Source organism: Dipteris shenzhenensis, chromosome 18, assembly GCF_047967505.1.
Source record: "Dipteris shenzhenensis isolate YYH24624 ecotype China chromosome 18, Dip_SZ_1.0, whole genome shotgun sequence".
Lineage (NCBI taxonomy): Eukaryota > Viridiplantae > Streptophyta > Polypodiopsida > Gleicheniales > Dipteridaceae > Dipteris > Dipteris shenzhenensis.
Window position 1 is genome coordinate 45,866,737 of NC_141613.1, and position 72,089 is coordinate 45,938,825.

Consider the following 72,089-nt stretch of genomic DNA (forward strand, 5'->3'; position numbering starts at 1 on the left):
GAGAGTGAGGAGGGTGAGAAGGTAAGCCACATGTCAATTAGTGGGGAAGCTTTGAGTGCGCCCATTTTGAAATTTGAAGATTGCACTCTTTGTTCCTTGCTTGCCTTGCCACTCACGATTGCTTAGGTATGCATAGGTGGGAGAGAGAAAGAGAGAGAGATAGAGAGAAGAGAGAGAGTCACCATTAATCCGCCACAGCTGCCCGCTCCCCCTGCATTCAATCTGCCATGAAATTTTTGTAAGCCTGAAAGACCCCTCACCCCATAGTGAAGAGATGAATGATAGCCTGCAAGCAAAGAATAAGAATGAAACACAAAATATGAACTCTTTGAGCACACGACATCTCTCGTTAACGATGCGAAGGATTGTAGCATAATGATCTATCCATGTTTCTTTCCAGTTTTCCTCTCCGAGCGATTGGGTTGGGGTACCATGTATTGAAAGTTCTCTTGCTTTTGGTTTATTTATCAAGCATGATTTTGATCCAGCAGAGTTAAGAAAGACCTTTCATGATGTCATGCTAATTATTCCTTAGGCATGGTTGTGTATGGGATCTCTAAATCAACAAGGACTCTAAATCGAAGACCGAGATAAAGAAAAGCACCTCCAATTCAACAGCCACCTTCAATCGAATCCATCATCCACAACAAAATTGTCACAAAACAAGGAGGTGGCACATTTGTGAGCAAGGATATTGAGACAGATCTGAGGAATTGGCGATCGAGGGACAAGGGGGATGGTTGAGTCACACAAGTTTACAATGAGCTCTCCGCTATACTTGCAGATGCAGCTCGCAACATGGTGTGGTGCAAGAAACACTCTAGGATGCTGGCCAAGGACCTTGATACCCACCACCCCATCTTCTCTGAAATTTGCCTTAATATTTCGACACCAATGAAAGCACCTGGTTTGCGGTAAGTGTATATGTGGGGTAATTGACGCTTTGCCACACCACCCCATCATTGTCGTTGTAGACCACCAAGCTTGCGAGGCTGAGCATGACCTCCATGGTTGGACTTTCATGTGTAGTACGAGTGTCATGACACTCTTTCTCTTGACCTCTGTGTAATTAGGAACACAAATTTTCCCATTCCGAAATAGGAAGCCATTTCAATTGTAGATTTGAAGGGAAACAAGGGTGTAGGAGGGGACCGACAATTCACTCTAGGGAAACTATGATGGAAGGAGTTGCACGTTCACGTGCCGGTGAGTAGCAGCGTGGTAGCCAATATGTGTTCACTTCAAATCATCGAGACTAGATGATCTGAAAAAGCACCACATTTTCCTTTAACTGAAAATCACAAAGGCAATGGGATGCTGCATTTTTTTGGGCTAATTGTTTCCTTTTGATTCCTTTCACGTAGTGATTGATATCGATTCAATAGATTTTGTAGGATGACTAACGATGGCCCAGGGAAAGCAGTTGGGATGCTTGCAATGGAATTCAAGGTCATGAGGCAACAAGGCGGGGAGAGGTGATGGTGGTGAGCGAATCAAAACGACAGAGTTGGCAAGAAGCCATGGTGGTGGAACATTTTGTGAAGCTTAAGGAGGTGTTTGTGGGCTTTCTTAAAAATAGATGGCAAAGTGATGCATCGTTGCTTCAAAAATGTTGGAGCTCTTTTGGCTTGATCATCGTGCCATACATCGCCACTCAACATATTCCTTCCACGCCGGGCTGTCTACTGCAACTATGCTAAGCTCACTTCATCTTAGATAGATTCGTGGACCCTTTTTTTCTCCATGGATAATATCCTCAACGATAGTCCTTTGGAGGGTGAATGAAGATCACGGATATCTCAAGAAGTTGAAAACTGATTACATGATTGCCCAAGTGGCTTCCAAGGAACCTACAAGATGCCGAAAGAGTTGATGGAAAGGGAACAAAATTCCATCTGCCATACTCCAAAGGGTTGAAGGAAAAGCCAGGTTTTTGATACCGGAAGGAGTGTCTGGGTCTCCATCGAGGTCCAACAAAGCTTAAGTGTCGAAGGGGATGTTGGAATAACAAGCCAAAGTTGTGTTGTCTGCTCCCTAAAATTATAGTCAAATTTAACCTCTCAGTCATACACGACATTATCATCGTTGTGCAATATAGTGTTATCCCCATAACGTAGGTGCTTCCTTCTTTGGAGAACTAATTTAAATACTCCAACCATGGAGTAGCTTGTAGTACAACTCAGTGCACAATCCAACAAGGGGATCAGCAGTAGCCAAAGAAGCAGGCGCTGCAATGGAAGCATTGAGGATGGGAGTAGGAGATGCATTGTGACACACAAATGCCCTATATCAGGCCCCATGCTACAAGAACAAGAACTCAAGTACAGAGTTGTGTGGACTAATGCATTTGGATGCATAACCTTACACGATGGTAAGAAAACATAGTGGTTGCCAATGTGTAGTGCCTTCATAGATTAGCAAGAAACACTACACTATACTCAATAGGGCTTGCCACCATGAACAAAGGAAATAGCAAACATAATCATGGCAATACTATAAAAACAACTTGGAAAATGCCTAGACAACATTAGAGAATATAAATGAAGTTATTTGAAGCATCTGAACCATACAAGTTTGTCGTATTGATTGATTGTCTTGTAAAGAGACTCAAAAAAGTGAATACATAGGAACAACCTTACAACGGACACAACCGCCATGCGAAGCATTTTTGCCTCATGAGATCTCCATGGTGGGAGTATGATAAACATGTATTGTTTGTGCCATAAGAGGGACTCAAAGTTGGAGTAAAGTGAGATTGTTAAAGATAGAATACGTAAAAACCTATAGCGCCTCGAGTCTTGAATCTTGATGTTTGAAGGCAACCCCATTTGGAACCGAAGCACTAAGATGGGCATGTGTGCATGCGAGAGGGGAGAGGTCAAATGTAAGGCAAGGATTTGGAGTGACATCTCACCCTCCAGCTGTTAGAGGTATCCAAAAAAGTGATTGCGCCCTAGAGGTCGATAAGCTTGCTTGAAAGTTGGATGAATAGGAGGGAGCGAGGTGGATCACATAAACTATCAAGGGATTGCATAGATTTTAAGAAATGAGTTTGTTTCCAATGCAGATTTGTGATGTTTCATTAAGATATTAGAGATAACTTTAAAACATGGATTTGCATAGCTTGCATGAAGCTTTCATATGTTGAGATTATTAAGAACTACATAGGGAGAGGGAAGGCAAGCAATGCAATGGCGAATTGTATGAGGATGATGATGATGGAGGAGGGGGCCATGGAAAAAACTAACACGGATATTACCAAAAAAAGAACCATGGTGGGACGTGTGATTCAAAACACAAGAATTCTTCAATGAAGAGTGGTATCGAACAATGAGTTTGACAAGAGTGTGACATCAAGTGAAGAGTTAAGCAACTGACCCAAATGTAGAAGTATACAAGCCCGAGGATAAATTATTGAAGTGATTTGAGAGTGATTCACAAAAGTGAGTTGTATCAATACCATATCCAAAGTGGCTCGGCATGTTCCATGCTCAAAAGAGTGCTTGATATTGAACAAGTGCTATTGAAGGTAGATCTTGGATGTAGAAGCTTAAAGCAAGCGAGCTTGACATTGGATGAAAGGGAAATAGAGACTCAAGTACAATTTCCAATTGGTTGCACTAAAATATTGAGTTTCACGATGGGATTGACTATCTTGGTCGAGGGTATGGTGAGGGTGATTTGAGATTTGGTATCTGCTCCAAACATGTTTGCTCTCGGTAGGCCTTGCCCCTGTAGAATGTTGCAATTACTTTGAAGCTCTAGGCTTGCACTTGCTAGGAGCTCTAGAAGGTCAAGATTTGTAGCGCACTCAATTTGAGGTAATGTTATCTCCATAGTTTTGGCCCACGGCTTGCACATTCTATTTGAAGTCATTTACTTTGAGCAAAACTAATTGATCAATTGATCATTGAGGTGGACACATTGGAAAGAATTATGTTGAACTAAATTCTTGAGGTTACCCACAATTCATTTCAGTGCACCAAAGTTTGAGTGGTTTTGATTTCAATTTCACCAATAATACATATCCATCAACAATGTAACTAAGACTAGAGCTTGCCATGGATAATGTTGAAAGGAATCTATGTGATCAAAAGATTCATAGCCACACTATGGGAAGTAAAAATGAGGGTGGTCACGAAGGCACATCCATGAAGCCCCAAAATACCAAATGATATTGCATTTGAGAGAGATGCCATAGCTCATAAGGGTACTAAGAAGTTGAGCAAGGAAGAGTGATAACGAGACATGCCTTTTTCTCAAACTCTCTGATGTTGATATCTTGGCTGTCAGATATGTGGACGAGCTTCCAAATGGCATGTGGGCAAGGAGATGGTGTAATGATAGGTGAGGGAGAAGAAATTGAGGAATAGTTTTGCCCAACCATGACAAATGGAGAGAATAGCACTCCTAGAACTGCAAAGGAGCAAACAGGAAGACGATTGCAATGGTTTTGTACATCTTAGCCCCATGATTGTAAAATTTCTCACAAATCTTTAACAATGGCAAGTGAAAAAGTGGTGTTGGTAGTTTATAAAGTGAGAAAAAGCCATTGTCCTGAAGGCTATTCCTCCAAGATGGTAGTAAGGGGAACTATAACTTTGTCTACTTAAATACAATGTAAACTTCAACCTATTCAAAGTTAAATTTATATGTGTTTGATTGCATTGTCAAACCTACAATTTCTTTTAACCACCTTGAAATATAATTCATCACCACTTGCACCATGCACAAATCAAAACCACAAGAATGACAACTAGATTTCAAAAACAAACTATTCGTTTTCTAAAACGTCACAACAACCATGATATATACAAATGAGGCCATGTGGAAGAGATTAGCATAACTCATAAAGCCTACAAAGTATACCACCATGAAGTGTCCAATTAGAACAATCAAATGAATAGCATGTGAACCTTTGGGAGGCAATGCCATCTAAATGGATCGCCACTTTGTTGGTGTCATAATTGTTTTGTGTGTGTGTGTTTCCATGATATATATATATATATATATATAACAAAAAATTTCCTTGAGCATCAGGTCCCCATCAAACTTGGTGTCATTTCTCTATAGATCATCTTGGAAATCTTGCATTGATCTTAGTCAAAGAAGATTTACAACGTTTTTTGTTGCAATTAAAGCCTATACAATATCATCTGAATCATTACAATGCTTGTGATATATTTTTATCCATACCACGTAGTCAAGAAATGACAATTGCTTATGAAAGAGCTCAACACATTCCCCTTACCCTCTTTGATGGCCTTGACATCAATTGTGTTCCCCATGAGTTGACTAGGGTGGAGGTCTTTCAATCCTTGCCTCTAGGCCATGTCATCCATAGGCAAATATATAGTACTCTTATGTTTTTGGTTTTTTACATAATGTTTTAGAAATAAAATTTTCTTTACTTTTGTTTTTGGAGGTGTGTGTGTGGCACGCGCGCACGCAGACACACACACACAAACATGTCCATGTGTATACATACATACATGAAGAAGGAATGCATGAGGGAGAAGCCTTGAATACCCATGTGCACGAAATGAATCCTCCACCAAACTCGCTCCAAAATCCCTACGCTAGGTATCTCTCTCTCTCTCTCTCTCTCTCTCTCTCTCTCTCTCTCTCTCTCTCTCTCTCTCTCTCCCTCTCCCTCTCCCTCTCTCTCTCTCTCTCTCTCTCTCTCTCTCTCTCTCCCTCTCTCCATCTCTCTCTCTCTCTCTCACACACACACACACACAGAGTGTGTGTTCTAGCCCCTCTCTTTCTTCTTGCTCCCCAACTGGCATCCTCTTCCATTATAATCGTCACACCACCTTGGTTGTTGCCCAAGCCTTGCTGGCTGAGATTACTTCCCAATAGCTTGAGGCAAAGTGTAACCCACACTTATGAAATATGCAAATTTTAGGGTCCGTCAAAGGTAAAGGAGAAGAAATTGCTTAAGTAGAGTGATAGCAGCTTTCAAAATCAAGGGAAAAGGAGGAGAGGTCAATTGGCTAGACTCTGATGGAAAATTCAAAACTACGAGCTCAATATTTGAAGAGAAAGGTACATAGAGCTTCTTTTCAATAGTCTCAAAGGAGCTTTTAGACCATACAATGCCCTCATGACCTCATTGTAGGCCAACGTTGTGTCCTTGGTTGCTTCCTATGTGTCTAATCACAAACATGCTTCCCCTCCTAGGCTTTTTCATCTTAGTGACCAACATGCACACACGTGTCACAAGATAGAATTTGTTTGTGTATGAGAGAGAGAGAGAGAGAGAGAGAGAGAGAAGAGATGACATGATTGCATTAAAGTCCACTTCTAACCCTTCAAGATCTATGGGACTGGCAATCACTATCAACTAAAGTCTAATAGTGATCCCTTACATCCTTTGTCTGTGTGTGTGTGTGTGCGTGCATGCACGGGTGTGAGAGAGAGGGAGAGAGAGAGAGTGAGAGAGAATGCTTTGCCACTTGGCTTGGCTCTATGCTTAATTTACTTAGTGATTCCACTAGATGAGTAGCCATATGATGTTGATCGAGGGTTAGTGGCTATGATGGAGGGGCTCTTGAAACTCGAAATTCTATTTCTTGAAATTAAAAACATTTTAAGATCCCATCTTGAGACCTAGCGGAGCGGGTTTGTAACCCGTCGTAGATGAGTCATGCTACTCGTGCTTCTTGTGGGCCTCAGGGACAATAAGAGGTCTCTACTAGGCTATATTAGCGATTGGGATGCAGTGGAGGAGGATCATGTTTGTAGTTGCAGACTTGCCAAGTCGAAATGAAGAACGCTGTGGTCTATTTGTGTTCTTTGATCAAAATTCAGTAAAGGCTTTGGCAAAACCAAAAGTCACTGGAAGAACAGAGCAAGTGGTTCAAAATGAGTCTCTACTATCGGAGCCAGAGGAAAAAACATTCACATATACTAATTGGATACAACATAAATTGTTGTTTGTGAGATCCCCTCTTTACCAAAAGCTAACTAGAAAAGTGCCAAAGTATTATAGCTTTCAAGACCACATATTTGCAACATAGTGTACCTAGTTCTTTTAAAATAGTGTGCTGGATTAATAGGGCTCCCCAATGAGAAAAAACCATGTATTACTTAATTAAATGTGGAGGCGGAGGGTGCAATGCCACATTAACATAACACAGTTGCGGATGAATTAACCATCTAAGCGAAGAAATCGAGTGAGAAGTTTTGCAAAGGTCCAGAAGCTTCTCATCCATCGACTTTAGCATGTATGTAAACCACTCCAAACCCTCCTTTCCCAACTTCTAGGATTGCCTGTACTTGAGCTTGTGAGGCTTAAACACATCACAATCATTCGAGCTGGTCTTGTTGCTTATGGCAATGATGAGGGACTTTTTGGGCGAATGCTTGGAAGCAACAAGGGAGGGTCTGTGTTGAGCAACAACAATACAAAGAGAGGATGACGAGAAGCCACAATGGCATATTGTGAGAAGGGAGGGCTAGAGATGATTCAACATGCTCAGTGATGAGGGAATAAATGAGAAGAAGAGAAGGGGAAGCTAAATGGGGAGGACTGCACGAAGCTCATGAGAAAGGAAGGAGGTGGAAATGATGTAGGAATGAAGTAACAAAAAGCATAAAGGAAGGGCTTGAAGGTTCAAAGGACCAGTGGAGGGAGACAGAGAGGGGAGGGAGAGTGTGAAGGAGAGGGAGCTGAGCGGAGGGAGGAAGCAGAGCAGAACGATGAGGGAGAGCAGAGGAGGGAGAGGGATTGTGGAGGGAGCTGAGCGGAAGAACATTAATCAAGTTAATGCGAGTGAATCACCTTAGGTTAATTGGGATCGTGTAATTAGCAACAAATCAATTAATTGGATTATAACAAAGGAGTGCTGGATTCGTTGTTGATATCAATAATGTTGAAATCACTAAAATGGACCTTAGTCAAGTATTCTTTCACCAAATGCTAAACAACAGAGGTAGATAGAGGATCCTACAGGTAGCAACATGCAGACAGGTAGTTGAATAGTTGTCTTGACTACTTTTACACTAATTGGAAACACTTCCCATGATATCCCATCCTAATAGTAATACTTAAGATGGATATATGCACCTGGACATTATCAAAAGAGATAAAGAAATCATCCATTTAATAAATGACCATTCTTGCCATCAAAACCCTATGTTTGATTACAAAGGGTTTTCCAGCAAGTATTATGGACATCCAATTGCATCTTCTCATGTCCTTGGTAGATGAAGTGGCATATGTCAGACTTTGCATAATCGATGGGTGTTTTTCTCAAAAGGGTTTATGAAGGTGTTGAAAGGACATGTAATGCAAAAATCTAGACCAAATGGTAGCATGGCAAAAGGATGGTTGGTACAAGAGTCAGTGTTTCACATTGTACAAGTCAATCTAAAGATGCCTCAAATTTGGGATGATAGTAATGATCCATGGGTTGTAGGAGAGACTAGACAAGGGTAGGGAAAGGAAAAAAAATTGAGTATCTCCTTGGACCTCAAAGTGAAAGTTTTTTAATCTTTACAACTGTGGAAAAAGGGAGAGATGGATGAAACATTATGAAGAAGTAAGACCTAAAAGAGAGGAGGATAGAAAAGCCTCACAAAGGACCAATAGAGCTAGGTAGTATCCCTGGAGTTACCATAGATGATTGCTAAATGCACCATCAAAAGATGCTCTAGAAGATGCCAGTCAAAGAGGGGAGCTTGTGATAGATAGAGAGGAGGAATTTGCACAAGGTTGTGTTTTATAGCTATATAATCATATTGCTTTTATTTATATTCATTTATAACCTTTATATATATTTGGATAAGGAAAAATCCATTACCTGTATAGTATTGTTCGATGATAAATTCAATGTGTGCATATGGTAATCACTACTATTGGGTATAGAAAATAAATGTAAAGCACAACACATGTCCTACAAGAGTGTTGATGCTTCAGTTCACTCACCTGACTAACTTACCATGCTTGGTGCTAGTTCGACCTTGTGTAGTGCTTAGTGAAGATGCTCACTCTTGCAGTCTGTACAGCCTGTTCGGGTGACAAATGACAGCATTAATGCTCGGAGTTTGGGGTTAGTCATTTGTTGCAAGAAGAATCGTATGGTAACGAGAGAAACCGAGTACGTAGACACTTAAGGAAAATAACACTGGATGCACAAGTAAGTAATAGACAATGTATAGACAAAAGAAAGTACACTTGTATTCATTTTCTCTTACAACAACTAGGATGCCTCGGCTTGCAATGAACACTCAATGTAATCTTCCCAAACTAGCAAGATTAGGTGAGCGAGAGAGAACTCGGCTGGGAGAGAACTCGGCACACTACTCTCTTATTCTCTACCTCTCCCTATTACAACTCCTTTCTACTAACTATGCAAAGCCACCATCCAAAAGACATTGCGCTCGGTGTGCTACACTGCTACTTGCTGTTGGTTGATGGCACCTCGATTTTGGATTGTGTAGATTTGAGCATTTGTTCACCATTTCTAGTCCAATTAATTAGCAATTGCCATTTGGCTCTAACCATTTCCTTCAATGCTCCTTTCGTAATCTAGAGTTGATAAGATCCTCTGTCCAACCAATGAGAAATGGCCACCTACAAACTCTAAGCACTCTGTAGTGCTCCTTGCTATAGATCATCAGATGGCCCCTAGAGCTCCCTCAGATCCATTAAAGACTCCACGATTTGGCTCAAATAGGAGTTGGAGCTTTAGAGTCACACCACCAGTGCACTTCTTGCCTTATGGGCATAGGCCCTTAGATTGCTTGTGGGAGATATGATGTAGCAGCATGCAAGAAGGTGCAAGTTCATGATGGTCCACTAGTGATGCACAATGTAATTGCAAGACAAGGTCCAAAGCCAAAGTGTTGAGCTAGCTTAGTAGACATCTGGTGAGATGACATATTGAGAGATTGTGATTGATGGTAGACCAAGGCACATGTCAGCTTGAAGCTCACAAGACTGTATCGAAGTTACAGGGCACATGTTAGGATTGAAATCCGATAGGCAAGGAATCAGGGTTCTTCATTCCTATTGGGTATCCCTCACGTGCCGATGCTTGCATGCCTGTGTAGTCCACTTGCATTCATGAGGCATTTGATTGCAGTTTTTGTATGAACTTTGCCAACATGACTAAGCGCAATATGCACCTTTGCAAGGTTTGGTTTTGAGGAATGTTTTACACTTTCACAGGCCACAATGGCATGTCTTTTAAGCACCTTATGGATAGCTGAGATTGTATTTTTCTTTTCTTCACATTAATAGATGCTTGCTTTCTCTGTGTGTGGAACCAAAAGAAACTTTGCATGATCATATGAGGTATGTTTCATGCAAAGAAATACAATTATTGTGGTTCGAATCCATGAGCTTGACTTTGGACTTGCAAGGCGATGCATCTTATGTCCTCTATTTAAATCTCATGAATGCTTTAATGTTCTTGAATTTTATTTGTGGGCATTCCATTCCAAGTTTAGGAGCAAATCCTGAAGGCATTCACATTGGACTTGCAAGATCTTGCATCTTACATCCTCTGTTTAAACATTCACGAATGCTTGTATGCTCTTGATTTTTGTTTGTGTACATTCTATTCCGTGTTAAGGAGCAAAGCTATGGATGGCATTCATGAATTTGTTTTGTTTGTTTTATAATTTAGTGGCAACAAAGTTACAATATAATACGATAGGATGGAAGATTAGAATTTAATAAATTGTACGATGTCCAAGAAAAAAAAACCTACAATGGAGAAACACAGAGCACTCTCTACAATCTCACCCAGTACAAGATTATGATTCCATTAGTCCCAGTGTGAGATATTATGTCAATTTGATAGCAAACACTTATTTCATTTATTTTGGACTTGTCAATGTACAAATTCATTTTTACATATACTTTTGGACTAGTTTTCAGATAAAATTTAAGAAAAACCCAATCTTCAAAGCACATATAAAAACATAAAAACAAGCATTTTTTTATATATTTTTTAAGGACATGAAACTAAAATTATAAAATTTAATGCAGCCTAGATAAGTTACATGAAAAAATAAGATTCGGTTGTTGTAAACTCTCTTAATATTTAATGGTGTTAATAAACACCTTCAAAAGTTAAGCCTGAGATAAGTTACACAAAAAAGAGTGGTCCATTAATTGTAAACTCTCTTTATATTTATAATAGTGTTTAGGAAACACTTTCAAAAGTTACAAGTGGAAGTAGCAAACCTTCACAATATTTATAATTTAGGTGTTGAAAAACACCAAAAGTTACAATAAGACTCTCATTGGAAGGCAAATTACACCAAAAGTTACAATAAGACTCTCACTGGAAGGCAAATTTATTTTCAAGACTACAGCCATTCAATTTGATGAATTTTCTATTTTCAAGTCTTTAGCCTAAATTCAACCCATTCAAGAGCTGAGCTCATCTCATCCTCATCGATGGAGTTAAAATTATAGAAGAGAAGTAAGGATTGATGAATTTTCTCCTACATAACACTTTGTTTATTCTCAAAAAAGTAAAACCTAATGTATTGTAATGAATAAATATCATAAAATATCCTAATGTATTGCAACATTTAACATAAGTTTTAAAAACACTATCATTAATCAATACAAACAAGATAAAAATCTTCAAGGACTCATGTTTCTTTCTACATGTTTTACAATTGAATAGAGTCTGATGAGTCCTCTTGAGGCTGTGATTCTCTAAGAGTACATTGAGTCTCTACTTGTGTGTATGGTGTACATTGAGATTCTACTTCTGGTGCAATCGGGATAGACTTAATCTCTTCCTCCTTTACAAGATGTGATGTTGTAGATGCACATTGAGTCTCCACTTCTTGTGTAGGAAGAATGCATTGAGTCTCTAATTCAAGTGTAGACTGTAATGCTTCTACTTGAGGCTGTGATACAGAAGGAGACTGAATTGTCTCTTCTTTTTCTTTGGCTCCCTCAGGTTCTTCATTGAGTCCATCATGTTGTTTCCCAATGATAGCAGTTAGATAGTGAACAGTCTTAGCCACAAAATCTTGTAGCTCGAGCTTGGTATATGCTTCTATTGAGACATGTTCAAAAATTTCATTGAGATACAACATGAAGTTGTAGGCAATTCTCCACCCACTACTAAACATGTCTTTCTGCTCCACTGTGAGTGCTGTGAGGCGTGTCTGGAAATTTGGTTGGTCTTGATGCTCCCTGATTTTCATAATCGCAGAAACTAACTTGTTTGCAGACCTGTCCATCATGACATATGACAAAGTGAATTTGTGTAATAAATAGTAAGATGCATGTTCATAATGATATGATAAAAGAACACTTACGTGAACACCCCGTGAAAGCCTGTAAATGAGTTGACAAACCAACAATGGTTGTCATCAAGGTCCCATACTATCAGGCTCTAATGTGAACTACATCACCAATAAAGAGCGATAAGATTTATCACAATGTTAAGTATTAATTGACACAATATTATAAAATAAGAGAGTAAAAGAAAGATTGAGACCATACTTACTTCTCATAGTATGGCATAAAGACAAGTAGTATGCCATCCAAGTCTAAAGGTTATAGAATTGAACAAACATCATCTACTGTCTTCTTGGTATCACTAAGTACAGCTGAAAGAAGAGAATCGAGCACACAGACGCGATTCTGTACTGATCTAGGAAAGTGAGATATAACCGTACTACTGCAGCAATAAATAAACAAATGTTAGAAGCAGATTGAATCAAATGATTGAAGTATCAAGCCAAGAGATGTTCATATCAAACCTGAGGATGGCCATCATGACTTTGTCATTAGCCTCTTTCAAAGGGTCAGAGAGGATTGTAACTTCCTCACTACCAAAAGTCAAAACACGAGGTTGCTTGCTAATGATGACCCTAACCTCAGAAGAGCTCCCCATTTCGTCCAATACAGCGGTTACATTAGGACAACTTATGGGCGTAGCAACCAATGTTTCCTCTGGATGCTCCACCACATTATCAATAAATGCCTTAATGATAGATGACATAAATGCATATAGATGCAAGTCTATATATGTCGACAATGAGGTTTCACCGCCTCTCAAATTAAAAATTTGAGCAAGGAGCAAAAAGCAGTTATATCCGACTCTCCACCCACAACTGTGGTCATTATTTTGCTTCCCTGCAGGGCATGTTACATACTCTATTTGATCTTCCAAGTCACCCTCCATTTGCATAAGTGCATTTATAGCACCTACCAACTTTCGAGCAGATCTACACATCAAAATAGAAAACATAAATGAATGTGCGCATTGCATAGGATGCATCTCATTGACATAATTATGACACAAGTAGGTTATACTTACTCTGACACACTGCCATGGATAGATGCTATTGAATTGACAAAGAAGCATTGCTTGGCTAAGATGTCCACAATTACCAAGCTCCAATGCAAGCTGCATTATCAATTAAGAATCATTATTATTTTAGATGCTATTGAATTGACAAAGAAGCATTGCTTGGCTAAGATGTCCACAATTACCAAGCTCCAATGCAAGCTGCATTATCAATTAAGAATAATTATTATTTGATATAATCCTCCACAATGTAAGAGATAAGCTAGGTAGGGATTGATACTCACTCCTCGTGATATGCAGTAAAGATAACTCGTGCCGTAGTCAAATCAATAGGTTGCAACTACTTAAAAACATCATCTATGGTCTTCTGCTTATTGCTAAGTACACTAGAAACAAGAGGATCGACCATATATGCACATCTTTGTATATATAGGGGAAGCTGTTGTAAAACCATACTGCAATAAAAAGAAAAGAATATTAGTTCATTTGATCCAATGGAAATATAAAAGCATAAAGTCAGTAAAAAGTTTGTGTCAAACCTGAGGATGGCTATTATGACCTTGTCATTAACCTCTTTCTTGAAGTTTATGAGGATTGAAATGTCCTCTTCATCGAATATAAAAGTAAGAGGTTGTTCTCGAACTTGAAACCTAACTTGAAATGACTTCTCCATTTGCTGCAATGTATGATTATTTTCTAGAGTCATCCGATGGATAGCCAGAGCAGCTTTGCTTTCTTGAGATGAGCTTTCTATATTCTCTACTCCAGCTATGTCCTCCTCATCCTCCTCCTCTCCCTTCTCCTATAAAAGGATAAAATAAATATGAGATTCAAAATTTTAAATTAATTATAAATTTAAAAAGACCTTTAAATGAATAAAGAAAATTAAACATAAGTTTTCATACCTCTACATATCTTCGTGGTCTTTTTATGTAACCTTCAGAGGCAAGGTCAGTGTCATATCCATCTTCTTCTGCTTCCTTGCTATCGCTGGTGTCCTCACTATTATATCCAGAGCTTTGATCATTTTCATCATCTTTCTTGCTCTCATCATACATGATCATCTCTATGTCATCCTCTTCATGTGAGATCGGACCTTTCTTATCAAACTTTATTGTGAGAGAAGCCACGGTATCAAGGTATTCCAAGCAAGCAGGGCTCTTAATAATATTTACATTGTGTCCTTTTCTTATAAGAGCTTCAAACAGATGTCCCATTCGACACAATGTGACTTCCCATCCGGACGGTAGCAAAAATTCCATCATACTAATTAAAAGATCAACACTTTTTGCTGGCCTTTCATAGTGATTTGCATTGCGATGGAGGGGACTTGGAGCTTCATGCTCTTCCAGCAGTAGTTGCAATCTCTTTGCATTCCCTCTTATATTGTTTTGTAAGGAGTGATCATTGTAAGGGCTCTTCATGCACAAGAAAAAGGTTTCTAGACTCTGTATCTTGAGACCGCATTCTCTCTTGTCCCTTTTTCTTGAGTATATACCATTGTAAATCTTAAGCTCATTGCCATATTGTTTTTCTAAGGTAGCAGACATCTGTTCCTTGTCATCTTTATCAGCAAATATGACTATATTACATTGTCCCACTTTACCAATGGTGGTATGTAATATTCTGTCAAGGAGTTGACAAATGTCATCCGGTGATATTTCATAGACAAAGAAAAGCTGAGGTCTCTCCCAAGCAGTGTCGTCAGACAAAAAATCATTCAATGAAACTCCCTTGCACTCAACACTCTTTCCAGACTTTGAAATGATCTCATGTATGAAAAAAAAGCCCTTGTTCAAGTTTTTTCTTTTCTGAGAGTGTGCTTATTGATGACTTTTTGTGCATATGCATACACATTTTCCGGAATGTCACTTCTCATAGAGGGAATAATTTCAGATCCATCATCTTCTACCTTCACCCATTTATGCGCCCAAGCCTTCTGTTTAGCTGACAGTAAAGCTGATGCCATCTACCTCACAATGTTATGATCAATTTTACATTGGCTAATTGGAATATTTTTTTCTCCCAATAAATATTCAATTGCACTCTTTACTACATCACGCTTGACCTGTTGGATGATGCAATCTTCCACGCAATGATCTTTAGCCTTTTTGCCAAAAAACCATTCTTTGGACATTAATTTCTCTGCAACAAGACTTGCGTATTTGTCTGGTAGGTTTCTTAAAGGCCTCCACATCCGAGCTGTCATCTCTTTTTTCTCAATCTTCTTTGCCTTCTCTTTAATCAATGATGGAGCCTCATATGTGACATCTCCTTTCTCACATGCAAGACACACGTCTTTGATCTGATGAAAAACTTCATCACTACGAAAAAGTATGCTTGTGTAGTCTTGATACCTATCCCTTACTGTCTTAAAGCTTGTAATCACCTCTGCTCTTTCCTGCTTTCCCCTTGGTACAATGGCACTCAAGCATGTGTAGAAGTCAACAAGATTATCCGCTTCCACTTTAGTTGCAGTTCTTTTGAGAGTGGTCAAAGGAGAATTAAAAGTTTTCCATATGGTCCTAGCTTTGAGCAACATCTCTGAAGTGGAGGTGATTTTTCGTAGTGCATAAATGTCATGATTAAGTCTTTCCGACTCAATCAAATATTTTTTCTCGTTCTTGAAGATACAAATGCATGCAGAATAGTAGTGAAATTGAGGCACACTCGTGAAGGTTTGATAAGTAATTTCTCCTTTCTTGTATGCATCTCTAGAGTGCTCATTACAAGCATAGGCATAGTGCTGACCATCTATTGCCTCAAATGTACAATGAGCTAAGAAATTTCTCTTGGCATCCCTTATATGTCGTTCTGGATCATTCACTGAACTCTGTCCTTCTCTCAATCAAATATTTTTTCTCGTTCTTGAAGATACAAATGCATGCAGAATAGTAGTGAAATTGAGGGACACTCGTGAAGGTTTGATAAGTAATTTCTCCTTTCTTGTATGCATCTCTAGAGTGCTCATTACAAGCATAGGCATAGTGCTGACCATCTATTGCCTCAAATGTACAATGAGCTAAGAAATTTCTCTTGGCATCCCTTATATGTCGTTCTGGATCATTCACTGAACTCTGTCCTTCTTGAAGTGAGGGAACTTGTTTTCCGAGAAACTTAGTGAATTGCATCTCAAAATCTATAGGCTGAGAGAAATTGATGGATTGACTATAATCTCCCATGACTGGCCAAAATGTTCTTGGACGGAGTACCAAATTAGAAACAACTGGTTTTTTTCCATCAATCAAAGCCTGAAAAATCTTTTCAGCATAGGCTGTATCTAAGGTCCTGCTGTTGGTGAAGACACTTGCTTTGACCACTGTTGAAGCATGTATAACTTGAGTCTTCTGGCCCCATATATATCCTGGATCCTCATCTATCACAGCCTCATTCAAGCGAAGATTTAGGTTCTTCATTGATAAAATTTCTGCTTCTAGATCTGACTCCATTTCAAGACCCTCCGCATCCTCTTCATGTTCTTCCTCTTCTCTTCTTTGCCCTTTCTTTGTATATGAACGACCTCTTTTTCCAGTTATAGGACTTGGAACTGTAGCTCGTGAAGTACTTGCCTTTTGCATTTGACGTCAAGGTTTATTTTTTAGGGGCTCAATGTGAACTGCTTTAGATCGCCCTACTTCTTCTTCTATTGCCTCAACTTTAGGTATACTTAAGGGCTTCACTTGTTCTGTTATTCCATCAACTTCATGAGTTACACCATCTAAGTGAGTAATACCATGAACAAGAGATGTGTGTGCATGTCCTGTCTTATCTGATGCATGTCGTGTCTCACTCAATTCAATTTCTGTCTGAGATGCATGTGCATGTCCGGTCTCCACCAATTCAATTCCTGTCTCAGATGTAGATCCCTTGTAAGCATCCACGTGTACAAGACCCTCATCCATTGCTACAATGTGTTCTGTCTCATCCACTCCACTTCCTCTCTCATTTGTATTACCATGAACCAAGTCTACATGGCGTGTCTCATCACTTCCTTTCTCATGTGTGGATTCTTGCACCTTAGGTCCCTCCAATGAAGTTGAACCTTGTTCGATGACACCCTGAAAGTATTCAAGGATAATCTTTGACTGCATTTTTCTTGCTTCCTCAATGGGAAATTCCTCCCACACATGTTGAAGGATCTCCAATGCAGGAACCAATTCAGGAAATCTAGGTGCTTTTGGCGGCGGCATCACAAAGTGCATTGCATCTTTCTTAGAAAGAAGAAACGATCTGTTGCTCATTCTTGACTTTGTGTAAATCATCATTGTACTGCTGTCTTTTTCAATTTTTATTCCTACTAAGGTGCCCCCTTGAATCAAATTGCTCTTTGAGAAAGATACATTTGATGCTCACTCATCTTTCTCCAACTCTCTCTTTGTCATCACTAGAATGAGATTTCCTTTACTTAAGACGAAGGACCATGCTTTCTTTGTTGTGTCAACAACTGTCCAGTTTGTGAAGTCCTTTGGGGCATAAATTCTTCCATTGTATTTCAGTGTCATACCATTGACAAATGCTATAGCCTTAAGATCCATCCTATATTCAAGCACAACACAAATTTTAAGTACTTTGACAAACTACAATTACTTTGAAAAATCAAAAGTACAATGAGTCCCATTAATACACCTCAAGTTTTTATTCTTCCCAATCATATAAGTATCAATTTCATGCTTTGGGAATAGCCTAAAAGGCTTTACAAGGCTTAGAGCATACATGTGAAAAAAAATAAGGATTTACAATGATCTCTGAATACAAATTTGAAGTCTGTCATATATAAGTGCAAAATGCTCTGTCAACTCCCGCAACTGATATAAGTGTAAAATGCTCTCTCAACTTCCACAACTATAATCTGTCATGTCCACTGATACAACTTTCAATCATCTTGAAAGTTTAAAAACCTTAATCGTTGCTTAAATGGTAGGGTTTTTGTGACTGTGAAACCGAATGTGAACGAATGGACTGATTAGGAACTAGTCGGGAAATTTTGAGCATGGCTTTGATTGGTTTTTTTGGAGTTCTCTCCTCTAAGGACAAACTAATCTATGCTAATCTAGACTACACCAATCGTCGAAGCGAAGAAAAGCAAGAAATAATTTCTTTTCCATTGTTCTTTTTAATATCCTTAGGTTGCGAATTAAAAGCAAAAAATAATCTATTTTCCATTATTCTTTTTAATACACTAAGGTTGTGAGTTTAAAAAAGATAAAATTTATATTTTATCTTTTTTAAACTCACACCCCTTTCTCTCTCTCTCCCCCCCCTTCTCTGTCGCTGCCGCCCCCATCCTCCCACCCCACCTCCCCCATTCTCACTCCCACGCCCACGCCCATTCTTTCACCTTCCCCATTCCCACCCCCCATCCTCCCACCCCTTTCTCCCTCTCTCCCCCCCCTTCTCTCCCCCCCCCTTCTCTCTCGCTCCGCGGCAGCGGCCCCCCCCCTTCTCTCTCTCTCCCTCCCCCTTCTCATTTTAAAAAAGATAAAATTTATATTTTCAAAAACTAATTTACTTACAACTCATAAGAATTGAACATTCACATTAATAAGAAGTTAAAATCTTAATAAATTTGAATTTAAATAATAAAAACTATAAAGTAGTTTAACTTAAAGTTTATGAAAAAATAATGTAAAATAAAGAAAATAAGACTTAAAATTAAAAATTTAATATTTACCTAGAAGAATATATTAATTCTCCCTAAAAAGAAATAAATTAAAGCTCCCCTCTCCTCCCTCCCCCCCTCCCCTCCCTCTCCCCCCCTCTCTCTGCTGCCGCGGCAGTGGCCTCCCCCCCTCTCTCTCTCCCCCCCCTCGCGGCTTCCCCCCTCTCTCCCCTCTCTTCCCCCGCCTCCCCCTTCTCTCCCCCCTCCCTTTCTCTCCCCTCTCTTTCCCCCCCCTTCTCTCCTCTCTCTCCCTCTCTCTTTCTCTCTCTCTCTTATAATCTCTCTCTAAAAAAATTTCCTTCACTTTTCTCTCTCTAAGTTCTCTCTCTATAATAAAATTTCAAAGAATACAAATTTTAAAAAAAGTACCTAGAAAAAAGTTGAAATCTATGCTTGTGCTTGCTTGTGCTTGCTTTTGCTCTTCCTCCTCTTTTTGCTTCTCCTCTTGCTCTTCCTTGTTGAAATGAAAGAAACAATGAGAGAAGGAGAGTATATATAAGAAAAACTAGGGTTTTAAGTGCTTCTCTCTCATTGGTCCTTCTATAACATTATCTCCTCTCCCATTGGCCTCTCTATTAGATTATCTTCTCTCTCTCTCCCACCCACTCCCATCCTCCCACCCCATTCCCACTCCCACCCCCATCCTCCCACCCCATTCCTACTCCCACTCCCACCCCCATCCTCCCACCCCACCTCCCCCATTCTCACTCCCACGCCCACGCCCATTCTTTCATCTTCCCCATTCCCACTCCCTCTCCCACTCCCATCCTCCCACCCCACCCCTCCCACTCCCACCCTCACCCCACCCCCACCTCCCCCATTCCCACTCCCATTCTCCCACCCACTCCCATCCTCCCACCTCCACCTCTCACTCCCACTCCCATCCTCCCACCCCCACCCCTCCCCCCCCATTCCCACTCCCATTCCCACTCCCACTCCCATTCTGCCACCCTTATCCTCCCACCTCACCCCTCCCACTCCCATCCTCCCACTCCCACTCCCATTTTCCCACCCCCCCACCTCCCCCATTCCCACTCCCACTCCCATTTTCCCACCCCCCCCCACCTCCCCCATTCCCACTCCCTCCCCCATCCTCCCACCCCACCCCTCCCACTTCCACCCCCACCTCCCCCATTCCCACTCCCATCCTCCCATCTCACCCCTCCCACTTCCACCCCCACCTCCCCCATTCCCACTCCCATCCTCCCACTCCCACTCCCCACCCCTCCCACTCCCACTCCCATCCTCCCACCCTCACCCCACCCCCACCTCCCCCATTTCCACTCCCTCTCCCTCTCCCACTCCCACTCCCATTCTCCCACCCCCACCCCCACCTCCCCCATTCCCACTCCCTCTCCCACTCCCACTCCCATTCTCCCACCCCCACCCCCACCCCCACCTCCCCCATTCCCACTCCCTCTCCCACTCCCACTCCCATCCTCCCACCCCCACCCCTACCCCCCCCGCCCCCATTCCCACTCCCTCTCCCACTCTCCCTTTCTCCCACTACCACCCTCCCACACTCCCTTTCTCCACTTTCCCACTCTCCCTTTCTCCCACTACCACCCTCCCAACTATCAATTCCACTATTACTTATGAATTCTAATTAAAACTATTACTTAAATAAATGATATTACTTGAAAACACTCATAGGATTTAAGGTTTAGGATTTCGTGGTTTGGGTTTAGGATTTGGGGTTTGGTGAGTTAGGGTTTAGGGTTTGTGAGTTAAGAATTAGGGTTTGTGAGTTAGGGTTAGGGTTTAGGGTTTGTGAGTTAGGGTTTAGGGTTTGGTAGTTTGGATTTAGGGCTTGGGGGTAGGGTTTAGGGTTTAGGGTTTAAGATTTGGGAGTTAGGGTTTAGGGTTCAAGGTTTGAGGGTTAGGGTTTAGAGTTTGGTGGTTTAGGGTTTAGGGTTTGGGGGTTAGGGTTTAGGGTTTGGGAGTTAGAGTTTAAGGTTTAGGGTTTAGGGTTTAGGGTTTAGGCTTTAGGGTTTAGGGTTTAGGGTTTGGGAGTTAGGGTTTAGGGTTTAGGGTTTGGGAGCTAGGGTTTAGGGTTTAGGGGTTAGGGTTTAGAGTTTAGGGTTTGGGGGTTAGGGTTTAGGGTTTAGGGTTTAGGGTTTAGGAGTTAGGGTTTAGAGTTTAGGGTTTGGGGGTTAGGGTTAAGGGTTTAGGGTTTAGGGTTTAGGAGTTAGGGTTTAGGGTTTGGGAGTTAGGGTTTAGGGTTTGGGGTTAGGGTTTAGGGTTTAGGGTTTGGGGGTTAGGGTTAAGGGTTTAGGGTTTAGGGTTTGGGAGTTAGGGTTTAGGGTTTGGGAGCTAGGGTTTAGGGTTTAGGGTTTAGGGTTTAGGGTTTGGGGTTTAGGGTTTGGGGTTTGGGGGTTAGGGTCTAGGGTTTAGGGTTTGGCGGTTAGGGTTTAGGGTTTAGGATTTAGGGTTTGGGAGTTAGGGTTTAGGGCTTAGGGTTGTTATTGGTTAGGGTTGGGGGTTGAGGGTTTAGGGTTTAGGGTTGTTTTGGTTTACGGTTTAGGGTTGTTATTGGTTTACGGTTGTTATTGATTAGTGTCTAATTAAATTTTCAAACAAGTTCTAGATTTTTAAATCATTAATAAAGTAGATTATTGAGAAGAGACTTCTGTTCTTTATAATAGTTGTTACAGCTTGTTTGCAAAGGAAACTCACAAAGGAGATGGCTACAAAATTTATTCCGGGGATGGAGGTGATTTTATGTTGCAAAAGAGAAGTAGTTGCATTTACTATAATCCATGAAAGTGATCCAAATTCTATTTGTCACTTTAGAAGACTTGGCGAAGATAAGGTGGCGGTTATCGTATCAAGGATTCTTAGTGCACATGTTGAGCTAAAGCATAAGTGTGGGGATATGGAAATCCTTGGAGATGTTATGCCCTATAATACTTCCAACAAAGGATTTATTGCATGGGACAGAGATGAGACTTATACAACACATGTCATCAGGAATACAAAGTGCATATCTTTGGATTTTATAGTGGGAGATATTTTACAAATGTTATCATTTGCAAATAAGTATGTAGCAGAAGGTCAAGTCTTGGGATTTGAACAAGTTGAACACTGGATATTTGCGCAGATGAGAATTCAAAAAGTTACTGATGATGGTATGGATGATAACTCAATGTCATTGGATGGTCCCTACTATGAGGTAGGTAAGGATTTGAGATGGAGCATGCAATTTTTAAAGATTGGAAAGACTCGGCATGTGGTTTTTAATGATAAACATAATGTATACTACAACATCAAAGAATTGAAAGAATATGCCAATGTACCAAGTTCTATTCCTTCAGAGATGGATGATTCCAATGCACTCAACTATAGCACTGATGTCTTATCAGAAGTCGATGAGTTCATTGGTACCGAGAAAGAAAAATATTTCACAAGTGATGCCTTATCCAGGGTGGATGAGTTCATGCACATTGAGAACTTGGGCAAAGATGTCAAAAGTGTTATATTTTCAAGCATGGATGGCTTCATGGATACTAATAAATTTCTTGGAGTCAAAGCAGGTAACTATGGAATTATGGAAATCATGCACGATAGTATAATGAGTGATGTTCTCTCTGGAGTAGAGGAGTTTCAAAACTATGGAGTTATGAAATCCATAGAAAGTGCATCAATGAGCGATGTTCTCTCAGGAATAGATGAGTTTGAAGATCATTGTGGACACTCTATCACCACTGACTATGGAGTTATGAAATCCATAGAAAGTGCATCAATGAGTGATGTTCTCTCAGGAATAGATGAGTTTGAAGATCACTCGGGACACTCTAATGCCATTGTGACAAGTGGTTCTACGATTGTATCAAAAGTAGGGATGAGATCAACAAAGGACTATTCGGTGTTTGACTTTGATTGTGAAATTGTAAATGTTACAAATGGTTTGACAAATGTATCAAAAGCAAGGATGACATCAACAAAGGAATATTCAGTATTTGACTGTCAGAGTGATAAGATCAAGGATGCAACATCTCATGAAAACAACGTGACAAATAAATCTTACAAGGAGAACTACACAAATCCAAATAAGAATGTACAGAAGGTCCCAAAACGGACATACAGATGCATGAAAAGACAACGAGTGCAGGCAGATCCAAAAAAGCAACCAAAGAGAATAAGAGTAATGAATGAAGATGTTATGCTAAAAGCAATGCGATCTACATGCTGTAAGCATACATGTATGCGATCCATTAACTTACATGACATCAAGGGTTGTAGAGAACATGTCTGGCAAAGGAAAGGAAGCAGAAGAAATGAATACCTACTCACGAGATTGTCTTGCTTTCTTGTAAATGATAAGAGAAGGCGAAGTTCAGAACATCAAATAAGGCCTCTTATAAATGGAAAAAGTATATGCAATAATGCATATCGCATTATTACAGGATTATCACATGGCACATATTGGAATTTGGCTAATAAAGCAAAGTATGGAGTTAAATTTAACATTCATGGAAACATAGGAAGGACCAAAACAAGAGCCTCAATGGTTGCGGCAACAGCAATTTTGAAAGATTACATTTATGAAAATGCTTTACTGCAACCCCACCTATCAGAAATGCATCTTCCGATAGGTTTGACCAAAAAAGAAGTATTTAACTCTATTGGAGAAACACAGAGGCAAAGAGGGCATGCACCGGCATCTTTTCATACTTTGTATACTCTTTGGAAAAAAAGCTTTGGACATGTTAAAATCCCAAAGAGGCAAAAAATGTCAAAGTGCAACGACTGTGATGATCTAAAGCGAGCACTTGAGAGTGCAACATCTCCAGAACAAAAAGAAGCTTACAAAAGAAAGAGAGAATTTCATCATGGACTTGTTCGACATTCTAGAATAAAATATACATTTTGGAAGGAGCAAGCTATTTCTCACCCAAATGAGTACATGTGCATTATTGTAAATGGTATGGATCAAAATACAACAACATTACCTCGATTCGTTAACACTCCACCTAAGCTACAAGGCAAATACTTTTTAAAGACACATCTATGTGGAGTGTTAGTGCACGAATTTAAGTTTTTTGCAGACATATGGATTGATTCCTTGCATCTACACGATAGCAATCAAGTTGTAACATCCGTTATGAAGGCAATTCACAATGTACATGCAGAAAAAGGTCGCCTACCAGCAACTTTGAGAGTACAAGCAGACAATTGTGGACGAGAGAATAAGAATGTACTCTTCTTTGCATTTTGCTCAATGCTAATCGCTCATAGAATCTTCAATGAGATTGAAGTTGGGTTTTTGTTGGTTGGGCACACACATGAGGATATCGATCAGGTATTTAGCACACTTTCAAGAGAACTAAAACACAAGGACATGGAGACAATGGATGACTTGATAAGAAAATGTGGGAGGCAAGTTGGTGGCCGTAAGGAAGGAACAATATGCTCAATGGTTGAGAGGATGTATGATTGGAAGAGCTTTATTCTACCTTTCATACAAAAAGGTGGTGATGCCCTGATTGGTCATAGCGCTCCACACTATTTTCGATTTTTCTTAAAGGATGAAAAACCAGCGATGCAATGGCAACACTATTCTCTTGATACAAAATGGGAACCTGAAGAACCTTACTCTCTCTTAACTTCAATCCCGAGCAAAGAAATGCATCCAACATGGGCTCCTATAAAAGAATTCAGCGAGAAATCCAAAGGTGAAATAGAAGGCTTAAAAGCTTTTATTGCATACAAAGAGGAAATGCTCTGGAGATTTTCTGATTGGAAGCCCTCTTGGAAGGAACACACTACTGTTGTAATTAGCAAGACCTACCAATTGATAAAGGACCTTGCAAAAATGCGAGAAGATGATATTAAGGCAGAACGGCCTTTATTTTGGCCAAATGTTGGTAATGACTTGCGTCCAGCATGTGGTCTCTTTGAAAATGAGTTTGAATCGTTGCTCCCACGTCCATATTGTGGACCCAAGAAGAGAGAGTTTATGCCACAAATAGACATAGATGTCCATTGTTTTGTTGCAGTTCGACCTATCGGATGATGAACATGAGAACGTGAAGTTTTGGGTTGCGAAAGTAGTTGACGTGAGCATGGATGACCGGGGGAGAGCTACAACATTTATAGCGGTATGGTATGAGCCAAGGGGCAGGAAGGAGAACCAAGATAACAGTACATTGTATAGTAGTTGTTTGAAAAAGGAATGGGTCCCAAACCATGAAGCAATTTCAAGACTTTCCACAGAGACAGTCATAGTATCCTGGAAATCAAGGTCAAAGAAAACAAAGAAGCACATGGGGTATGATGTAGAAGACAAAATAAAATTACCGCAACCAATTATTATGCACATTACAGAGTTCACAAAGATGCTCGCCCGGGAGGAAGTAGAAGGAGCAAATGAAGAATGCCCATGATAACACCATTCAAATATCAAGAAAGAGTGAAGGTGGTGGTGGTTGTCAGATGAGAGTGAATGAAGATGGCACCCAAGTGACAAGTGACAACAGAAAGGACATTCTGAATAAGCAAATGTTTGGATCGCTCATTTCTGTGATCATGATAGAAAAGGACATTCAAACAAGCAAATGTTTGGATCGCCCATTTGTACTAAACTCATTGTAAAGGAAAAATTAGATTATTGAAAAGGCCACAGGAGATCCTTTGTACAAAGACTCATCGAGAGCAATATTTGTTGTAAAACTTATGACATGATAATGTAAAATTGCAAGCATAGCTATTGCTATTTTTTGGAGTACAAAAGAGGCTTCCATCATGTCTCATGTGTATATAGACCTTTTAATTTCTTGAATATTCAAGAGTGTTATAGTTTTCTGCATTGAAAGTAAAAAGAGTCTTACAGGTCTCTTATGTATACATTTTTAAAATGTTGTGAATCCTCAATAGCATGGTTTTTCATGGATTTAAACTAATAAGTCAGATTTTTTATTTTAAGAATATGATTCTTATAAACAAGAAATACAAATTTAGGATTTAATAGTAGTTTTTGCATTATTTGTACAACATTGTAGAGAGATATTTTGAAATGTCTTATGTGAAAATGATAGTGCCAGAAAGTAAACTTTTGATTCTCGAATGATAGTTTCATAAAGTAAACTTTTTAGTTGGGAAGGATTTTAAGGAATAGTCCAAAAGTAGACATATGAGTCCAAAATTAATGAAATAAGTGTTAGCACAAGGTGTGACACTTACCACTTCAAAGTCACCATCATGAGTCACCTCATTGTTTCTCTAGTGGTTGCTAAGCGATATAGAATGCAGTGCTGACAATCATGGATACAAAGCGATACATAAAAGACATAAAAAGAGAATCCCTCAAAGCACATGAGGTTCTAAGCATATTCTTGAGCATAAGTTGATCTGCGTATAGGTTCACAATAATCTGAGCAGAGATGCATAACCTTCTCACCTACGACTGCAAAGGAGCTAAAGCATTATGAAATTACAAATGTGGTGTAAAGTCATGAGATCATAGCTAACATTATTTGATGGTGGTCATCATTGATTGCAATTGAACCCATAGTTTTGTTTGCTTTTTTGGTAAATACTGTATTGAGACTGATTCTTACTTAAATTTGTGCAATCTCAAATTTGTGCAAATTTGAGCCTACTTCCAACGATGCAGCCATCATGACTTATGAACACTAGTTACACAAAAATGAATTGGAATATAGAAATGATAATGACATTTCCTAGCTGATCCTTCACACCATGTCTCTCAACCTTTGTTCAAATTGGAAACAAAGGTGCAACGGTTTGAAATGTAGAATGCTAGAATCACAAACATCGCTTTCAACAACATATTTGGATTGAAATGTTAAAAGATAGAATTGCAAATGTCAATTGTTGAATGGAAGTCCAAAATAAGTGGCAATCTTAAATGCCAATTGCCGAATGAGAAAGCTTTTCTCCAACTTTGGACATGTGTTATCTTTCTCCTCTAATCTGCCACATGTCCTTTCTTTTTTTCCTGGGTGGTCTGAGGGTAAAAAAAGTATAGACAAAAGATAAATTTGCAAACATCAAATCTTAAACGCAATCGTTGAATGTGGAAGCTCTTAGCCTATTGTGGACACGTGGCAACTCTTCTCCTTCAAGCTGCCATGTGTCCTTTTTTTAGGTTGTCCATGGGTAATAGATGGTATAGATATTTCATTGAGTGGCTTTGTCATAAGATTACATGTGTTTAACCTTAAATCCTTGTCCACTTGCATACAATTTGCCACATCTTTTTGTTAATATGATCATTCCAATTCCTTTATAGAAATAAAACTTGTGCAACTTGAAACAAGAACTAGGGACTCTATGTGCAGGGGAAAATAAATTAAGAAAGATACAAACAAGCATTATGATGCAATGGAGATGCAAGAGACTTCACAACATAGTTTATTACAATGTTTTTTATCTCATAGAGCTTGAAGAATTTTATCTACACACACACACACACACACACACCCCCCCCCCACACACACACACACACACACACACACCCCACACACACACACACATATTTTCATATTCTTGCCAATGCATCATCTTGGCTTCTATAAGTTCTTATACTCATCCTAGGTTAATAGTTAATACAATTTGTAAATGATTTTAATCATCAATGAGCGTAAGACGATGCTTACTTAAGCTCTAATGGCATGGCGGTAAAAGGGTTTTTTTGGCAAATACTAATGAGTCAAATAGCATAATGTTGGTGGAAATGTGGATTTTGTGTCATTTCCAACCCTCTATGCTTCACAAAATATTTTTCCCCATAAAACCATTGACCTCAACAGCTCGCTGGTTTTGTGGGGAAAAAAAGGTGGGGATGCCACCTGCAGTGAATTTCCCACTCCACTCTAGATTGCATTTAGTCCATGATTACATAGCGATAGCTGCCAGCTTATACAGAGAACAACAGCGACCATTTCTGTGGCACTGCTCCTCCAATCTCAATCTTATGAAGCTGCACGAAGCTGACTTTCGTCGGTTTTCAGTATTTTCTCCAAGTGCTCCGACCAATTAAGCGTTAAGAGTAACGTTGATTCAGGCTCCGAGAACTGTTGCAGGAAAATGTCTCTATAGCCAATACATACATACATCCTTGCAGTAGCAAAACCGAGCAGGCCATTCCAGCGATATGCTAGTCTTACAACACACAAGCTGACATAAGGCAGAAGTTACAACGGCATCTGAACCCCCACTATGAAGCTACGAGACATTCAGTCCCTCTGAACTCCTGTATCGTGTCTAGTCTGGGTCTCCAGGAGTTACTTCTGGAAATTAGTTGATCGACGTATTTACTCTGTTGTTCGAGCGTCTCGCAGACGTTGATCCGTGGCAATATGGGCGCTGATTCCAGGAATAGCCCCTCCTCACGTATTTTCTCGAAGTATTCCGGCCTTGCGGTGATATGCAGAGTGTTCCCTTTCTGAACCAAATGAAAGAGGGCAGATTCACTCGGAAATACCTGGCAACGTTTGGGCGGAGAGAGAGTCGCAGCAGCTGTCCTTCGCCTCCCTGGGGTAGCTTTCTCCGCCAGGGAGGAGATGTGAGACCAAGCTAATCTCGATTGGAAAGTGCGAATCGGCAGGATGAAGTAGAGATGGCCGAGCTCGAGTTGTGTGTCGGGATGCAAGGGGGAAGGGCGCTTTCCGACTCGCAGAGAGCTCGAATGGCAAACAAGAAAGTTGGGGTCGTGGGCAACGAGCTCTGCAGCCACAAGGGGTGTGAGGAGCTCCTGTATGGTGCCATTGGCATGGACGACGCGGATGCAAATCGGAGAATTGCGTCTCCGAGATGAAATCTGCAAGTTACCCATAAGCAAGCGATCTCACAGGCAGCTCAGAAGATATGGGAAGCGTTAGAATGTATCAAGGCGGCAGCTATGGCGAGAGCGAGCTACAGAAACTTAAATGGAGGGATTGGTCGGTGAGTCGACGGGGGAAGCTGAATAGCGTGTGGCAGCTGGATTCTGAGCTACTAAGGAATGGAGTGTGGATTTTGATACAGAGATGTGTTAACGATTCGATGAACTGGGATGAAGATGATGTCGGCGCAGGGTTGACCAGATTTGATTGAGTGGCTGCTGAAGCTCCTCAATGAGTAGCCTATATATTTATTCGGCAATAAAATCTAAATCACCGATTTCGTGCGCAATTCATTTTTTGGAAAATTTCAAAAAACCTCCATAGAATATCATAAATCTAAAGGTTTTCACACATTTTGTAACTATATTTCAAAAACAGTGCACGCTTTTGTGACCTCCAATTTCTTTTTCTTCCGATCAACATCAAAAGTCTTCCCATTCGCCTCGCATTTTTCGCGAATACTGGGACTCATGAGAGAGAGAGAGAGACACACAGAGAGAGAGAGAGAGAGAGAGAGAGAGAGAATCCATTCAAACACAGATGATTTGATTCACTGAGCTCATCCGTGTTCACAAAGAAGCAATGTTCACCGAAAATGACATACAAAATGTTCACATTGAAATTTTAAAGCTTTATTGAAATTTTGCTCATTGGACGGTGCAGATTTGTGCTCCATTGAGAACAAGCCATTGATGGGTCCCAAGGCTTAATATGTTTGATGATCGATGGAGGAAAGGACCACTAGTGCTAAACAAAAAAGAACTAATATTTCCTTCAAACGCGAGTCTTAGTGTTAGGTTTCCTCCGCTTAAGCGTCTATATTCAATGTGATGTTTAGATATTCCTCTAAACATCCGTTCTTCTGTATGGTCAAACATCAATTATTGCCAAAAATTCACAGCCCGTCGTGCCCACATTTTATAGCTTTCTAATATAAACTTGTAGCTTTTCGAACAAAATATAAGCACCTCCTTACCCTTTAAAAAACTAGTACCACCAAATCTTGAAAGTCTTGTGACTCTAGTTTTATTTTTATGAAGTTAAAATAGAAAATTTGCAATCCACTTGACATTAAATCTTAGTTTTTTACATGAAAGCAGCTCACTAAAGGAGGTGCCCATAACTCTTTCATAGCCATCGAAGAGGCTACATGTGATGGTATAATAACAAATACATTGGAAACTCTAAAGGTTTCCAAAGGGCAAGCAATAATCGTAAAAGAAATAAAGATGCCACTGGTAAAGATTAACAAGGGGGCATTATGATTAATAAGTGCACTCATTTATGAATTTAATACAAATAATTAAAAACAAAAGAACCTACCTTAAGACGGCCAATACCTTTGTAATTGTGCTACAAAGATACTTCTTGATGTTCTTCAAACAATCAACTTTTTGTACAATGTCTAATGATGATTGTCATACATAGAGCTTGTAGAATTGCAAAATGAAAATTTGATGTGTTATATACCTCCATTGGGATGCATGTTAGGTGGTTGAACTTGAATTTTCTATCATTACAATCATGCATTCATTGAGAGTAGAGTACCATCAAGTAAATTAGAATTATTGAACCCATTTACCTCCATATAATGTCAAGTGTGTGAGAATTAATTATTTCGATGGACCTTTCCCATATGTCTTTTCTTTGATTGGAGGTGAAAATATCTATTGTGATAAACTATCAAACATTGTATTCAAAAAATTTGGACTTGTATAATATCCAATTCCAAAAGTGGATCATAGTCCCATGGTTTTTTTTCAAGATAGTTCAAAACAAATATTGCAATATTAGTTGAAACTTTACACACCCGCTTGCATAGAGTAACCATTGGCAGTTTTTCTAGCAAACTTTGAAAACCAAAATTCAGTGAAATAACCAAATACTAGATAATCTTACAAAAATACCTTCCATGATTAACCAAATAATTACACTTTGGTCCACACCACATAGTTTTGAACCAAAGTCCCAAGTATATCAAGATGACTTGCTCTCTTGGAGAGATGGTGTACATATACACCTTCTTGGTGTAAAAATACATCATTTAAGTGCAAGCCTTTTTCTATTATAATTGTATGCCCACTTATTTCAACCAACTTTATGATGAAGGGAGGGGCTTGTCTCCATACTACTATCCTTGGAGAATCCAAGTGGAAGCAAAAAATGCATGTAGAGGAGAGAACTTATTATTATATATATATATATTCTAAATTTGATATATATTATAAAATTTTCAAAAAAACAACCCAAAAAATGTAAAATTTCCAAAGTTTTTAATTTTAAATAATTTCCCAAAAATGTGATAAAAATGTTCAAAAATATATCTAAAAAAAATTTATATATTTTCAAAAAACGGTTTTTATAAATCAACATAAGTTTTGCAAATTAAAAAATTCACCCCAAAAATGGCAATAAATGATATATATTATAAATTCTTTTAAAAAATAACCAAAAAAAGTAAAAATTTCCAAAAGTTTTATTTATTTTTAACTTTCCCAAGAATTTTGCTTTTTTAATAAATAAATTTTCTCCCCAAAAAAATAAAAAAAAACTATATATATTTTAAAAATGTTTGTTTACAAAATCAATAAAAGTTTTGCAAATTAAACAATTTATCCAGAAAAGAACACCCACATGAGGAGTGCGCCAGATGTGGGGGAAGAACCCCCAGATGCTACGTGCGCCACATGTGGGGAGAGGGATAGGGTGAGGGGGGAGTAGGAGAGGGATAGATGGAGTAGGCAGTTCACATGTGGTGTGGGTGAGGGGGACAGGGAGGGAGTGAGGGGAGAGGGTGACACGGGGGGGGGGGGGGGAGGCACGTCATTTGTATGAGCAAAAACCTATGAGTAGTTTTATCCGAGCATGTTTTTCAAGAGATTTAAAAAATGGTATTTCTTTAGGAAACATGGTTTTTACACTTTTATTTTCACAAGAACTAGATCACTTTATCATAAATATATACAGAATAGTTACTCATTCACTTTCACATAACATAAATTTTCTGAGTCCATAGACATCCTTTGTACCCATTTTATTACCTAAAAAGAGTGTTGAAAAATAATTTCTTTAAGAAACATCCCTCATAATCACTCTCAATGTAATAATATTATACATATATAATTACTTATTAAATACATTTATATCAACATGACAAGAGCTTTCGTGTGTTTTTGTAGCATAAATAACAAGACATTTATGGATATGTTCTAAAGAAGTTAAAATTACTATAAATAAGTATTAACCATTGGGATTATGTATCTACTCTCATATAATATATATGCAATATTTAACATAGTATATGCAAGATTTTGTAAAATATAACCCTCTAGATGTGCTCAAATGGCATTTTTTAGTCAATTTGAGTGGTTGAATGACTATATTTAGACATTGGATATGAAACTTATGGCACTTTTAAAGTGCTATCTAAGGAAGTTTTGCTAGCAAAACTACCTTGGGAGACCTACTTGAAAGAGGTTTCATTGGCAAAACTACCTTGGATGGCTTGCTTCAATGAGGTTTCTTTGGAGAAACGCTTTCATAAAGATAGGCTGAGAGAGGGTTTTCAATGTCACCCCCTATTAAGTAAAAGTTGTAAGAAGGATCATAAGGGAATTTTCATGGAGAATCTACTCTACATGTGGGTTTCTTCAAAAAGCCATCCCCTTATGTTACTCACCATCCCCAAAGATTCATGTAAGGATTTTGTGTATGATATATACATTCCCTTAATACTTTGCATATTTCTAAGTGAAACTATGTTTTTTTCTGATCCATTTTTGCCATACTTTTACATACTTGGAAGCTTCTTTTTTTCCTTTGCTCGGATGCTCGGATGCTCGGAAGATTTTGCTCGAAAAATGGTCATCCCCGAGGTGGGGGGGGGGGGTTTGGAAATAAGGGGGAGAGGGAAGGGGGAGTAGTGAGAGGGAGAGTGGGGAGAGGGAATTAGGTGAGGGAAAGAGAGAGTGGGTAGCACACAAGAGTGGACTCAGAGGGAAAGTGAGGGACGAGAGAGAGAGAGAGAGAGAGAGAAGCCCCCCACCCCTGCAACAAAAATACATGTGGCGTGACTCACATGTGCCCCCCCCCCACAACCCCACCAAACATGTGGCGTGAGCCACATGTGCCTCCCCCTCTAAACATATGGCGTGAGTCACATGTGCCCCCACCACTCCCCCAAACATGTGGCATGAGCCACAACTGCCCCCCTGCCCCCCCCCCCCTCCCACCCAAAAGACGTGCTTTGAGAACATACATTTCAAAAAAATTCCTACCATCCCTCTCTTCCATAATTTGAAATTGGAAAAAAATCCCTGCCATCCCTCTCTTTCCTATTTTAAAATCTATCGTGGGACAAAGGAGAGAGGGGAGGGATGGCGGGAATTTTTTTGAATTTTAAAATTTTCAAAAAATTTCCCGCCATCCCTCTCCTTGACTCCCCTCCCCTCTCTCCTCTATCCCTCCTCCCCTCGTCTTCTTCAACTCCCATCAATCACCTCTTCTCTCCTCTTTCTCATGTCACCCCTCCCCTCTCGCCTCCCCTCCTCTCCTCACTTTCTCTCCCTTCCTCTCTCTCATATCGCCCCTCCCCTCCTCTCCTCACTCCTCTCTCATGTGGCTCACCTCTCCCCTCTCTCTCATGTCGCTCACCTCTCCACTCCTCTCTCTCCCATCTCTCACCTCTCCCATCTTCTCTCTCACATCGGCTCTCCCCTCTCCCATAGGCACTCCTCTCTCTCATGTTGCTCACCTCTCCCCTCCTCTAGCCTCATGTCCCCCACCTGTCACCTCTCTCTCATGTCACTCACCTCTCCCCTCCTCCCTCTCCCATTGTTCACCTTTCCCTTCCTCTCTCTCACGTTGCCCCTTCCCTCTCCGCTCCTCACTCTCATGTAGCCCCTCCCCTCTCCCCTCCTCACTCTCACATAGCCCCTCCCCTCTCCCCTCCCCTCCCCTCCCCTCCCCCCCTCCTCTCTCTCTCATGTTGCTCACCTCTCCCCTCCTCTCTCTCTCTCTCTCTCTCTCTCTCTCTCTCTCACTAGGGGTCCCTCCCTGCAACGGTCTTTATTATAATACAAAACTATTTTACAAGATGGCTCATAGAGGAGTGAGGGCTAAGTACAAATCACAATTGATACAAAGAGCATGAGATCTCTCTCTTTTATAATCTACGGGGCAGCCATGCTTTTTCGCTTTTGCCCTAGAAAGCTAGAGCTTTCAGCCATGAAAAGTTGGACGAAGTTAGTGCACCCCTTTTGCTTTCTATGAAAACCTTTGTTGTTGTGCATTACCATTTCTTGGCCATTGCTTTCCTTTCTGCATATAATGCAATGGAAATGCAAAGGAATGTAATGGAAAATCTCATGCATTGCACCCCCTTTTTTTCTTTTTGACAAGTACATGTCCAACGGCCAGATGGGGAGCCCGTCTGGCCCTTGGGCATGCCAGTGCGGCCCTTTTTTTTTCCCATCAAAAAATTTTTTGGGCACAACATTTCATTCATGGCCCTTTGTAATGGACCTTGCAAGAGCCTTGCAATATACTGTAATGGCCCTTGCAATACAAAAAAATGTTTGTGAACTTTTCCTTTAGTACAATAATTAACAATCCTCACAAGTTTGTCACAAGAGCATTTTACGAATTCTCACATTCAAATTTACTATTTTAAATGTGAATATATAGAATGATAAGAAAAATTAATGATTTGAAGAATGCAAACAATGTAATATCAAAAGTGTTTATATTGATATTGATGAAAGTATGAGGAAAGTACACAACTATAACCTTGTCATCATTTTTTATGCACATATTGATTAAAGTGTACATCTATAGCCTTGTAATCATTTGTTAACACACATGTACTCAAATATACATTACAGTATACAACTATATCTCTACAAGTATATTCAATCCTTATCCTCTCTTTTTTATTCTTTTAGACTATGGTGAATTGAAGCTTATCTTTGAGCTGCTAAGATCTTTGGACTTGCAAAGCCTTGAGTGAGTACTAGAGCATCCATAATGTCAATTACCACACCAACTCCTACAAGTGCCAAGACCCTTCCAAAGACCTTTTGCCCAAAAAATCTAAGGGCTAATTCTTGATGCACCAAAATTGCTTTATTTACATGTGATAACGGTGCAAAGGATGTCTATTTTTATAGTGCTTTGCACTTTATTAGTTCATCTTTTCCATGGGGTGCCAAATTTGCATGCATGCATGGATCACTACACAATCAGGTGTAGCCAATCATAAAACTATTTTTGAGGCAATTTTAGGGCCATGAAACGACGTGCTGGTGGGTGATATTTTACATTTGAGGTGAATTCATGCTCTTGTCGGAATTTTTCCCCATGTAATGATTGCCTTACTAATATAATAATAAGAAACAATTTGTTGCAACTGCTTGTTTTAAACATCGTAGAGCTAAACATATGTCACTAAACGAGCAATTCTTCCCTCCTTTGTGTAATCTCTATGCTACATCTTTGTACATCAGACTATGCATAGTCGATCATGTCATCTAGTCGCTCCCCCCCACTTGTCATCTACCCACACCTCACCACTTGTCATCTACCTAAAGCTCGCCACCTATCATCTACATGCAGCTCTCCCACACTGATCTAGATTTGCAACCACCTTGCTGACATTGGCTTGGTGCGACCACCGTGCTGGTTCTAAGATGTGGATGTAGCTACTCCTAATTATTTACCAAAGAAAATGTATTTGCATTAATTGGCTAGGTCACGTGAGACCCACATTGGAGTCCCACAATTGTTCATATATTTTGCATCAAGTTTAAAACAAGTGGTTAAAAGTTAATCCTAAATGAAGGAAGATGTATTTCCTTGTGCAACCACTATGCTAGTTCTATTTTAGTGTGGGTTGTAGTTAATCTTAAATCAAGGAAAATTTATTTCCTCACGCCAACCATGCTGGTTCTATTTTAGGGCAGTGGTTGCATAAAGTTGAACATTTTCATTGTTAAAACCTAATCCTAAATGAAATAAATACATTTTCCTTCATTTCAAAGTTAATCCTAAATCAAGGAAAATGTGTTTCCTTGTGCAACTGCACCACGCTGGTTGTATTTGTGGGGGCTGATGTTAATTCTAAACCATGGATATGTATTTCCTTGCAACCACCACGCTGGTTCTTACACTAGTTCTTGGAACTAATTCAACAGCAGTTAGTCGTAAAACCAAGGAAAATGTATTTTCGTGTGCAACCACGTTCTATTTTAGTGCGGGTTGCGGTTACTCCTAAACCAAAGAAAATGTATTTTCTTGCAACCATCGCACTGGTTCTTGAAACTATTCTAGTGCTACTTGTAGTTAGTCCCAAAACCTCCCCAAAACTAAGGAAAATGTGTTTCCTTGTGCACCAGTTGCTTGTGCAATGATTGCAACCAACAATGACCACTACCAGCAATGACTACGCTAATAGTATATTTATATTGAAGTTGAAACTTTAAAGAGATTACATTCGATGAGTACAACAGCTCAACCATTGTTGAGAGAAAAAGTTGAACAAAGAGATTACAACCCAACAATTGCTGAGAGCCTCATCGAGCAAAAATTGAACAAAAGAGACATCTACATTCAAAGACATTTTATAAAAATTAACAACTCCGCAATTGATGAGAGCCTCATGGAGAAAAAATTAGCAAAAGAGATTAAATTTATAAAAACTTAGCAATTGCTCACAGTCTTAGAGCCCCCCCAACAACACGAGAAGGAAATTGAGCCAAAGCGATGGTGTAGCATTCCTCACCTAGGATTAACTAAGCGACAAAATCTCCAACCTCTCAAACGGTTCATACCTTTTCCATTAACCTTTAATGAGACCAGGAATGTGAGGAAGCACAATAGTAGGATGGGCTAACCAAAAGAGATCAGTCCCTGAATTAGTGATCCACCCACATAACTCCAAACGTCACCATACCGCATTGCTTGTAGGACAATCTATCCTAAGTCGAGAAAATGTGGTAGCAACGAATATGTCCTCTCTTGGAGTAAACAACCCACATATTAGGAGAATTACAAACTCCTAAGTATTCCAGCAACCTCTCTAAAGCAGGCCGACGACATATCTCATGGCCAGTCTCCTATGGTATTGCAAACCTCCTCACATAGTCTCTCCACCACCTTCTTACAATTTATTGCCTCCTTATAGGCGCACAATAACTCCTCCTTGAGTTCTTCATTTTCCTCATCTTTGCCTTCTCTCTCAATACATCTTTGAGCTTATATCATGTCCTGCACAAAACTTATATCATAATCCATCTTATGGATGCTTGACATGATTCATGAAACCATAAAAAAGGGTAGAATATTTGCCCTCTCTAGGATGTTCATATCAACATCTATGCAACATGTTCTCCTTGTAGTCCCTCTCCATGGATCATGTTCTTGCCTTTGCTCATCTAGAAGGCACCTTAGATAAGAAAATAGATGCTAGAAGGTCCTTGGGTAGTAGCCCATGATCTGTATAGGAAGGAGAGGTTACTAGGAAAAGAGGATGGAGAGGGAAGGTTTGGGCAGAGAGACCATAGCAAAAGAGCAGAGCAAGGGCAGATGAGAGCAAAGTAGCCAAATCATGTTTGGGGACATGATTAAATACACCTTAAATTAATCAAAATTCAAGCCACCATAGTGACTGGAGGCCTGGTTGTGCCATCCAAATAATCATGAGCCATCTTAATAAGCTACCTTAAATTAATCAAAATTCAATCCACTACAGTCACTGGAGGCCCAGTTGTGCCATCTAAATAATTATGAGCCATCTTAATGAGCTACCTTAAATTAATCAAAATTTGAGCCAATGGGGTGAGGTAATTAATGCACTGAAAAGACTTTGCCCCAAAAATAATCGCACACAAGGTTCAACAAATGCATGTAAGCCCAGCATGCAATCACATGCCACCACGGTGACTGGTGATTAATTGCAGAAGGATGTCCAAATAATCATGAAGGAGACACCATGCCAGGATGTCCAAATAATCATGTAGGACCTAATAGAGGAAGTGAGAGAGGGAGAGAGAGGAGTGCACAAGAGATTGACTAACTGTACACTTAGGACACAAGAGATTGACTAACCATACAAAAGTGGGAGAGAGAGAGAGAGAGAGAGAGAGAGAGAGAGAGAGGAGTGCACAAGAGATTGACTAGTTGTACACTTAGTTGTATTCTAACTGAGAATATATGCCTGGACCCCTTAGGGTTGGGGTTAGGGTTTGTCCCATAACACTATGGTGCAATTTACACCATTCTCAACACCCCCTCTTAAATTGCACTGCATAAGAAGAGGGTGCTTTACAAAATACAATTTTTGGATTTTTTGAATGTTGCATGATGGCAACATAAATAAAGATAAGAAAAGATGCATAAGAGTGCGAAAAGAGCATCGTGAAGAAAATTATGTACAAGGTGTGCAACTTAACCTTCACTTCCCCCTCTTAAGTTCCAATTGGTAAAGACCAAGCTGATGTCAAAAGTGTGCAAACTTATCAAGGGAAGTGGCTTGGTGAAGATATCTGCAATCTGTTCTTGTGTCAGACAATGTACTAAGTCGATTTCCTCACTAAGAACTTTCTCACAGATTAAGTGATAAGGCACTTCAATGCTTTTTGTTTTAGCATGAAACACTAGGTTCTTTGCCAATTGGATGCTGCTCATATTATCTAAATAGAGCACAATGGGATCTCTAGAAACGATCTCAATCTCTGAAAGAAGCCTTCTGAACCAAATTGCTTCACATGCTACATTGGTGGATCCTTTATACTCTCCTTCGGTGAAAGACAATGCTATTGTCAATTACTTCTTGCTTTGCCACATCACAAGGCTATGGGTCCTAGAATAAAGCAATACCCACTGGTAGATCTTCTATCATTTACACTTCTTGGCCAATCAGCATTTGTGTATCCATGGAAGTGTAAGTAAGCCGGATGACTTGGCATAATGTAGTCCATGAACCCATGTATCATGAAGGTATCTCAGTACTCTGTTTGTTGCAAGGAGGTGAGTATTCTTGAGATTTTGCATGAACTGACTAAGCACACCAACTACATATGAGATGTCTGGCCTGGTGATAGTCAAGTAGATCAAGCTACCAATGAGCTACCTGTACTGTAGAGGATCTGAAGCTAGAGAAGTGTCAAGTGGTGACAACTTGATATTGCATTCCATAGGAGTAGGGAGTGGCTTGTAGTCATGTAGGTGAAACTACTTAAGTACCTTCTGATTGTTCCCTGTGTCATTTCTCCATATTTCTATCCCAAGAAAATCATGGAGTTCTCCCATATCCTTTATGTCAAATTCTGAGGTGAGCTGACTCTGTGTTTTTGAGATGAGACGTCTATTGGAGCCAGTGATGCCTAGGTCATCAACATAAAGTACTCAAAGAATGATGTCTTATGTAGTCTTTCTGATGTAAAGAGATGAATCTAAATTTTATGGCTGAAAACTAAATGTCAGAAATCCTTACATTACATGCATAAGAAGCTTGTTTCAATCACATCCATCTAGTATATGGGCCAATCAAAGTGAGTTGCAAGAGTTATAGCTATCTTGAAGTTAGTCCTCTTTGCAACTGGTGCAAAGGTCTCCTCATAATATGTACCATACTATTGGGCATATCCTTTGGCTACCAACCTAGCCTTGTATCTATCAACCTCACCATTTGAGTTGAGATTGACTTTGTAAACCCATTTGTAACCTATGGGCTTCTTTGGTGCAAGAGGTCCAAGTGTGATTTTTAAGAAGAGAATTGTACTCTTCATCCATTGCATGTTGCCACTTAAGGACATCAGCTGCATCATTCACGGAGGTTAGCTCGTCAAATCCCATCACTTTGGCCATGAATGCATAATTGATCTTGTAGGTCCACCTCTCAGGTGCCTTTCAATCATGAGAAAATATTCTGAGATTGGAAGTGGAGCTGTCAAGAAACCAGTAATGATTGTGGTAGTTGTTGTATCCAATATGTCAACAAGGACCTTTTCTTTGCCTTACTCTAAATGGTCAATGTGGACTACATACTATCATACTCTGTGGGCAAATAAATTTTATTTATCATTAGCATTGTTGGTAGAGGTAGAGTAGAGATTAGGTTAGGTTACCAATCCTCCCTCTTACGCACACAACCCCCCCCCCCTCCAATTTTTTTTTTTTTTAAACTCTTTCTTCAAAGTGTTCATTTTTTCCCCTTCTTCATGGGCATGTATCTTAGCCATTTGTAGGCCAAATTGCACTTGGTCTGAACCCAAATTTCACGCATGCAAAAACCTATATTAAAAGAAAATTTTATATTCTTTTTACCATCGTTTTTAGTCTTGGTAGTTTCCATTACATAGGCACTGATTTTGACCCATCGATTGCATATTTTTTGCTATTTTTGGGCTACAAAGGTTGAAATAAATTGCAAATTTCAAAGTTAGACGCATTCACTTGAAATATACAATTAAGCATTGTGTATGCACCTCACATCTAGATGAAGACTAGCACTTGCCTACTTTCACAAACTTTCTTCTACCCTTGACCTCTCACCAATCGACTAGCAGCATGGAGGACATAAGGATTGAAGAAGAAATGAAAAATGATGATCTGCATTCTGAAGATTATTTTGTTCAATGACGCAACTGCAACAACAACAACAATGACCAGCAAAAGATACTTTGGTAAATTGGAAATACCAAAGTACAATGAACGAGGGGATCCCATCAGATTCTTCGACGCAGCATATTGTGCTAGAGGCGATCAGTCAAATGAAACCAAAGTCGCCCAGTTTTCAATGGCCCTAACTAATGAGGCTTCGGAATGGTACCTTGACCTTCTTGTAGAAGAAAGATCCACATGGGCACTACTATCTGAGTAGTTCAGAAGAAGGTTTTAAAAAAGAAAGGCTACTTAGGAAGAATGAAAAGATTAATAGTACAGTGTGTACCTCATAGCATGGTTCAACTCTAGACTGAAAAAATCCATTTGCAAGGACATGAAAAAAGATAGCAGCAGCTATGCAGATTTCAGCCACACTCATGAAGCTGCAATTGACATTGAGGCTCCATTGAGGACGGCATGACTGATTTTGAGATCAATAGTGATGACTATAAATCAAGTCATCGCGACATGAAATATTCAAAGAAGGGAAGCACTTCCATCAAGGATCACACCACCGAGGACGGAGTGGAAACCATGGCCCTAAGAGTAAAAGATGAAATGATGTAAGACATCGAGAAAAAGTTGCACATCTCTAAGCCACCATGGTACCCACGGAGAGAGAATGGCCCACACTGTATGGCCAACCATATAGCCAATGAGTGTGTAATCCTAAGGAAAAGACTCAACCACCAGAAGTGGCACAACTCCCATGGTTATGGTGTGCCATTTGCAATATTGTAGGGCATGATGTAAATACATGTTTCTACAATATGAGGATAGGCCCCAGCCCCAACAATACCAATAGCCACCAATCCCAGTATATAGGCAACTTGCACTAGCATCTAATATACAAGTGCCATGGCTCAACCCCCTCTTGGTGAGGACATAAGTGCCTCAACTATTGAGTAATCCCAATTCTCCACAATATCCTCGGGCTCCCAATCTTGCTCTAGTAATTCTAGTGCAATAACTCTAGCCTAAAGAGTTGGAACCTCACTATGAGTATGAAACAAAATACCCTATGTACTACATAGATGTTGCTGAAGGAATCATTCTAGTGTATTCTAATCAAGTAAGGATAGCAACATATCAAACACCCATCAAGTGTTTTGATTTTGGGCAAAAACCACCGCATAGTGAAATGCCACACAAGGGTAACCCTAGTACATTTCAATCTATGTGCTGAGAATGTGGAGTTGGTTATGCCTGCATGGACTTCCCACTAAGAACAAAGCCTCAACAAACCAAGGAAGTAAAACCTGAAGTACCCCTGGGAATGATTAGTGTGGAAAATCATAGTGTGGCTGCACAATGTGTGGTATCACAACTAGTCTTAATCATAAAAAGACAGCAAAAAGAAGCTACATGAAAAAAAGTCCTTTCCACTCAAAAATCAAAGAGCCCTCTAGCAAAACAAGAAATGCCAATCCCACAATGCCATGCCCAACACATCTACAAATAGTGCCACCCAAGAAACAATGGTAACATACCCCAATGCTAAAACTGAGAAAGTTCGTTCAAGCCTTGAAGCAATGGGTACAACAAAAGCAAGAGAAATTTGAGGCAAACAAAATAGCAACACCAGAGGTTAGAGCACTCTCATCACCCAATGTTGACACAATGATTGATCCTAACACCTTCCACCATAGGGTACTTGAGCAACATGCAATACATCCCCAATTGGATGGTACTGCACTAGCCAGCTTGATAAGCTGCCCCATCTCACGATGCCAATTGGAAACTTATTGATAAATTGTCCTACAATGTGGGATGTTTACAAGGGATGGATAGAATCTTCACAATGCTTCCCCCACCTAAAGAAAAGGAAAATGTTATTTCAATAAAATTTGGTGCTAGAGATGATATTAAAAATGTAACCATCTCGTTGAAGCATAAGCCCTTTGGCCAATACCCTACAATAGTGGATGGTGGAGCTGGTGTAAACATTTTAGCAAAAGATCTTTATAAAGAATGGGGCCTATCTCCAATGCAAAAGGCTACATTCAAAATCTTCCTAGCCAACCACTCTAAAATGAAGCCAATGGGCGTCATTGACAATGTGTCAAAACAAAAATTGCTGGAGTTAAGTTCACTCTCCAATTTACTATCTTGGATCTTCCGAAGTACCAGATATTATTGGAAAGACCATGGCTTTGGGAAGCTTTAGTACTCCATGATTGGGGCACTGATACAATCAAAATCCAAAATAGAGAAATTGATGTTAAGATAAATTTGGGAACAAGGGAAATCAAACCAAATGTGGATGCCTAAATGATTTATCTAGAAGCACCAATCTAGGATGACAAAATCAAAAGAGGTGGAAATTCTAGCATTCATGGCAAGTATCGAGTGGGACAGTGATCCTGAAGAGGCCATAATTAAAGGTTACGGTGCAAAATTTGATTGGGACCTAGAAACAGAAGCTGATAATGCCACATTGGAAGGTCAAGTATTTGACAATGACTTAGCAATCCTGCATGCACTCATGGCCATAGAATACCCCAAGATAGACCCTCCCACACTAGCCAATAGCAATTGTTAAAGGAAAAAGGAGGATGTGCAATGCTAAAAGGCCAAGATAGAGCACTTTAATGAATTCAAAAGAATGTAGACCAGAGTGGTGGAATTGTATTTGAGTAAACCAACAAAAGCACTTGAGTCCTCAAATTTTGAATGGGATCCTAAAGGGCTTGAAGGTGCATGTATGCCTGAAGAACCACTCCTTGGGAGTGAGACTCCTATTGGAAATGCATCACTAGTCTTACAAAGAAAAAAACTTCACAAGTTCAAATCTAATGTGAGAATGAAGAGGGAAATAACAAAAAAGAAGAGCAAGGAACACAGTTGAATTGGACCAAACATCTTCCACCACATCCAATGGAGCTAGTTGCTAAGCAAGCACCTCAAAGTAGTGCGATGAAGGCCTAAGGGAAGTTCTCCATTACTTGAAAAACCACACCGAGGGAGAAGCAACAATAGCAATGCCTAGGATAATCAGGGAATCAAAGCTGATAGAAGAGAGAATATTTGGGATACCCAAGTGTATGAAGGACCAACCAAGATAAGGAAACTGAATCTTGCCTTGCATGGAGAAGAAGAAAAGCATGTATGCATTGGCAAATTGCTCACTGTAGAAGAAGAAAAAGAATTAAAAACAATGGAATATAGAGATTGCATGGCTTCGTCCTACAAGGAAATGAAAGGGAATTCCCCTAAAGTTGTAGTACGTACCACACCAATTAGGTAAGGATCCAAACCTAAAGGTATGAGGACCCTACAACACAAATCCCAAGTATGGCACCCATGTCTATGAAGAACTAGAAAAGTTACTAAATGCTAGTTTAATTTTATGAGATCGAGCATACCAATTGGGTGTCACCAATGGTGATTGTTCCTAAGAAAAACAAGAATATCATAATATGTGTGAATCTCGAGAACGTCAATGCAACAACAATCAAAGATCACTACCCCTTACCATTGACTGCAATAGTTTTAGAAAGGGTAGCTGGTTTTGAAGTGTATAGCTTCTTGGATGGGTTCAGCAAGAACAACCAAGTACAAATTGCACCTCAAGATCAGGCAAAGACAACATTTGCCACAAAATGGAGCCTTTTTTCATACAAAGTCATGCCATTTGGCTTAAATGCCCCATCCACTTTTCAAGGGGTCATGTGCACCACCTTCAAGAAATTTCTCAACAAGTTCCTAGAAGTATTCCTTGACAACACACTCAGCCAAAAAGGATCACTTGCAATGCCTGGAAAATGTACTAAAGAAATACAAGGAGTATGGAATCTCTTTAAATCCTCTCAAAATGTCAATTCCTATGAAGCTATGATTATATATTAATATAAAATCTCGACGAAAGTTTTCAAGATCATTTTTTTAGTTTCACAATATTAGTAGAATGTAGTACTTTTTTGTATATTTTCTTTTGTATTTTGAAGAAAAAAATGTAAATCTTGGCAAAACTTTAAATATTTTTACATAAAAGTTTCAAATCCTGGAGAATGTTTCAAACATCTATTTTTATTAGGGCATACAAACTTTAGATGCCAATACAAAAGCTTAGCTTCTTAACAAAGCTAACTTGAAAAAATCATCCATGAATGAGTTGCAAAATAACCTCAAAGAAGGTAAAAATCAAACTCAAGCACTAGAGAAGGAATGCATAGCATCAAGGGAGACACTTGTAAATGCCAAAGCAAAATTGAATGCTCAAGAACAAGAGATACTCCAACTCCACGTGCTTAATGATCAATTTCTAGGGCAGCCAAAAGAAGCTCAACACTCTAATAGTCTAAAGCTTACATACACCTCAACCTTGGGTAAGTATAAGGAAAAGTACATAGAGTTCCAAAATCAAAAGGCAATAATTTCCAAGTTAGAACTTCAACTACTAAGTCAAGCCGATGACAATGCGGAGGGGTCAGCACAAGATCTGTTGCTACAAGGAATCACTACATTATACCAAGAGATTGTTACAGTGCTCTAGCAAGAGGATCACCTTGAAGGAAGAATATACATTCAGTGTAAAAACTTGCAAATCAAGATGTTACATACAATATTTGGTCTTGATTGGACCAAAGCAGTGAGCACCTAGACTCTCCGAGATCCATGCTAGCAGATGGAATACTATGAGAGAAATGTGTTATGTCTCCTAGTGCATGCAAATCTCATACAGATAAAACCTATGCAATACTGCTATATGAGTGCTTGATGGGAATCCCTCCTCTTTGGGTAGTAGCCGTGGACTCCTACCCTTACTACAACAATCACCAACAACTTCCTTAGAATATAACTCCCAAAAAAATCCTACATTGAAGCTAACAATGTCTACCAGATGCGACAAAGATCTGCTAGAGGAATATGTGGTCTACCTTCAATATAATCTCCCCTATCTTGCCACTCTCTATTCTGATCTTATCACATCTCTCCCTAACTCCAGTACCATCCTCCATACCTTTCCATAAATCCATGCTGGCCCACATTCCTTGCCATGCCTCTTTGCGCATGCCTCTCAATATTACCTTCTAATCTAGGAATCTAACTCATATCATCCAACCAGTAACACCTAAATGTTTTCCATCACTTGACACTCCTTCCCTTGAGGACTATCAAGTCGCTCAATCCATTTCCCTACTCTCCATCCACTTTCCACCGACATCCCTTATTCAACCTTCTCAAATTCAACACTTGCTTCCACCTCAAGTTTGTCCCCTATAACCTCTTTCTCTCTCGCAAGACCACATCTTCCTCATATCTCACTTGAGTTTCCAATGGAAGACACCATTTATGATTCCATCAATTAACTTCATGAATTAGATAATCCAAATCTCACACCCACATGAGAGTTGCAATAGGATGCAGACAAGATTCCCATGCCTAGTAATCCCATTGGTGATTTTTGAAAGCAATACTTAGATATGCAATCAAGAGGAGGATGGGACCTCTCTGGAATTTCAATGAGTAATACCAATTGCAAATCACATAAGCAAGAAATTGGAGCCACATCTTGCTTGGCGTAGACCAAAGTTGCTCAATGAAAAGTACCTCCTTGAGTACTTATAAGCTCCATATTCCTTTGGATGCATCCAACATTTGATGCGATACCTCTTCATTGCTACTGGTGGGATGCCAAACATCATGATCCAGATAGTGTAGATGCTCCTCACAATTGGCCGACTAATCAATAGAAACTCCAAGATCAAATGGACAAGACTCATCAGAGCCTTGGAAAAACATGCATCAATTATGCAAGGAAGGTATGACAAAACACTCAAGGATAGTGCAGAATACATTGAAGCTTTAGCAGTAATCTTGGAGATATCCCTCACCATTGATGAACATTTACCCAATCGCAGTTTCAACCCAAATCAATAGATAGATGCTCAAACAGCCAGTCGTCTCTTTCAAAGAGCCATATCTCTTCAAGGGAGGTATGTGTGTTTGTTTGAAGAAATGGTTGACATTGGCTTCTTAAAAACTGAGCAAATAGTCTATGGTGTTCATGGATTACAAGGAAAATATCAACAACAAGCTCGATCCATCTATCATCACTGATGCCATCTTTACCATACTCATTGGGGTAAAACAACCTCAACACAACATCATTTGCAGACTCAACCATAACCCAAGGGCGAGTAATCAAATCAGTCCAAGGAAGTTGTTTACTATGTGACAACAAGGGCCAAAAGTGTAGTCTAGGGCAACAATGATGAGAGCATTGTGTGTGTGTGTGTAGAATAGTGGCAAAGCTCCGCTTGTTCATGTGATTGATCTCCATTGCATCCATGCTCTCTTACACTATCGTGTTCTAGTATGCCCTTTGTTAATATCCACAGAGTATAGTCACTAATTGCAAGGTAATCAGTGATTAGAGGTGATTAGGATTCATGATTTACTTCAATGGACAAGCTCAGGCAGTTTTATCCCCAAATATCCCAAGGCCAATGATTGCAGGCAACGTGCACATTTTGATCTACTTCAATGGAAATGACCATGGAAGGAGTACATCACAAGCTGAGGGAGTTTGAGCCCCAAATACCCCAAGGCCAAAGTGTGCAGGCAACGTGCACAGGTGGTATGTTCCAGCTGCAAGCTGCGGTTAAGTGTCTCGCGAAAGTTAAGCCTCGCCACTCCAGGTTTTGAGCCTCATGAATGGGACTTCAACCACAAATGGCTTAAGGATTGAGTAGTGTTTTGGGTGTTCTCTTGTTTCCATTGTAGTGCCCTTGTGTTTGCCACTCCATCCCCCTTCACTCTCCTCTTCCCTTCTCCTTCTCCTTCTCCCTCCCTTCTCCCCTCCCTTCTCCCCTCTCCCCCTTCCCTCTTTCTCTTGTGGAAACACATTGCAACAATCCGAAGGCCACTTGAGTGACACTTGCAGATGGCTCATGCCTTTCATTGCTCTTACAATGAGTAGCTTGGACTAGAGGCTTCATTGGCATCTCTTCAACATCCCCACGATATGTGAGTCATCACCGAGACCCACACATTTTTGGCACCACTGTCGGGGAATGGAGGTATGTTTTTGCATTGCACTTGTCTTCCTTCATAATCGAGGATCTCCTCAAAGCAATGCAGATAGTGGTATGCAAGTATCACGAAAAGGAAAAGAGAAAGTAGATCAGCCCATGGTTGATGTGAATGCAGGTCACTCTTATGTGCAGAGCCTTCTAAAAACAATTTTCCTCTTCTTAGTTGTGAAAGCCAAAAGAACTCTAAGTACAAAAGAATAGGTGAACCCTATATGTGGGTCTCAAACCAAACTCAGCTAACTAAGGTGGCATACTAACTGAGCCACTAACTAGAGTACATAAAGACAGCTATCATCCAGCTATTATTCATGGGTGGTGTACCAACTGAATCTGCAGCTAACAAGTCAGTGACATAAATGCACAACGGTCACCCTGGCATATCACGAGTGGAGCTCGATATCTCAACAACACCAAGGAAAATACAACTCCTAATGAAGGGTACACTATAAAAACATAAGGATATCCCCTGATTGGCTACCCTATGGGGGATTACCTTCTATAAAGGGATAAACAAATAGCCACCTTTGTTGTTTATAATGCCATATTATACCACCATCTCTGAAATGAAGGAAGGGGATGGCTCCCATCTCACTCCAATATACAAGATAAATAGGTTGTACCCTCCCCTCCACTGAATCTTTGCTTTGCATTCCACCCCGCCATCTCCCTCACCTACTTGTGTAGTTCCCTAGCCTCCTCTCCCACTTCTTGCTTTAGTTTCCCTCCTCTCCTCTCCTCTCCTCTCTCTCTCTCTCTCTCTCTCTCTCTCTCTCTCTCTCTCTCTCTCTCCCTCTCCATCTGTGTGTGTGTGTGTTTCTGCATGCCTTTCTCTCTCCCCTCCTCCACCTTGCCACCTCCCTCGCCTACTTGGTGTAGCCTCCTCTCCCACTTCCTGCTTTAGTTTCCCTCCTCTCTTCTTCTCTACTCTCCCCCCCCCCCCCTCTCTCTCTCTCTCTCTCTCTTTGTTGAGCACCTTTCGTTCATGAAGTTTTGGCCACTTGTTTGTGATTATGTTGACACCTTCTAGTCATCATAAAGGTTTGGCAATATGGTCAAAACTTTTACATGCTCTGTGTGTGTGTGTGTGTGTTACCTATTATTTCAATGAATCTAAATCTCCATTAATCCATGCTCTTATTCAATGCTTTGAAAGGCCCTTAGCAGCCATTGCTTTATCAAGACTATGTTTACATTTACTTTATTACTAAAGGGTGCAATAGAGTCTAGAGATAATCCTCCAGAAAAGAGAAATCCATTTAATTACTCTAGCTGCATTTCAAATCATGAATCCAAGAAAATAATGTTTTTTCATTAATCCCATGGTGAAAGTTATAAGACAATTCTCAATTTAAGCCAGTTGCAAGGTAGTTTCCTTTCAAGTTCTTAAATTTCAAATACATATAATTATGTAAGCATGCATAACAGGGTCGACAACACTATATCTCTCTCTCAAGTGTATTCCTCCAGGTTGCCAACGTCTTCTTTTGCAATATCATGCCCAAGATTCTACTTGCAAATCCGACGCAGAGGTGTGCCAAATCACCTGCATCCATCCACAAGCACATCATGTTAGAACATGAATACAATGCATTGTGGGACTGCAGGCTTCAATGGCCGCACACAGTTGTTATCCATGTCACTCTGTCTAGACTAGCAATATCAAATCTTGGCATTCTAGTATTCGAAAAAGATCAGAGGTTGGCATTTAAAGAGTTAAAGAAATTCTTATAGAATGTTAAGTAATTTCCAAGGGAATATATGGAATAATCACAGGCCCTATTGTCCTTTATTTTCAATTCTTAGCCGACCACACTGCTGAATCATCTTAGACTTGCAAACAAGAGCCCTAAAAAATGATGCATAGAAACCTGCATATAGAACACAAGGGTAAAATCTGTCTTGACCGAGTTCATATCCAAAACAATTCCATGTTTCACTTACCAATCATATCCTTGAAAATTTGAAGGGAAGCCCAATGGTAGATGAATCCCAATGGGCTATATGAAATCCCACAAGCTTGGGGTCAAGTCAAGGTTAGCATTAATCATATCTAGGGATTATCATACTCCAAAGGAAGAAATCAATGCCAAGTCCAAGGGAAGTAATGAAAATAGACCTTGCCTACAAGTACCTGATACCAAATTCCAATATGGAGGTTATATAGAAAGAATTCAAATGGAAACACCTTATCTTCTTTTGGTGGTTATACTTACATCCAATGCTTGTGGTAGCTGGGCTTTAGAGATAAAGAACTTGACAAGGAAAATGAAGAGGAATTCCCAAATGTACAAATTTCTGTGTAGAGAATTCCAAGGTTCCTAAAATAAGACCCTCATGACCATTTCCATATTCTATATACATGGCCATGAGGGAGTCGTAATTTAAAGGAGTCCCAAATTTAAAGGGTGCTTCTACCAAGTTAAATAAAATTCATCCCCAATAACTTTCTGAAGGGTGCAATAATTCTTCTCTCATGTAATAGAAGTTAGAGGAACCTATGTGAAAACATATTGTCCAAGACCATTCTACTCATAGGGTAATGTAAACAATCCAATGGAATAATATCCCTAGAATTTGTTTCTCCCCTAGAAATTCTTAAAAAAATCTTGATAACTTCCACCACAAATTTGAAATAACTAATTAGACAGTGCCTTACCTCCTAAGGCTCTTCATTTAGTCTTTAGTCTAGGGGTAGAGTAAAAATGTCGAAGGGAATACCCTCATTAGAAGGATCATGTAAAGGGGATACCCTATAATAATAATGCCAAGAACAAATATTTAATTATTTGCATGCCATGCAATGGCACTATAAAGACCTGGCAGTATAACATCAATGGCCATGAACAAGAACTATGACCCATGCTCATCTTTGTGAAATGACTAGTCCACCATGGCACCATAGAGGTTTGTATCACAAGCTTGTCTATGCGAGCAGAGTCGCAACCTCCCAGAACTGTTTCTAGTGGGTAAACTCGTGTACTAATCCCCTACATGGCTCGACATTGACAAGCCAAGATCAAAGTCATAGTCTATTATGCATATTTTCCTATATCATGTGGCTCGTTTTTTGTAAGTCATTGAACCCTCGTCTCATTGTTTAATACTATTCTCATGAGTGATCATCATAGTTCTCCTGGGAACCATAAGTTTGAAGCTTCGCTGTGAGCTACCAGAGTCCTTGTGAGGTCTCTTCTAAGGCTGGTAGGCAATCATAGAGTCCTTGTTAAGTGGAGAACTTGGCAAGGATTGCCACCTAACAGAGAGGTTCAGAGAGAATTTGGTACCTTTGAGCCAGCCAAGAGAATTCTATAACTTTGAGTAAGATGCCAAGAGTATATTATGCGAAGCTATCAACAATGCGAAGCTGGGTCATTGCCACATAGTCTTCTTTGAGCAAAATTTATGAGCTCCCATATATTTTAGTCATTCATAAAAAACTTGTAATGTATGTCAATAGACTTGTCATACTTTCATCGATGAAAGAATTAGCAATAGAAGAAAGGAAGTTCTATTCCTACACTTGTATCCCGTGGAAACTACAAGACCCTGAGTGTGGTTCTAAGCATACAAAATCCTCCAAATCGTCAAGCAAAGCAGCTCGATCATCTAAACGTAGCTACTACTGCAATAGTGTTGCCCGCCCGAGCAACTTGTGGTAGGATGAAGCCCAATATATATGGGGTGGCTTGTCATTTATAGTTCTAGAGCATCGTATCTATAAAGCTATAGAGGAACTCATCGTTCTAGCAATGCTTCATAGTTCCCGTTCGTGCTCTAATTTAGAGCACCTAGAGTGGAAACACTCTATAGGAAGTATTGTTCCATCTTTGCCCTCTCAAATGCTCGGCAGGCACTCAAGGGCACAAGGAAAGTCTAAAAGGTACAACCCGTAGTGCTTCGCCACAAAGCTTCCCTTCACCGATTATTCGGCTCAATGAATCCACATATGTAAAGAAGGATCCCATAATTGTGACGTAAAGAAGGATCCCATCAAGCACCTACATCCAAGCTTAAGCGCTTGGAATTTTTGCAAGTATTCGGTGTAACCATAGACTGCATCATAGGCTAGAATGTAATACATCTAGCACCAAACCGCAAGTTTTATGGCCCTGTGCCAGAGCATGCTACCAGAAAATGCAATAAATCCATGTTATCTAGCTATAGCTTAGAGTTTACGCTCCGTGTTGAGCCGTTTGCTGCCCTCATGGTATCAAGGTTCATCTTGATGCGAAAGGGGAGGTCATTACTATATCAAGAAATGGGTTAGCTCAAACATGCAGTGACACAATTGTGTGTCTCCCAGATCAAAGAGGGAGCTCTTACCTAGGTGGGATCATAGTGAGGAGATTTTCCACCATCAAGCTTTGAGGGTACTTGCTCCAGTTCTGACTATTTTGCAAGGGGACAACGGAGGGTTCTAGTTTTGACGATTTACTCCTCAAACACTAGAGCTTTGACCATGGAAGAGATAAAGTTTCTGGATCAAGAAAGCTGAAGGGCTTAGAGGTTGAAGGATGGAGGGGTGAGGCAGCGGGATGATGGAGGGAATTATCTCCATGGTTCATGCATAACTACTCCACATTCTCCACCAATTTTCCATCATCCTGGACCACATTATTACATTACCACTTGATGCACATGCCTTCCAAAAGTGGCGGTTCTTCAAAAATGGCAAGCCATTATCTGTCCTTTTTTGTTGTTACCATAACATGTATAATCAGCATCCCTCCTCACATCTTAAACCTCGGTTCTCAATACATTGTGGTGCCTTAGTCATCACAAGGGCTACAAGTGGTAATGGGGAGCATTATATCATATCATTCCGAACATAGGATTGCCATTCTTATCTCCAGTTGGCACATGGAAAGGATTTGCCCCAGATGGTATCATGAATTAGCAGCTCTTAGTAGCACAACTGATTAATTCCTGAATTATCAGAGTTATCATCATGGCTCCTGAAGGGCAATGTGTATGTGTGTGTGTGTGTGACATGTTGTGGCCACAAGGTTACCAGAATGAGAGTTTGCTAGTTATAGGCGTATCCATAGGTTTATCATGGTCTCCACGGGGATGGATGTGTGTGTGTACGTGGCCTATGTATAGCCATGTGACAACTAGTAGCTCATTAGATGAACTTCGTGGTCCTTGCACACCCTAGGATCACAAGGGTCCTAGAGGGGAGGAGTGTGTGTGTGCATGTGTGTGTGTCTTTCTCTCTCCCCTCCTCCATTGAATCTCTAATTTACACTCCTCCACCTTGCCACCTCCCTCATCTACTTGGTGTAGCTCCCTAGCCTCCTCTCATACATCTTCTTTATTTTCCCTCCTCTCTTCTTCTCTACTCCCCCCCCCACCTCTGTGTGTGTGTGTGTGTGTGTGTGTGTGTGTGTGTGTGTTGAGCCAAAAGATGTGTTGTAATCATGAATAATAGACTTTTAAATAGGAATGATACAAGGCCTAAGGAGCCAAATGAGTTCTCCTAAATTAACTCCTTGATTCCATCAATGAGCCCATGTGCTCTCCTCTTGACATTATAGCTTAGATCATGTAGATGCATCACGCTTGTCACACATAAATACATTAGACACACGCTTGTCACACACAAATACATTATAGCTTAGGTCACATAGATGCATCACTCTTGTCACACACAAATACATTAGAGACACAAGAAGCACACATGAAGCCTTGAATATACAATAAACCTCCCTTTTATTCAAAGGTGAAGAATTTTTACCGAACCTTCTTCCACCATGGCGACTTGGGCTCAAGATTGCAATCATGTGATACAAAAGAATACAATGTTGCCACCACCTGAAACTCACATTCATGTCTGATATGATGCTACATCAGTCATGATAGCCTACAACAGTCCATCCAAAAAGTACCCCCTTGATCTGAGCAAGGCTCATGAAAGGACTAGTGGAACCTTTTATGAAAGCATCAATATATTACAATCAATTTTGGGGACTACCAGGAAGAGTACCTTTTACTCACTCACACACACATACACACACACACACACACACACACACACACACAAAATTTGATTAATAAATGTATCTCACACACATAGACACTTGTTTCTTTACACACGAACACACACACACGTGCACACACACACACACACACACACACACACACACACATGAATACTTTCCTAACTATGAATTACTCTTTTATGTACCCTTGTGAAATCTTTCCTTTACACTTTCTTTTTAAGCATATTCATCCCATACCTCCTCTAATCCCTTCTTAACCCATGCACTCATTTGCTCCTTACTCCACTCGTGACTTAAACTTCACTTATGGATATATTGTTCTTTTAATTATCTAGGAATCCATATGATTGTCTATATTCCTAGGTAAAACGGCGATAACAAGCCGGGGAAAATGACATTAGCTGTCTACCCAAATGTAACTATGATGTTCTAACTAGTTGTGGATCTCAGAATTTGTGGCATTGAAAATGTGACAGGCATCAAGACTGAATGGAACAAGTGGACCTCGAGCTTCATAACTATCAAAGATGTAGATGCTAGCTCTCTAAAGATTTTTCTCTGTGTGTGTGTGTGTGTGTGTGTCTCTCTCTCTCTCTCTCTCTCTCTCTTTGACTAAAACATACAAAGTCACTCTTAGGATTATTTGGAACTTTTAGCCACTCTAGCTCTTTCAACATCTCTATTAGAATCTCTCACAATTCTTGCACGAAAATGGAATGAGATTTAAAACAGCTTAACTTCTTCATAGTCACTCTACTTGATGAGATTTCTAAAGCAAAATGAAGGGAAGAGCAAGCTCTGTAGGCTAGAGTGAAGGTCTACAACATTGGGAAAGTGGAAGCCTCAAAGGAAGGCAATGTAAGCTTAATAAAATGAAGAATGTCTTCTAATACCCTGACAAAGTAGGAGGGAGGTATTCGTTGAAAAGGAGGAGTATATCTAACTTTCCCATGACCATTTATGATTAGGGTTAGGGCATGGAAATAGTGTATGTCAAGTGTTAGTTCACATTATTATTTACATATACATGCGATGTTGAGATTGCTCTTCAACACTATATGTAGCACTTGACGTTTGGAAAGAGAGGCATATGCAAAACTTCCCCAAACAACCAAGAATACCATGATTACCTTTATCCCAGTTCTAATGAAGCATGGATCATTCGCGAGCATTGAGGTCATAGGCAATTCCACAAGTATCTTAGTCCTCTAGAACCATGGTAACTCTCTCAACTTGATGGAATAAAAGAGGTAGGGGAGTTTTTGACAGGGAATTAGGTTGCCCAAACTCATGGGCACCCCTCATTTTAAGTGGTGAACCACAAGTGTACACATGGCGACCAGATCAGGGCACGCCCCGTCTCTCATAGGGGCAGGCACCACACACCCTCTACTTGGCGACATGAGCAAGAGAATCGCTTTCAACCCTTGACAAGACTGTAGCTTTCATTTTTTCTATGAATCTTTCCTTCACTTTAATACAGAGTTCTGTAAAAAGAAAAAAGAACAAGGTGGGAATCCCACCTGTAAAAAGGAAAGGAATGGTGTAAATTGGAAGGACAGGGAAAGAGAAGAAAGCAAATGAAGGTGAATGAATATGGGGGGATGCGTCAATTTTACGAGCAAAAACCTATGAGCAGGTTTATTCGAGCGTGTTTTTCAAGAGATTTTTAAAAATGTTTTTCTTTGGGAAACATGGTTTTTACACTTTTATTTTCACTAAAACTAGATCCCTTTATCATAAAAATATACAGACTAGTCACTCATTCATTTTTACACAACATAATTTTCTTATTTAGAGACATCCCTTTGTACCCCTGTTATTACCTTAAAAAAGTGTTGATTCCTTTAAGAAACATTCCTCATAGTCACTCTCAATGTAATAATACTATGCATATATAATTACTTATAAACACATTTATATCATATGGCAATATCTTTTTAGTGTTTTTATAGTATATTAATGGACATGTTTCTAAAGAAGTTTAAATTACTATAAATAAGTATTAACTTGGGCTTATATATCACTCTCATAAAGTACATGTAATATTTAATACTATATATGAAAGATTTTCCAAAATATAACTTCGTAGATGTGCTCAAATGGGGTGTTCCGATCAATTTGAGTGGTTGAATGACTATATTTGGACATTGGATATGAAAGTTATGTCACTTTTAAAAGTGCTGTCCAAGGTAGTTTCGCCAGCGAAACTACCTTGGGAGACTTGCTTCAAAGGGGTTTCGCTAGCGAAACTACTTGGATGGCTTGCTTCAATGAGTTTTCTTTGAAGAAACTCTTTCATGAAGATAGGTTGAGAGAGGGTTTTCAATGTCACCCCCTATTAAGTAAAAGTTGTAAGAAGGATCATAAGGGAATTTTCATAGAGAAGTCTACTCTACATGTGGGTTTCTTCAAAAGCCATCCCATTATGCTCTCACCATTCCTACAGATTCACCTAAAGATTTTTGTATAAAATAGGCATTGCTATAATACTTTGCATATTTCTAAATGAAACTATGTTTTCTTCTGATCGATTTTTGCCATATTTATGCATAGTTGGAAGCTTTTTTTTTCCTTCGCTCGGACGCTCGGAAGATTTCGCTCAGAAACTGCTCGTTCCCAATATGGGGAAAGGTAGATGATTGAAACGAGAGGAGAGAAAAGGGGTGAAAGAGGGATGGACGATTAAATATGAGTTGGGACTAGGGTTGTACTAAGAGACAAAGAGAGCCCTCTAGAGAGAGACACCTAGCAAAAGACAAAAGTACTTTTTTTTTCAAGAGAAAAAGACTAAGGTACTTTGGACCTTCACTAAAAGCACATTAGAAAGCCCAAACAACCACTAGAAAGCCCTAAACAACGACTAACCTAAGATTAACTAACATTTCAAATGGTCAACTTGACCCAATGAACTATTAGCAATTTGTTAACCCTTTGGAGGATCAAAAACTAGAGATCTCCATCAAGTTAATTAGTTAGTTGAAGATTTGTGATTAATCCTTGGGACATTAGGTCGTGGGTAAGTTTGGAAGAAATTGATAAGATTGTGCCTCCCTTTTCTCTGCATCTGTTCTAGTCTGCTGCCAACAGTTTTTGATTTTGGGTTCTGTTCTAAAAGTAAGTGTTGTAGTCTGCTGCCAACAGTTTTGGATTTTGGGTTCTGTTCTAAAAGTAGCTGTTAGTCTGCTGCCAACAGTCTTTGATTTTGGGTTCTGTTCTAAAAGTAGCTGTTGTAGTCTTCTGCCAACAGTCTTTGATTTTGGGTTCGCTTCTCTTTGATTATAGAACATGGATAGCGATGGCAGGACAGGCTTGCGCCGCATTTTGGTGCCTGAGGAGGCAGAGCATCTAGCTTTCAAAGAATATGCAGCAATTCAACTAATGCACGTCGTTGCTGAGCGGGATGCGGCCGTAGTTGAGAGGGATAACGCAATTCACGAGAGGAACTCCGCCTTGGATGAGAGAGATGCTGCCTTTCTGCAACGAGACATTGCAGTCGCTGAGAGAGATGCAGCTATGATAGAACGAAATAATGCAATTAATGCTCTTGACGCTGCAACAGGACACAGGATTGTTAGGTGGAACAATTACAAAGGGCAAGAAGATATCACAGAGAAGGACATGATAGCAATGCAGATGGGCTTACCAATCACGGATGCTTTTGGACTGGAAGAGCTGCACACACTTTCAGCTGATGCAGGGTTTGTAGGCAACTCGGATAGAGTGCAACCTCTGCAAAGGCGGTCACAAGAGAAAGAGGGTTCCAAAAGTAAAAGATGCAAAAAGATATGTGAAGCAGCAGGAACTGAAGCGCTGATGTTGGATGGGAAAAAGAAAGTTGTTGACTCGCAACAATATGGAGAACATGTGCAGGGTGTACAAGAGAGTTTCCAACAGCTACCCAAGGGCAGAGTCCAACGGTCTGCGCAGGATTGTATGGAGTTTGATAATCTAACAACCATTAATAGCCCTCTACCTCATTGCTCCTCTACCGGGGTGAGTCAACCATGCGATAAATGGGGGAATGGTGGCTGCCAATCGGCCTCTTGCACCACTACAATGGCCCTGCATCCTTTATCCACGAAACCCAAGAAAAGAGGGTATAGCTTACCAGGGCAAAGCATGGTACGAACAGGTATGCCACCATCGAATAACATCTCACAGCCTGATAATGGATGCTGATCAGATACTCTTGCCAGCATGGATGCCAGAAAATCCTGCAACCCAAACTGAGGATTGCTTTATATGTGGATTCTGAGGGTTCGAATCTGTTTGAAGCTCGCTCAGTGTTCTTCTGCATATAAGGGTTGTTTGGAGTATAGGGCGTGTCTTAGATCCACAAGCCCTTGAGAACTAGGAGCTGGTCATTTCCGTAGCTGTAAAAAGCAAGCTGGATTGGCAAAGGTGGATTACCGTACTCAGTGCTGGCGATGGAAGTTAAATTGCCAATTTGCTTATCTTTTTCTATGATTCAAACTTTAACAAAATGTGTACCAATGAAGGCGAAAAACCAGAAGGATCTAGTTGAAGAGTAGGACTCCCAAGTCAGCATTGAAGGCTCTCTGGAATTTTGAATTCTGATTTTGGAATTTTGGTTGGATTGGTCGATTTTATGGTCTTAGTCTCATTGATTTTCAAGGAATTTGCATCTCATTTATTTTCCTGGGCACGATTGCACTTAAAAGGTCTCTTGGATTAGTATTTATTGATCAGACATAGGCCTTCCCAGATTGTTTTGGCATGGAATTTGCAACAAAAGAAGGTTTTGATCTGACTATTCTCATTGTGTCTATGGTCAGGTTTACATTTATAGTAAGTGCACTTGTTTTGTGTCCTTCCGTCTTGTCATGTCGAGTCATTTTTTTGGCTGTTATTAAGCGACTGTTGTTGCATGATACAGTTGGTGGCCGTTTAAGCTTTGTTGTGGCAAGGGTGAGTGCACAGGATTGGAATTTATTGCCACCAGTTGGCTGTGAGAACGGTTGCAGTGTTCATCTTTAGAGTGTTCTTGACTTTGATGACAAAGTAATTTCGCCTGTATATAGGAGGAATTTTTGGAATGTTTATTCTGATATGTGGTGGAGTGAATTTGTTTTGACAATATGTCTTGGATTTATAAAGAAACATGGATTAGGTGTGTGACATAGTTTTCGTGTGCCTTTCACTAGGAAACTTATAACATTCCAGCTAAAGTTTTCAGCTTAGCTCAGCAGCTAAATTGACTGAAGATTGTCTGCTTAGGGAGGCAGGGGGTGTCCTACGAAAATCGCCTGCTGACTTAGCAGCTCAACTGACAGAAGATTGTCTGCTATTGGGGAGGCTAGGGGGTGGAATGGTTTCCTATGAAAAGTGCCACTGCATTATAGAATATGTAATGTGAATTCGTTTGAAAGGGATATTGTCAACCAGTCAGCCTCCGCATTCTCTATGTCTATTCTTATTTTGAAAACACAAGGGTACCACATGTAGTCTATGATTTCAATGTTTCAATATGTGTCGATGAATGAGAGGTTAAAATTCCCGTTTCATTTGTAAGAGCTAGTGCTGGGTGATTATTTAGGGAACTGCTTTCTATTGTATGGGATAGTGAGTGTTGTCCATGGCACATGCTGCGATCAGTTTTTGCGAAGGAGTCAAAGTCTTTGTACTTAGTTTTGGGCCTACACAATCAATTTCTTGATGACACATGGTTATGAATACTAGAGCAAGAGTAGCAAAGGTCTTTATTTGTATGAAGTGCCAGGATCTTAAATGTATTTTGAGCCATATTTCACTAATTTACCATAGGCACGACATTGCTCATCTTAAACTTGAGAATTGTAAGATTTTAATTTACAAAAAGCCATGAACATTGAAGGATCTCAAAGAAATATTAAAATATCTACATGCATCATGCATGCATGAAAAGATGTAAGAATTCCACATTCTAATCCCTTTCATATTACAAGGCATTTAAAAAATTTAGTAGGAAGCATAAAATGTGTACCTTAAAAAAAAAAGTCTCAGACTAGAAAATTGAGCCTACTGTTGACAAAGATAGACATGAAATGTTCTTGCTTTAAGCCAAAATCCACAATGTTGCACCCATTGAATCAATTAGTTTTAAGACTAGAACTAAACTTTCATACCAATTTTACACAAATATGTCTATTTACATATAAGAGTGAACTTGGCAACCTTCTTAGAGATTTTGAATTTTGTAAGTAAATTTAGAGTGAGTTTTGTGATTGAACTTGCAGAGCTCGCATGGTTATGCCCCCATAACTTTTTTTGTTTGTTGCAATAAAGTTAGAAACTTATAGAAAATCTATCCACATACTCTCAAACCCACATGTTTGCAAGTAATGTCATTATAAATAAGACTGAAAAGTGTATTTTCTCCACCATAATGAAGAATCCAAGGAAGGCTTATCAGTTGTATGATCTAGTGACATGGAAAGGGGTGTGTTGCCTCAAGCTAATATGTGAACATCTCCTTTGCTCATCAACAGCCACCAAGTACATCGAGAGCTCTTCTGTTATCTTTTACTTGAACTTCCCTCGATTTCTTTCTTTGTTTTTTCTCCTTGTTGGAACTCTTTAGAGCCCTCCCTCCAAGCTCAATGCTTACATTTGGATTACTCTTGTGGTGCCATGTGTCCTACAAAGGATTTATTTCACGTTAGCCCTCTCATGGGCCTACCTAGGCACCCTCTCATGGCCTACCTATGCATTTGGATTGCTCTTTTGGTGCCATGTGTCCTACAAAGGAAATATACATGTTAGCCCTCTCATGAGCCTACCTATGCACCCTTCCATTTGTGCCAAAACATAGCGATACTCTTAGTTCTTAGCCCTTAATACTAGAAGCACTATCATGCCCTCATTGCCCCCCTCATACCATGTTATAATTATTATAGTTGACATAACATTCCTTCCACTTAAGAAACATGTAAGTACTTAAAAAGAAAATTGGAAAACCTCTTCTAGAGATTGGTTATCCAAGGTATGAGTGTTTCTTGAAAACCCTGTTCTGGAAATTTGGGCAAGAACATGATATTTTCTTACAAATTGCAATATTATAGAGCCCAAGACTGCTGCCATCCCCTATAGATCCCCAACTGTCTCCATGTCAAATATCTCATGTGTACCCTGCTTCAATACTTTCTCAACTAAAATTCTTGCATGCATTTCCAAAGCTCTATTGATCCTTTTCTATGCATCTTTTGCTACCTTTGATCTATAGGGTGGATTCCTTGAAGATGAGGCTATGTTAGGCGGTAGTCCGCTTGGGTTTGGAACATCAGTATTCTAGAATACCTCTAATTTGATACCACCCAAGGTTAACATGCAACCACGCCTTGTGTTATGTTGGTTGCTTTATCAATGGGACACATAACTGGAAGTGTTGGGATTGGAGAGATATTTGTGTCCACTCTCCAAGTGCATGTGCAATCTATGTTGCAAAACCACATCATCTGGGATACTGGGCCGCCATTAGGATGTTTTCTCGGATGAAACACATCACTTCCTAGAATAACAAATTGGTTGGTTTCACTTGCCATTATGTGGGATCCCACATGGCTTCCCACATTTGTCCTTCTAATGGCCCAAAATGTTTGGTTCACAACTTGCTCCATCACACACTACCTATCCTACAAAATAGATGTATTGTTGTGATTCTCATCATTGATAGTGGTGCTACCATGAGGTGTACTCACATTGTTAGGTGTAGTAGTTCGCATTGACTCTCCTTGGAGGCTTGCTTGTCTTTCAATCCCTCATTATATAATTGTATTCAAGGCAATGGCTACTTTCTTCATCAACATCAATGACGGTTATCGTCCTTCTTCTTTGGTGCACAATCTCCCTATCACCCTCTAAATTGGTTCTCTCATGATGCATAGGACTTCTAGTAACATGGTCATTCAATATGCGTATCATTTCAGATGGCCTACTTGATTTTGTTGATGAGGCTTTGTCTACCAAATTTTGTAAACTAGGGCAATGACCTATGTGATTTCCCCTTTGATAGGCATGCATCTTAGCACTTTGAAGTACAACATTTGCCAAGTCAATAATAGTAGCATCATATAGGCTAATATTTCCCTTGAATCCTTCACCTTGCAAGCCACCTTCCATTCTTGCTCTTTGAAAGATTTGCACGAGGAGTATTGGCTAAATTTGTGCTATCTATAACCTGTGTAAAAAAAAAAAGGTAACGAGGATGAGAATGTTTCTCAAAGGATTCAATGTATTAAGTTAAATCAATGTTCAAAATAGGGAAAATTGGACTTACTGCACCCAAAGGATTTGATGTATCAAGTTAAATCAATGTTCAAAATAGGGAAAATTGGACTTACTACACCCATGTATTCACCCCGATGTGCTATCCTTACATTCCATCAGCTTAGCCATCTATCCAAGTACAAAATTTCAAACTCCTTGACCTTTCCTATTTTCCACCATTGCTAGATCTCCATGTATATTTCTTGGACTTCCTCTCTTGTCCTTGCACTTCTCCAGGATTCACATAATTCTTTGTGCTCTCTTTGGTACTCTATTTGCACATATGCAATAGTGTGGTGGTGAAGGCTTTTCTCCCAATGAAACAAACATGATCTTTCATGCCCATCAATAACATTATCAACACCTCCATTACATACATGGCGAAGTGCTATGTGATTGGCTTGAGCCTCATCTACCATGAAACCAAAAAAACTTGCCTTCTCATGCTCGGAGCACAACATGACCTCATTCAACATCTCCCAAAAGATTATTTGTGCATCTATATCTTCCTCTTTCATCTTACATGTTGTTATTGTTAACAATTTTTTCAAGCTGGTCATGGAAAAGTTTCATTAGGAAACATGGATTAATTGTTCAACATATCCAAATAGTAAGTTAGGATTATATACATGGCAAGCCAAGTGTTGAGCATTTCTAAAAGCATAGTATACCGAGGATCATATACATGGCATGCTAGTGTTGTCCATCCAAGTACCTGCTTTGCATGGACAAACATGACCCAAGCATTTTTAGATCTTTGTTTCCATCACATTACAAGGTTTGCACCTGAAGCAGGTCCTTTTGTAGACATCTTGAATATGAAGCAACGTTCTTCCTCAAATCCTTGCCCAGGAAACGAATGCAATGGAAGAATTCATACATAGAGTTTTTCTTCAGCTCCAAAATGCTGTCAAGGCCCACACCTCTAGTTAATGCCCTCTTCCTTGTGCTCCCCACCATTCTTTGCAAGCTATTATACATTGCAAATTTAGCTCCCATTGAAACTTCAAAACATGTTACCTCCAAACTTCAAAACCAAAATCAAAAGATGGACATAATGAGAGTCCCACCTTTTTGTTTGCACCAGTGGACACAATTCCTTGAAGAAGTGTCCTAACTCAACCTCTCAAAGATATCATCCTCCTTTCAACCATATTTAATAATCGTCTGATCAATAAGGTCCTTTGCAATGGTCATCTAAGCTTTTCATGGACTTGCATTTCTATCTACCCTCACAACATTTTCCATAGAGCTCTCACCTTTTTTAAATTGTTTCTTGATGTGCCAACTTGAACGTTATGCAAGTGTGTTCCCACTTGAATCATAAGCCTTGACAATGTCCAATCCCTTTGCAATACATAGTATACAACACACGAAAATGCTCCAATACACATAAAAAACTTCTTGTTAATATGACATGTGAGCGTACAACCTTTTGCAATGGCCAAATGGCTAAGGTCACACCTCTTTTGCTATAGAACTTAAAAAAAAACACTGTTCTTAGAGCCATTGTTTAGAAAATGAGGGTGAGATATATTGGCACTTTCAAAAATCCTTGCATAATATGCAGCTTGAACAACTCCTTCAAATGCTTGTCTAGTGGATATAAGTTTTGTACATATGTGTCCATCATACCTTTGTTCTATGCCTTCCATGGTTGCAAGCTTGCCTAAAATTGGGGGTAACTCAAAAATGCAATCTCCACTATATTGTCGAGGTATCTCGTCAACACATTCACATCTTTAAATTTTCTTCACCACCTTCCCAATCATAGTTGCACCATGTTTTTCCATCATTGTAGGAATCACACTAGAGATTCCATTGAATATTCTAGCTGAGCCCTTAGGAACACTAAGTGGTGTATCCAAGTTGATAGGAGGACAAGGTGGACTATTGACATAAATTTCTTCAGTTTCACTTTGTTATTGAGGTGTTATAAAACTAGAGTCTTCACTTGAGATTGTACCATCTTTCTCAAGATCAATGGGCTTAGTGGACCTCTTTGAACAACTTGTAAATTCTCTACAAACATTCCTCTTTAAGATAACGACATAAGATGTTGATATGGATGAATCCAAAATGAAGTGGCCATTTCCCTCTACATCAAGTTCTCAGTCATTGGAATTAGAAACATTGTATTACTCTGGCCATCATCATTGATCAAAGCACTCAAATTAACAAAGGCATAATATGCAACAAATTTCCCTCTAAGAAACCCCCTCTTACAATGCCTTTACCATTGATAAGGGGAACATGAAGAACATGTAAGTTTAGGATTTCATGTAACTCTTATACAAACTTGATATGCGCTTGCATTGTGCGCCAAATGAGATGAAAGATTGCAAACAAGATGAAAGGATGACTTGATGGAGGAGGGAAGTAGAGAAGATGAGTACGGTGGTGAGGGCCATGAGACACCACCAAAAGAGGTGTCAAAGAAGGTAACCGATAGGGGTGTCAAAGACAAAGAGAGACAAAGTGGAGAAGGGAACGGTGTTAAAGGTCACAAGAAACCACCACAAGGCACTAATAGGGGTGCAAAGGATGAGGGGAGAAGCAATTGACGAGTGTAGTGGAGAAGGTAACTGACAGGGGTGTGGAGGATGATGGGAGAAGGCAACTGAAGAAGGACAAGTCTGACAGTGGATAGTGGGTTTCCTAACAAAAAGTGTTTTTATAGTATGTTGAGAAAATTTAAAATGTTACTAAGCTAATCAAGCCCTAATCTAACAGCTAATCAAATGGGTTAAACCTTATGAAATGGCTTTCTAATCTAAGCCCTTAGCTTCTACACCTCCTAATCAAATGGGTTAAACCTAATAAAATGGCTCTGTCCTTAGCTTCTCCTTATCTCCTCCATTGGCCTACTTGACCTCCTCCATCATCATCCTTGACCTTTCATCTGTAGTCCTCTTTGACCTCCTCTCTCATGACACCTTGCTCAACCTCCTCCTTCGTGACGCCTTCATCAACCTCCTCCACCGGCAATTGCATAGTGGTAGGTATGAATTCTGATGACTCCCTCTCATATGTTCACCGATCTTGTGAAGGATAATGGACAAATTGTTTTGGGTAGGGCAGCCAAAATTAGATATTCATCGTGTGGAGATTTGATTTTGGCCACCCTACCAAAAAAATTTGGAGTAGGCAAGCCATTTTTTTTTCCCAAGGTAGCCAAATTAAGATCTTTGTCGGGTTAAGATCTAATTTACATTGCCTTGGACACAAAAATTTGGCTTGCCAGCTCCGTCAAATGTTTTTGCCAGTGCAACCAAAATTAGATCCTTGCTTGGCAAAGATTTGATTTTGGCTGCATTGGCAATTCTTTTTCCCTGCACAAAGACTTTGTGAGCACTGAAGCAAAGGAGTGTGTTCCCTATCACAAGTGTGTTTCCTATCGCTTGTAAGTCTGTGTGTCAGTATGGAGCATGTGTTTCCTCTTCTTTTGCAATTTTATGCTCCCCTTTAGTGAAAGGCTATAACTAGCTAGAAGCATTTATGTGAGCCACACGTTTGCAATCCAACATTGAATTTTCAGACAAAACGAAGCATATCATCCCATTGGGTTTCCCTAACAAAGCGAGCACTGAATCATCAAAAACATGACCAAGAGATGATCTACTATTGAACAAAAGCTGGACGTAACTTGTAAGCTTTGCGAACCTTTGCTGTGTAGCATATAAGAGGCATGCCGTTTGAATTTGCAGCTTAGAGCTTTTCTTGCTTTGTTTCTATCTCTTCTCTTTCCCAAAAAAGGATAGGTGTGTGAAGATAGTGGGAGAGAGGGAAGGAGTCTCACTTGAGGCTTTCTCACAAGCACAATGGGGGAATACACACAAAGGTGGAGGCTGAAAACAGTTTTCCTCTTCTTAGTTGTGAAAGCCAAAAGAACTCTAGTACAAAGAAATAGAAGAACCCTATATGTGGGTCTCAAACCAAACTCAACTAACTAAGGTGGCATACTAACTGAGCCACGAACTAGTGTAGATAAGGATAGCTGTCATCCAGCTATTATTCGTGGGCGGTGTACCAACCGCATCTCCAGCTAACAAGTCGGTGACATAAATACACAACGGTCACCCTGGCATATCGCGAGTAGAGCTCAATATCTCAGCACTCCCCCTCGAGCTCAATCCCAATTCCTGCACACCAAGCAGGTCTCTGAACTTGCGCAGCTTCTCTACGCCCAATGCTTTCGTGAATATGTCAGCTACCTGATCCTCTATGCTGACATAAACTAATCAATAAGACCTAGTAAAACCTACTCCCGCACATAGTGATAATGCACCTCAATGTGCTTTGTTCTAGCATGAAAGACTGGGTTCTTTGCCAAGTGTATACTGCTCATGTTGTCACAATAAATGACAACTGGCCCATCTGTAGACTGATGCATATCATAGAGTAGCTTATGCAACCAAGCTACCTCACATGCAGCCATTGCTGCACCCTTGTACTCAGCCTCTGTGCTCGACAAGGCAACTGTAGGCTGTTTCTTGCTGCTCCAAGTGACTGCAGCACTCCCAAAAGAGAACACATATCCACTGGTAGATCGTCTATCAGAAATACTACCAGCCCAATCAGCATCAATGTATCCATGCAACTGTATTTGAACCCTGGCCTCATAAAATAGTCCATACTGCAATGTGGGCTTCACATACCTGAGTATGCGTCTAGCTGCATCCAAATGCGGTTTCCTTGGATCCTGCATAAACTGACTTACCAACCCAACAGCATAGCTCAGGTAATAGTCATGTAAATCAAACTTCCTTCTATGCGTCTGTACATAGTAGGGTCTTCCAGAAGCTCACCTGCATCTGCGCTCAGCTTCACATTCTGCTCCAAAGGAACTGAAATAGGCTTACAGCCTGTCATCCCATATTTGGACAGCATGTCCAATCCATACTGCCTCTGCAAGAGCTGTATCCCACTTGGTGATCTAATCACCTCAATGCCCAAGAAATAACGCAGCTCTCCCAAATCCTTCATCTCAAACTTCTGCCTCAATAGCATTTTCACATGAAGGATATCTTCATCACTATCACCTGTGATGATCAAATCATCAACATAAATGACCAGCAGCATAATCCCTTTCTCTATTTTTCTCACATAGAGTGAGAAATCTACCTTGGAAATCTGAAAGCCAATAGTGACAAGGTACTATCCTATCTTGTCAGACCATACTCTAGGTGCTTGCTTCAAGCCATACAAGGCTTTCTTCAACCTACAAACAAACTCAGGATGAGTAGCATGAACATAACCTGCTGGCTGCTCCATAAAGACCTCTTCTTGCAAATCACCATGCAAGAAGGCATTCTTTACATCCATCTGATGTAAAGACCATCCCTTTGATGCAGCCATAGCAATGGCTGCTCTTACGGTTGCCATCCTTGCAACCGGGCTGAAAGTTTCTTCATAATCAATGCCATATGTCTATGCATACCCCTTGACAACTAATCTTGCCTTGTATCTATTCATAGAACCATCTGCATTGTGCTTGATCTTATAAACCCACTTACAGCCAATTGTATTCTTGTCTTTAGGCAAAGGCACCAATTCCCATGTAGCATTTGCATCCAAGGCATCCATTTCTTCATCCATGGCTTTCTCCCATTTTTCATTTCCCATGGCTTGCTCAAAAGAAGTGGGTTCTGGTTCCTGTATCACTTTGACCATATAGGCATAGTGAATGGCTATAAATCCATCATATTTCAGCCTATCCACAGGATACCTAACCCTAGTAGACCTGCGCAAAATAGGCTCACTTCGAGATGCTCTCAAAACATCCCTGGTCTTCCTTACTCTAGGTGTAACAACAGAGGGAATACCCAACTCATCATCAATGCTCTATTCAGAGCCATTGGATTCACCATCCACACAAGAGTGACCTGCATTCACATCAAACATGGGCTGATCTACCTTCTCTTTTCCTTTTCGTGATACCTGCATACCACTCTCTGCATTGCTTTGAGGAGATTCTCCTGATCTCAATCTGCCTGTCCATGGCGAAGTATGTGAACCACTGCTAGACGACACTGCAGGTCCACTGATATTTTGTGATTACTGTTGTGAATTCGGTGCAGCATTACCATTTTGTGCATCTACATCAATCATCACATTTACTGGTTTATACCAGCTGCTCATCTCATCAAAAACAACATCTCTGCTCACTATAAACTTACGAGTAGAAGGGTTATAGCATCTATACCCTTTCTGCTGCAGAGAATAACCAATAAAGATGCACTTCTCAGCTTTTGGATCCAACTTGGACCTCAACTCATCTGGCACATGGACATAGGAAATGCAACCAAAAATTTTTAAATGAGAAATATCTGGTTTCCTACCAGTATCCATCTCCTCTGGCGTCATGCCATGTATTGCTACAGTGGGAGTCCTGTTCATTATATAAACTGCTGTAGCAACTGCTTCAGCCCAATAATAATCTGGTAGATCTTTTTCATTTAGCATAGCCCGAGATACCTCTCCAATATGCTTGTTTTTCCTTTCTGCAATTCCATTTTGTTGTGGGGTATGACTGCATGAATATTGCTGCTTTATACCATGCTCCTGCAAGAACCTTGCAAACTCATTTGAGAGGTACTCTCCCCCTCCATCTGACCTTAGGCATTTTACTTGCAAGCCTATTTCTTTTTCAACCATAGCTTTGAAAGCTTTGAAGTGCCCAAACACTTCACTTTTCTTTTTCATAAAATACACCCAAAGTTTTCTGCTGAAGTCATCAATAAATGTGACAAAATAGTGATAGCCACCAATAGATGCAGCTTTAGTAGTCCACACATCAGAGTGGATTAATTCCAATGGCTTTTTACTCTCTTGAACATGCCTAGGAAAAGGTTTCCTTGCCTGTTTCCCAAATTGACAGGCTTCACAAACCTTGTGCATTTCTGCAACCTTGAATTTAGGCAATCCTGCAACAATATTTTGGGCTTGCATTGATTTAAGTTGCTATATATTAACATGACCAATGCGTTTGTGCCAGATATCAATATCTGCAACTACACCGGTCCCATGTGTAAACATTGCTGCACTCAATTCAGGCATGTCCACATCCAACGTAAACATCCTGCCCTTCTTCTTTCCTTTTGCTATCAAGCAACCATTATTTTTCATATCCTCAACAAAGCATCCATGAGGATTAAATCTGACCTGCAAGCCTTGCTCAACCATTTGACCAACAGAAACCAGGTTCTTGGTGATGTTCGGGACATGAAATACATCAGACAAGTATTTCTTTTTCCCATCCTGCATAGACAAAGAAATTTTGCCAATCTGCACAATAGGATGTGCAGTATCATTAGTAGTCTCCACAAATCCTGGTTTTTCCATTTTCCTTGCATCCTGCATCCATTCAGCATGACCTGTCATGTGGTTTGACACACCTGAGTCAACATACCACACATCATTGCGTTCTTCTGCACTTGTCACAGAATTTGTCATAGGCTGCACCATAAACAAATGCTCATTTCTGTCATCACCCTGTCTACTAGAGGATGCATAGTTGCCTTGCTGCAATTTTCCATTCATAATGTCATTCTGCTTTTTGTAGCAGTCTTTAGCCATATGCCCCATTTTACCACAGTAGTAGCATTCAACATTGCTGTTTGCATTTTGGCCTCTCTGCCATCCACCACGACCTCTTTGGCTCCCCCTGCCTCTAGAGTTACCACGTCCTCCTGCATAGGACTGGTTTTCTTGCATTTGCTGCATATTCTGATTTCTACCATGGCCTACAGATCGGCCTTCTCTACCTCTGCCTCTACCTCTGCCAGCAAGACAGTTTCTTTTGAAGTTCCTGCTGAAGAAGATGCACCACCATTTCTCTGCTCTTCAAAAATTAGAAGAGCAAACAACTCTTCAAAATCTGGAAATTTTTCACGGACAGCAATGGATGTCCGGAACTGTGCATAATTCTTTCCTAGACCATTCAAGGTCACAGAAACTAGATCATCATCTTCCACTGGTGACCCAATGGAAGCAAGTGCATCTGCAATTTTCTTCACCTTCATGTGGTAGTCGTTTATGCTCAAATTTTCTCTCTGCACATTGTGCAACTCCTGTTTGAGCTGCATTTTCCTGGCTTGCGTATTTGTGCTGTACATTTTTGCCAAAGTATCCCATACCTCCTTTGGCATACTTGCATCCTGAATATGCACAATCATGGAGTCCGAAATACTGATAGACAGCCAGTACATAACTTTCCTGGCTCTCTCGTGCCATCCTTTGAATGCCTGCATTTCCTGTTGATTGGGAACATTAGGAAGAACAGGTTCTTCTTCATTTCCTGTAATGAACTCCCAATAGCCTTTTCCCATCAAGAAATTCGTCATTCTAAACTTCCATGCCTGGAAGTTGTTCTTGTCAAGATTTTCAGTGACAATCTGTGAAAGAGAATCAGATGCCATTACAGAACACTGCAAAATATTCTGTCACTGCAAAAAACACAGCTTTTGCCTCACACGGGCAGATCTGCAAAACTGACGAAAGTGGTATTTCACCACACAGTCACTTCCTAGTGATGATTTTGCATCAACAGGCAACAAGCATGAATCTGCAACTCCCAATGTCTTTGCGCATAGGCATACGATGCAATTTCTGCGGCAACTTCTCACCGACCTGCAGAATAGTGGTCGCACAGCAAAAACAGGGCCTTTTTCTGAGTGCCTGTAGAGAACTTCCGCCTCCAAAATGCGAAATGACCTCGAATCAGAAAAATAAAGTCACCAAGGGCTTTGCCCTTACCCGCAGCATATAATGCCCTCTCGCCACACCGCGAAGGGCGTCTCAATCTGAGACAGTGCACTCTTGCACTTTCGGCTGTGCTACTTGCAGAGATCTGCTCCCAAACTCGAAAAAGGAAAGCAACACTAGTCCTCTTACCAGGACACTATGAACTTGGTTTGCTTTCTTGAGCTCCTTACCACGAACAAGGCTCTGATACCATGTGAAGATAGTGGGAGAGAGGGAAGGAATCTCACTTGAGGCTTTCTCACAAGCACAATGGGGGAATACAGACAAAGGTGGAGGCTGAAAACAGTTTTCCTCTTCTTAGTTGTGAAAGCCAAAAGAACTCTAGTACAAAGAAATAGAAGAACCCTATATGTGGGTCTCAAACCAAACTCAACTAACTAAGGTGGCATACTAACTGAGCCACGAACTAGTGTAGATAAGGATAGCGGTCATCCAGCTATTATTCGTGGGCGGTGTACCAACCGCATCTCCAGCTAACAAGTCGGTGACATAAATACACAACGGTCACCCTGGCATATCGCGAGTAGAGCTCGATATCTCAACAAGGTGATGGACTAGAGAGAATGATGGTAAGTGCTTCTATTTGGTGCTATTCCTTCAACAATCTTGTACAAACATATAGACTTTCAATGAGATCACGAATTCAAACACAGACTTTTCAATGTGCCTTGTAGTCTTAGTTGTGGCAATCAATGCACCTGCAGATTTTGGAGCTTGAGCAATGTTCTACATGCCTCCCTACACTCATAAGCTCGTTTCTCACCTTAGTCATAACTATTATTGATATACGATTCAAGCATGAAATTATCAAAAGGGGGAATTGTGAAATAGAGCGCGAGGCTTCTCCCATCATTACAGAGGACATTTGTCATTAAGTTTTTATCATCAAGTGTGGTCTGTGGATAGTTTGGACAAAAATTTAAGTTTTAAGATTGTGCTCTGTTTGGAGAATCCTTAAGTGTTCTTATTTTTGGGTTGAGCGCTTTTCTCCTAAAGCACGAGCTAGCTTTGTGATAAAATGAAAATCTCTTTGTGTCCTACAAAGGACCTATTTCATGTTAGTCCTCTCATGGGCTACCTATGCACACTCTCATGGCCTACCTATGCATTTGGATTGCTCTTTTGGTGGCATGTGTCCTACAAACCTTAATACTAGAAGCACTATCATGCCCTCATTTCCCCCCTCATACCATAGTCCAAGTATTATAGTTGATATAACATTCCCTTCCACTTAAGAAACATTTAAGTCCTTAAAAAGAAAATTAGAAAACCTCTTCTAGATATTGCTTATCCTTTCCCACGTTGAACTCTCTTCACTGTCCTTCCACTTGACCAGACATTCTTTAATATATTATCCTCATTCTTTTCTCGATATATTGTGTTTTGTTTTTGTCTATTGTGTACTCTATATTCTTTGTTCAGTTTCTATTCCGTTGTGCTGTGCAATTTAACATGGTATCAGAGCCCAGGTGCAAACTTTTGCCCCAAAAAAATACACTACACCAGATTTAGCCATAGTATCATTTCAAAAAGCTAAAATCTCACATGAC

The 72,089-nt window shown here is 40.0% G+C and overlaps 2 protein-coding genes across 4 annotated transcripts; one reads left to right on the forward strand and one right to left on the reverse strand.

Annotated features, from left to right (window-relative positions):
- Positions 1 to 27,548: 27,548 nt before the first annotated feature.
- Positions 27,549 to 28,964, reverse strand: LOC147891296 (uncharacterized). Its single transcript, XM_087389743.1, has one exon. The coding sequence runs from the start codon at positions 28,751 to 28,753 to the stop codon at positions 28,136 to 28,138; it is 618 nt and encodes a 205-aa protein (XP_087245869.1). The 5' UTR covers positions 28,754 to 28,964; the 3' UTR covers positions 27,549 to 28,135.
- A 27,534-nt stretch (positions 28,965 to 56,498) lies between these two features.
- On the forward strand, positions 56,499 to 58,112 carry LOC147891297 (uncharacterized). 3 transcript variants are annotated; one of them, XM_087389902.1, is made up of 2 exons: positions 56,499 to 56,524; positions 56,791 to 58,112. In XM_087389902.1, exon 2 carries the CDS (start codon positions 56,794 to 56,796, stop codon positions 57,685 to 57,687), a length of 894 nt encoding a protein of 297 aa, XP_087246028.1. In that variant the 5' UTR covers positions 56,499 to 56,524; positions 56,791 to 56,793; the 3' UTR covers positions 57,688 to 58,112. The 3 variants fall into 3 exon arrangements, with proteins under 3 accessions (XP_087246028.1, XP_087246027.1, XP_087246029.1); XM_087389901.1 differs by lacking the exon at positions 56,499 to 56,524 and adding an exon at positions 56,566 to 56,622; XM_087389903.1 differs by lacking the exon at positions 56,499 to 56,524 and adding an exon at positions 56,713 to 56,728.
- The last annotated feature ends 13,977 nt before the right edge of the window (positions 58,113 to 72,089 follow it).

Coding starts and splice junctions, on each gene's coding strand:
- LOC147891296 (XM_087389743.1), bottom strand. CDS start 28,753: ATGGGTAACTTGCAGATTTCATCTCGGAGACGCAATTCTCCGATTTGC.
- LOC147891297 (XM_087389902.1), top strand. CDS start 56,794: ATGGATAGCGATGGCAGGACAGGCTTGCGCCGCATTTTGGTGCCTGAG.